We start from the raw sequence: 51,342 nt of genomic DNA on the forward strand, positions 1-51,342 counted from the left end.
AGATATTCAGTCATCCGACCCCTCAAGTATGATAAAATGCCAATTTTCACCCTTAAAAACATGGAAAAAACAAGTACACACTCATTTGTCAAATGAAGACTGGCATCAGGCACATGCCGTGAGCGTGCTGGTAGGCTGTCAGTTACAAACTGCACATACACATATGATCATTTAATGTTTAGGCAGGTCGGTGTCTGCTTAGTCTAACACAATCAAGATCACAAGACGCCATTAAAAAACTTACGAAGCTTGCTAAATGATTCAGTTGCAATCCACAGACTATTTAGTGGGCTATGCCATCACAACCACTAGTGCAAGTTGATGTTTTTCCTCAAAAGAAAGATGTGAAATTTGTTTAAGCCTCTCCAGCAGCCTCATCCCTCAGATGAGAACGTTAACTAACTTTGAGAGCGAAGTGCCAATTTACTGATTCTCTGTGAACCTATGTAGACCAGTTTTATGTTTTTGAGAAGGAGTAACACATAAAGAAGTGAGGAATGCAACTCCAGAAGAAAGCAGGGAGGAGATGGTCCAGAGTCAGGTACATTTATTAACTGTTCACAGACAAACAATCACTGGACAAACACCGAACAGCCATTTGGGTCGGGGAGAGCCAACATAACAAACAAAACACCCCTAACTACAAAGTAAAAGGACAACTTACCTAACTACCAAACAAAAAAGCACAAACCTACATCTAACCAACCTTACAATAACATAAACAAGAGAAAAGGTCCCCATTTGACGAAAAAAACCCAAAACAAAACAAAACAAAAAAGGATCATTACAAACAAAAGTAACAACAGACATCCATTAATGAAACTAAGCTTACACACAACGCCGACATGGTAAGAGTGACAGGTTTTATATGAGGAAACGGACTGCGGATGTGTGAACACATTGTTGCGATGATAGGGGAGAAAAGGGAGAGTAGCACAATGCTCTGTCCGTAAAACAGCACAAAGGTAAGCTGTGCAGTTTCTCTACCTGGCCAGGAGGAGGTGCTGTTGAGTCATTTTTACTGAGGTTAGAAAGGCACTAAACGCCATCAGCTGCAAATCGATAGGTACTACAGGCTATTGGAAATCATCATCTGAAAGATTAAATCAGAAAACATAAAAGTAAAAAATGCATAAAATAATTTTATAAAATAGAATGATTCCATTTATTTCTTTCTGCCTAATACCTGCCTACCCTGCCTGCATGCCACTGATTTGTATGTTGGATTACTAACATCCTAAAAATTCATCTCAGATGGGACGGCCGTCTATAATAATGGCCCCATGCGAATTCTCTACACTGGTTATGCTTGGGTAAGTGGGTACCGAATGAACAGTGGGTAAAAATTGCATGGGGATTCTTTTTCAGCCCATTTACAATCCGCGTAGGTTCCACACACATATGTGTTCTGTAGTTGAATGTTTTCTATGCTGCTCAAGGAGCTGGTGTAAGGGTGACCATAAAAATAGCTGAGGCATGGAAAGCAGAAGGCATGGAAGTAAATGGTCTTTGCTTTTATGCTTCAGGCTTTCGTGTCCACTCACATCACAGAAACACAAGGCAAACAGCCAAAATCATCACAAATATTAAAGTATAAAAATAATCAAACCTAAGGCAACTCAACAGACCGAGAAGAAGGGTTGCTGTGTTCAGTATCCTGACAGTGCTGAGATGGTTGGGTATCGTTTACGGTGAGACATACACTTTTCCCTATCGATAAATAGTGAGTTTTTTTTACAGCTTATGTCCTTTTCAAGCGCCATCCGTGACTCCTCCAGGTGGGACAGCGAGTTTCTGGCTTCGCTGAGCTTCTGGTTCAGAGATGCCACGGAGGCATCAATCTGCCTGACCTCTCCTTCCAAACTGCAGACACAAGTTGCGTATGAGGAAACAATGAGAGGCAAAAAGGAATTCAGTGGTTTTTGTGGTTTTGTGTGTGCATACCTGAGCTGAGGTTGATCCCTGCAGAGCTCCATGTTGGGTCTGAGAGACCGGAGGTACAATCTGGACTGAGCTACTCTGAGAGGAGCCTCTTTGTTGTGGATGGCTTGCTGCAAAGCCATAATGTTCTTCTCTTGGGCTCCAATTTGCTCCAAAATCTACACACATGTTAAAACAATCAATAATAAATCATTATTCAGTAACTGTCAGCTTGTCTACCTGACTGAGCTTCATCTCCAGCTGGTTTTTGGCCTCATTAAGCTCCACACAGCGCTGGCTGAAGGCTTGATCCACGATGGAGCACTGAACTCTCAGATCTTCAGTTGTGTCCTGCAACATTTGCTCCACCAACCTCCTGACAGACGAACACCATTTCCAGACAGTTTTAAACTCTGTGGCAGCTTAAATAGAGTCTAAACCAGGACATGCACAGACCTGAGACTGGTGGTGGCCTGTTCCTCCTGCAGGGCCTTAGACAGGTTGTCCTGTGTGAACTTTGTCCACGATGAGGGGTTACACACCCTGCAGCAGAACAGAGGGCTCTGTGTGTCAGGTACAACGATTAACAGCAGAGTTTCTCATTCATTTGATGTTTCCATACTCACTGCTCCTGCATGGTGGCTGAGCTGGGGTGCTGCTTTGTGTCAGGACTCATGTTATTGTGTCTCCCACTGTGGTCATCGAGGCTGTAAGCCTGGTATTTATCAGACCAGTCCAGTTCTAAGGTCTGCTTGGTCTCTCTGTTCAACCTGACACAATAAATTGACAATGGAGGTCCACTCCTTGTAACTAATGTAGATCACTCAGCGTTGCCTGATAACTTAGTTATAACTCACTTGATCTGACTGACGACCTGAGCTGTGGTTCTCTTCACAAGAGCCTGGATGCTCCTGATCAAGTCCACCTCCTATAAAACAGTCAGACTTACTGTATGGTTACTCTGTTGGGACTGTGTTACTGTAGAATGTTTATAGACCTATATTTAATTATTGTTTTAACCAATAAATATGATGTTTATTTTCTGCACACACACACACAAAAAAACTATTGGGTTCTGTTAGCTCTTAAAGGGTGGGCCACAGTGCCACCTGACAGCGGGCTTTTTATTTATTTTTGTTGATGGGCCTTTCCTCGGTCAGACCAGGCCGGTCCTACGGATGCAGACAAAATTCATAATCTTTCTGGGGACTAAAGTAGAACTTTTAAAGTACATTTAAGTTTAAGGTGGTCTGAAATTACAACTGGCTTGATTACTGCACAGTTAGACTGCATATTAATATGCTGGAAAAGAAATTTGCCCTCCTGATGATGCAGTATCTGGATACAAGAACTGGAAGAATGTATTTTCCATTCAGGCCACATCTGAGAAGCACAAACATACAGTGATTGCATGGAGCTCCATCACAGAGCTGTGGTAATATGATGCCTTGTGTTTAGTTATTATTTATCTGAAGTTGACAAATATGCTGAGACAAAAACTGTTTCGTATTCTCACTGAGAAGATTCACATATTTCAAGATAAATATTTATATCTTGAAAATAGAGTATAATGTAAATGAAATGCTGTAATAATATAACCTTAATTATACAGTCAATTTCAAAATCCTTGAAGGCTCTTCTTGTGTTTTCCTTCTCATGACTGTGCCTTTCCAACAAGCAGCTGTCCCCAGTCTGACCTCCCTCTAATGGTGGTCTAGAGCAGTGTTTTTCAACGACTGTGCTGTGGCATACTAGTGTGCCGTACTAGATCATTAGGTGTGCCCTGAGAAATTATCCAATTTCACCTGATTGGTCAAAAAAGCAGCTCCTTTTCCTTGGGTTTATCTTATTTCTTGTCAAAGCCACTTTGACAAGATGGACTTTATATTAATAATATGGGCTTTAAATAAAAAAAGGTTTGTGGTGTGCTTTGTGAGTTTTCTGTGAAAAAAAAAGTGTGCCTTGGCTCAAAAAAGGTTGAAAAACACTGGTCTAGTGAACCACCACTGTTATTCTGCAGGAAGGCATGGAGCTGTGCACATTCACACTAAATATGTATGTTGTTTAAATATCTGAATTTTTTAATACAATATCCTATTGCAGTATTCTGTATTTGTCATTATTATAAATAAGGAAAAGGTATTTTAACTTTTCTTTATTTAATAATAGAAAGTCATCGAATGGAACATTTGTTTCTTATATGAAAACTTAAACAAAATGAAAAGAACAATAAAAGAAATAAATAAATAAAACGAAACTAAATAAACAGACATTTGATGTTATGGCTCGCTCTCCTATTTTCTTCACCAGCCATGTTTCAGTTTTCTGCAGTACTGCCGGTGTTTCACCTTTAACAGCTCGTCCTCCACGGTGTCTCGGACCGAGTCTGGTCCCAGTCTTCTCGTCCTACAGGTCAGATTATCGGTGGCGATGGCGTAGGGAGTCTCAGTGGCATCCAGGGCCTTCTCCAGTCGCGTCTTCAGCGCCAGCAGCGAGTCTGTGTCGGCCTGCAGCTGCTCGATGCGCCGCTGCAGCTCAGACTTCCAGTAGTGGATTTCCTGGAGTCTCTCCCCCAGAAGACGCGTCCCATCAGCCTGGGTCTCCGAGGTTACTCTCCCGGTGTCCTGGCTCAAGGTCCGGGACTGCTGCCGGATGCTCTCGGCTTCGTGGCGGTCGGTACCGGCCTGGTCCAGTATGGTGTGGTAGTTGGAGAACCATTCACCCGGGGTGTACTTAGCTGAGCGGAACCCCGCGGTGGCCGAGCCTGAGGACGGCTGCGGGACATCCAGCCCTGCGGGGGAACTTTGCTCACGAGCCACAGCTCTGCTGTCATGATGCGGTCGTGACACGAGAACTTCATAACTCATTTTACGCTTTTGAGATCTGAACCAATTGATCTGAACAGGTTTAGACTTAAAAGTAGTTTACATTAGTTTTAACTCCCAGAATCAACCGGCAGGACTGTTTGTTTATTGTTGCTTAGTGACACACGAGGCAGCTGATCAGGTTTCTGGCTTTATTATTAAATCAGCAGGAGAAACCGAAACTTCCAATAAATTCAGTCACAAAATGAAAATGAATGATTCGCAATATTAATAAAGTGACAAAATGAGCAAGTCTCGTGCCAAAAAAGAACACATTTCGCTTTAAAGATAAAATGAATCTACACATTTATTGTGATAATTCAGGAAATATTTAAAGTTTAAAATGTTTTCTTCTTTTTATCAGACTCTTTGGGTGTTATTGGTGCATGTAAGGAATTTTAATTCTTAAGAAATGTGACCCAGTCTGCAAGGTGTCATCACAATCATGCATTTCAATTTGATATAATTTTACCTGTGATGGTAAATCAGCCACATTATAAGAAGCTGTGTATTTGACATAGTAACCAGACCAGAAAGATATGCACACAAGGGTGGCATGCGAACAAGCATGTGCAGAGCAAGTGGCTAAAGTTGCTGGAACTACTTGCTCCTGTGGCTGTTGATGGCCAAAGTACTCCTTAGAAAAAAATAAAATCCATCTTTTTATCCCAGTCTTTAGGGTAATGGGTGTCAAGGTCCGCACAATTGAAACTTAATTTAGCTTTAAATAAAATATGTGACTAAACCAACCTTTAATCATGTGGTCATGCAGCATGAAATACAACCATCATTATTAATCAAATCAAATCAAGCTTTATTTATAGAGCACTTTATCATACATAAAATACAACTTAAAATGCTTTACATTAAAAACTTAATGAACCCCCCCCTCTACCTCCTTTTCTCTTCCTTCAAATCTACATGACCATAAATTTATTTTGTAACATGCATAAATATACACATGCACATAAACATACCCGCACAAATGCAGCGGATAGGGCAGTTTCCACCTGCTACACCTGCTCCAAGGCTGGCTTCTAGAAGAAGCGCTCTGCCTGCAGTTGTCCAGCATCCTGCCCTTCCAACAAGTGTCCCCCGAATGCAGTTTGGGTCACGGCAGCTACATGATCCACCCAGCCGCATCCCACCTGCTACACCTTTCCAAGCCCCTCCTGCTCCATCTTTCCAGATCCCAGCAGCTCCACCCAGTCACACTCCACCTGCTTCATCTTATCCCTACCAAAGTGTTTCACCGCGCAATATTGTTTACCATCCCCAGTCTGACAATGTTCAAGTACAGTTGTCAAGGCTTTTTCGATCAAATCAAAGAGGGTTAGGCGCTGGGGTGAGAAAGAGGAAGCGGGAGACCCCTTGGTCACACACTTTTATTTGTTTGCCTGAGCCTCAATGGACTTCTATGCCAACAGCAGAGGAGTCTCGCTACTATTCCTTTTGTGGATTGGGACAAAAAACGGTGTGGTTTCCTCACAATGAAGGAGACCATTCTTACTTCAGTGAGCACCTCTTCTCTGCCTTTCCGCCTCTTAAGGATGGCGGTGGGTTTATCCTAGCCCGTGGGAGCAGAGGAAAAGTTTTGTATGACATTCCAATACCTCCAGAGGGGTACACCCTGAGCTTTGTTCGCTCAGTTTCTACAAGGGCACCCTTGTACATTACCCCACTTCAACGCAGCCTTACTTTGATCCATCAATCAGTTACTGAGGCAGGGTTTCTTCTTTTTTAATTGGTGTATGTGCTTTATATTGTATGGACATTCAACTTATTTTTATACCCTTTTTTTATACCCTTTGTACAATGTGCTTAGGTCCCTAAAGTAATGGAAAAGTGTCTAACCTGCCAGTCATTGATTCCACTTTGTGACTTGGGTGGCCATATACTGGAGTGGTAATAAAGAACATTATTTTTGCAAAAATATAAAACATATTGGAAATTTGAAGATAACTGATAACTGGTCAAGTTATTTATCTTCTAATGATACATTGCTGATAATATTATATATACATATATATATATATATATATAAAAATGTATATATATATATATATATATATATATATATATATATATATATATATATATATATATATATATATATATATATATATATATATATAAAAATGTATAACTGAAACAGAATAATTTCATTCTGCTTTGTTTTTTTCCTTTCTACAGTACAAGGGTAGAAGAATCAAGGAATGATGAGTATGTTCCATGTTTCGGTTCTTAGAATAAAACATTTCTGAAACTATAACTTGAATCTACCCATGCTGTTTGGTTTTTCTCAGATACGAAATGGATGAAAACCTGACGATTGCTATGCAGCGGTCTTTACAGGTCAGTTAATGTATTCAAAGATTACGAAAGCCAGTATTGTTTTAATTGTTCGAATAAAGTTTGAATTTTTTCCATGCCATTTTATTTCTATCTTCTCAGGAGCAGGTGGCAGCTGTGGAACAGTAAGTGTTTATTGTGTACATGTTTGTAACAAACACAAGGGCCAAACACTATATTTTATGAAAATCTATATTGTTTACAGGCAATCAATAATTGTTATAGAGGAAGAGGTTGGAGCAGTTGCAGGTCTGATAAAGTAAGTTGTTCAAACTAAAACACCCTCATTTCTCCGGTCTCTGTAGGTGTTATTTCTTCTTTTTATGGAAAGGTTAGGATTATTTTTTATTTTTTTATTATTATGTTTGTGCATGTAGTACTCATCCTGAGGTCCAAGAGCAGGAAGCTGTACTTGAAGTAGAAGCTGTCAGGGCTCCTGAAGGTAAGTTCTCTAACATTAAACTGGTAAAATTGGCTAAGTGGCCTGAGCTTCAGCTTGGTTCTGTATTATTCTTTTGTCATTAATGTAACATGTCTGTATGTCAAACCTTGGACGAGCTGGCTTGAACTTTGAATTTCCCCTCGTGGATGAATAAAGTATCTTTGATTTGATTGATTTGACTTGATCAAACTATAAATTATCTGAGATTTATATGTCTGAAAGGTTTATGAAATTTAAACGTTACACTCATTGTCCTAAAAGTTACTATTGTTATTTGGAAACCTATAGTCCACAGAGGCGCAGCCAGGAGCAGATGATGGTGGAGGTGGTTGAACTGGACGAGGACCTAGAAAATGAAGAGACAAGCGAGTTAGTGTTATACACTTTTGCTTTTTTGTTAAATATAAAAGTGTGACACTGTGCAATTTCTTACCCAATTCAAAGGTTGTGTTTTTTCATCCAAACGCTTCTGCAAATATGAACTATGTTGTGTTATGTAATCCCCACACTTCCAAAAATGCAAATGTGTTTTGTTCTTACAGGTCTCCAGATTTAAAGAGTGTCCTCGGAGATCTGGAAAAAAAATCTGAGAGCTTCAACCCCCATTCAGAATTCTTTGAATGTGTGCCGAGAGTTCCTTCTTGAAGGTTCTTTCAGAGCCTTTAGACGAACTCACTTCAATCCCTGTCATCGGGTGATGATAACCTTTGTAGATGACGAGGGACAGAGTGAGGGGGCTGTGGATGACGGTGGTCCCAGCCGGGAATATTTTCGACTTCTCATAGCCACGCTAAGAGATAGCCGCTACTTTGAGGGGCCAGAGGGGAGCAAAAATCTTTCTCTTGTACCCCGAGGTATGCAGCTATGCAATACGGGAAGTCTTTAAATATATAGTTCAAACATAAAGTAAAGTGTTTTATTTCTTCTGACAACATAACTTTTTTCATTGAGTCCACTTTTTACTCTCCAAATGTTGAAGGTCTGGAGTTTGGGGACTATAAAGTCATCGGACAAATGCTTTCCCTGGCACTTCTCCAAGGAGGAGTACGGCCCTCATTTTTGTCGTCAAGGCTGTATGCCTTGTTGTGTCGGCAACAAACAGGCCCAGTATTAGTGGAGGAGGTTGGTGACTGGGAACTGCGTCAACATCTGGAGAAAGTGAGTAGCACATTTACCTGTATTTATGGTTTCATTTAGGTTGTCAGATATATTTGATTCATATGATGTTTCTCATTGAAACAGATCAAAGCTGCAGAAAATCTGGAGGAGGCTCAGCATGCTGTCGAGGAAGCCTCTGTGGCGCTGCATGTCTTGGGCTGTGAGAGGTCTCTCACAGACATGGAGAGCAGGCAGGCTCTCATTGAGGGCGCAGCAAAGGCACATGTTGAGGGGCGGACCAAAGCAGCACTGGATCAGTGAGTTACAATCTATGTACTGAATATAGCTATGTCAAGAGGGATCCAGTGTCAAAAACGTTTAGGAATCAAATATACTATGTATAGTACACTTGTCACAATACTATGCATAGAAAATGGGGTTTTGTATTTTTCAATGGACAAGTAATGTGAAACATAAGCATTATGAGTTTCTAATCGTGAATATTACATATGGATGTATGTATATGGAAAATTTGTTAGACATAGTTTATTCAACCAAAGTGTTTTTTCATGATTGTTATTGGGAATAATCACACAGGCCCTGAAGATAAGACAATAATATTAACAATGTAGTTGACACATAATGTTAACTCTAGATCTTCTGTTGGGTTTCCCTTAACTAGGCTATTCATTATGAATTGGCTCAAATTGATGTGTTTGAGATGACTGTCATAAAGTGGCACTATACAAATTAAGTTGAAATTAATTAAATTAATACCTAGAAAAATCCATTAAACTACATTTGAATTCATAACAGTAAAAAGGAAATACCAAATATCCCTGGTAAAAATGAACACATGGAAAGTTGAAGTGGCTTTAATAGCACCGGCTAATCTCTATTTACGAGTCAACACACTTCATTAACCACACTACTATTTATCTGACAGTAAACATAGATTGGATCAGTGAGTGGTAACTTTAGTCTGGTCATGATTGAGAGGTGATCATCTCTTTGGCTTGAAACTAGGTGCTGCATGAAGGTCGATTCACTTTTGTGTTCTGGGTAGGGGTTTATGTAAAAGCTGTTACTGCGTACAGAGTGGAGTTAACTATACATGCTTTTGCATTAGTTACTAAAAGTCCAGTTTCACAAAAAAAAACTGTTACATTTGTTGATAGTTCTTTTTTCTTTAAGTCTAAGTCTAAGACATACATATATATATATATATATATATATATATATATATATATATATATATATATATATATATATATATGTATATATATATATATACATATATTTATATATATCATTGTATATTTTTTAACAGAATTATTGAGGGATTGGACTGCCTCAAGGTAGCAGAGGCAATGAGGACCCATCCTGATGTCCTTCGGCCCATCTTCATTTCAGGTCACAGCAAGTTAACTGTGGAAAGTATGTTGAGTCTTTTTGAGACCGTCCTTTCCCTACCTGGCAGCAATGCTCGGCGAAGTGAAAATGTGACCCTGACATTTTGGAGGGACTGGTTGATTGATGTTGGCGGTAAGTTGTTATACACTAAATTAAGTAAAATTTTTATTTTCTCCAGAGTTATCAAGTATTACATTGTTATTTTTCATTCAGATGGTTCACGATCAGTCAGCCTGGAGAAGATTTAGATTTTTGCTTCTGGAGTGGACCAAATCCCACCACTGGGTTTCCCCCAGAGGCCTCAAATCGAATTTCTTCATGCCCCACACGAAAATGGTGCCTTGCGACGCTATCCGGAAGCCAACACATGCAGCGTTGTTTTGAGGCTTCCAATTCATTCCACGTTTGAGGCCTTTGTAGACTTTATGGAGTCAGGAATTATACAGTCACCAACTTTTGGTGTCATTTAGTTGTTTCTTGGTGAGCTGAGTGTAGGGGATGATGAATTTTATATATATATATATATATATATATATATATATATATATATATATATATATATATATATATATATTCATAAATATTCATATGTGTTGGTATGTATATTGTTTTAAAATCACGATCGTTTGTTTTATCCTGACCTGAATTTTTTTGTTTTCTTCATCACATCTGTAAATAGTTTCAGTCTGTTCACAATGTTCACATTGACGACTCAGATTTTTTTTTTTTTTTTTAATTAAATATATGTTATGTCAGTTTTCTGGTTATATCTGAATGTGATTCACTATGTTTATATCTGAATCTTACAAGAACTTTATGTTGATGCGTAATAAAGATATTTGTCTCTGTTGTGCTTTAGCTGAAGATGTATCTTTTTGTACCGTGTGTCAGAGATTAAGTTTGTCTATGAAATCTTCCATGTTATGAGTTAAATGAACAATTTGGAGTGAAATGTAGGCGTCTGTCATATTTAGCAAAAAATAAGGGAATTTAAGGGGACATGTACTTTATGCGTATAGTGGCCTTGGCCCTCATGCTGCTGTAAAATGTGAATGCACTGTATCAAAAGTTATCAAAGTAGATAGATCAATCCAATATTTTAGGCAATGATTCCCACTTTTAGGGATGCAAAACTTTGCAGTGAGTCCTCAGAGCATGTGAATAAAGGCACAAATAGCATTGTGATAATTTGAAATATGACAATATCTTCCAAGGATACGTTAATATTCTCAATTAAAATTAATAAAATAACCTTCATTGAAGAAATAAAGATTAGCGTTCATTGACCAAAAACGCCCCCTGCTGTCCCAATAAAGTTTGAACCAGTTGAACAACGACAGAATAATCCGGTGGCCCAGACATGCAGAGTAGTCCGAGTCCAGCCAATGCGGCCGCACAATCATACACAGTAAATAACCCAAACTCCAAGAAGATATTTTAGATTATTTTAGGTTATTAAAATTAAAAGTAGCCAGCATCATTATCCCGGCGCTATTTGCACTAGGACCCCTTTGCTGTCCGAATTACCGCCTGAAGGGGGAAGAAAAACCGCTATAATGGAAATATTTTGCAAGCTTTTAAAAATATGTATTTCTTAAAATTCTAACATTTTTTGTAATGTCTAATAAACACTTAGACCAGACATGGCCTATTTCAGCATTTATTTGTGACAAAGGCAACAACGGCAGAGACCAACGACATAAACCAACAGCACTGACCAACAACAGAAAGCAACGACATTAGCCAATCAGAAGGTAAAGACGTGCAGCGAAATACGAAGTCTACATATGCAGCAAACACAAATGCAACAACATACATGTACAACATTTACATCATTCAACATTTATATGTGCAATAAATACATATGCAACAGATACATGTTCAACATGTACATGTACAACATGTACATACACAACATGTACATGTACAACATGTACATATGCAAGAAATACATACGCAACACTGACATATACAAAAAGCAACAACACTTGTCAAAAACATTAGGCCATAGACATGTACCAAAGACACATTGGAACAACATAAACCAACAACATGTACACACATTACATATACTTTTTTTTTACACAAACGGAACCCCATACTTATTGCCTAGATGTGGAAATGCGCGGTATTGAGAACTGCTGATTTTTTAAAATTTATTTATTTTGGGGTTTTTTTAGGACGCTGGTGCGCCCCTTAAAAAGGTTGCACCCTGGGCGATCACCCACATTGCCCATAGCAAAGACTGTCCCTGCCAACAGGCTATCAACTTTTCCTGCAAGCAGGACAGCAAGAGAGAAACGGGTAAAACTCAGAAGTCACAGCTGGCGCTGGAGCCAGGGGAAACCAACCAATAGAAACTCTGCTCTCAGTTAAATTCGCAATAAAAACTTTAGAATTTGCAAGCAAAGAGGACTGATTTACAAACAAAACTTTATAACTTGTAACCAAATGTTTTTAACTGTAAAGAGAAAAAGACTTATTTTTATGCACAGTGGTTGTAATTTCTGACTTACAAACATTAGTTTTGATTGAAAAAAAACTGTAGTTTTGATTTAAAAACATTAGTTTTGATTGAAGTTGGAGAAATATGCTTTCTCAAATAGATATATTTTTTAATTGGAACCTAATTAGTTTTTATCTCTACTAAAACATTTGATGTCTCCCTTTTTTTTGTTGCTCTCATAAATCATGTTTGGTTTCAAATCTAACTTTTTTGATTGAATAATAAAGACACACATTTCTCTCCATAGAAACAGCTTAAGAATGGTCAATGAACTACAATTTGCTGCCATTTAATAAAAAGATGTTAAGCTACTGTATGTGTGAGAGATTTTCTGGAAACTGAAACTGGTTTAACTCCAAAATGGTTATTGAGAGATGTAAAACCAAACTGCTAGAGATGAATGATCATTTTATTCATATGTACACCTAGTCATTTTATTTGCTCTCTTTTCAGTCATATGAGTAAAGAAAAGAAATGTTTAAAATCTGCAGCTAATAAAAATAATAACAACAGTAGATCTTGCAGCATTATAAGGGTGTGTATTCGGTGTAACAGTACATAAGGTAGAGCCATGTCAACTTTATTTATAAAAGCACTTTTCGACAACTATGGCTGAACAAAGTGTTGAACATAAAATTATTAAAATTTTCAAACATTAAGCAGTCAAACAATAAAAAGATAAAACAATAAAACCAGTAAAAACAATAAAACAATTCAATAATAACAATCTTGTACTGGACATAATGAAAAACGAGGTTCTTAAGAAGTGATTTAAAACTGGACAGTGATGAAATCTGTCTGACCTGCAGTGGCAAAGGGTTCCACAGAGCTGGTCCTGCCACAGAAAAGGCCCTGTTCCCTCTGAACTTCCTGCGCATCCTCAGGACCTCCAGGAACAGCTGATCAGCTGACCGGAGGGCCCGGGAGGGGGAGTACACGTGTAGCAGCTCAGAATGGAACGACGGAGAAAGGTAATTTATAGACCTAAAACCAAATAAAACGATTCTAAAATGAATCCTAAAGAGAACAGTGTGGCTAAAACGGGATGAATATGCTCTCTGTTTTGTGTAAAATGCAATTTTCATAACTGTTGTGCCTCTGGTCATTTTCTCTTTACTACATTACTGGAATTAATTCAAATACTTTATTTACTTAATTTAATTTGTTTTAAATACTAAGATAGTTTGTTGATGTTAAAGTGGCATAAAACAGTATGATGAAGACACTGCTACATGATAAAATTGAGGATTTTAAAATCTTCAGTATAAGAAATGTATTCAAAACCAAAACAGTGGAAGTTAAATGCATAAATAAAAAGGAATGCAACGATTTATTAATTTCATATACTATTATTTTGTTGATGGACGATATAAAAGATAACATGTAAAATGATAGAATTGAATAATTTCTTCAAAAGCTGTGCTTTATCTTGAATCTGATGGCAGCGACACAATAAAAAGAAACAAAACAGAAGTGGCCAAGAGCAGCAACAGATTAGGTCAGTAAATTATATTAAAAATACACAACTGGAGAAAAGTGATCCTACAAATTAGCCCAGTTTGCAACAAGTCAGAGTCAAAAGGGTTATTAGAGGAGCTCCAATAAGGATACAAATGTGAACAAAATTAATATATAAAAGAAAAAACTTTAATAAACCCAGAGGGGAAATTCCAACATTGTAATAGTCTTTTTATTAAACAAAAACAAAATATTTACCCTTTGCAGAAGTCTTCATAACATCTGTAATGTCTGAAGGAAGTGTAAAATGCTTAAAACACCTCTTTTGTCCTCCGTATCGCTTTAAAAAAATCAACAACATAAAGCTGCAGTTTTCATCCTCTTCCTCTTTTTTCTTTTGCAAATTAGCAATTAATGTCATTTCAAGTAAGAAGCAAAGATTAAAAGGTCATGTAAATGTGTCATAAAAGATATGACATCAATACAAAAAGTGTAGGTCACAAAGACCGACAAAGTTCCCAGGAGGACAGCAAAAGGTTTCACACATGGCAATAATCTGCACGCTCTTATTTATTTATTGGTTTAACTTCAGAATTCATTATTGTAGATTTGCTGTGATGCGATGTTTTCATAGTCTGGTTGGTCCTCGTCTGGATCATCAGGAGGGTAATAGTTGTTCATCTTTGTGTGTATTACAGCATGATTTGCATAAAGCTAAAATAAAACGACAGAACAGAAAAACTTTACTCACTAATAACCAACATAATGTGGCTGTCTTGAAAATCCACAAACATATTTATTTGGAAAAGCATAAATTTAGTTTTTTTTTGCTTTGCTTAGCTGGGAAAACATATTTTATGAGCTGGCTATTATTGACGAAATAAATTATCTTGAGATAACTTTATTGTGAAATGAAGCCTTAAAATAAAGTTGTTAATTTAGTTAGTAAGTTGACCTATAACATTGCCACACTAACTACAGAGTTTAAAAATAGCCCAATAAGGAATCTGTATATGAATATGTAATAAACAATCATCTAACAATAAACAAACATATAAAAGAAATTCTATGATTTTATTGATCTGTGACGTTTTAGATCAGGTTGCTTTAGGTAAAAGCCTGACAGTCACACTGAAAGCCCCAAGAAGACATGAATAAATTAAGCTGCATCTTAAATATGATTGAAATACAGACAACATTCTTTCAATAGAAATAGTTTTTAAAATTATATTTGGTCATAAAAAATTTAGAAAAGAACAGTCATGCTTGAAAAGAGTGAACAGGAAGTGCTATTTATCTAACGGAGAGAATTCAGGAAGTTAAGCAAGAAAGGGATGTAAGAAGATAACAGATTTAGGCTGTCAACCAAAGAATTATTGATTGTAAAGGGAATCTCTCTTTTATTAAAAGACTATTTGAATAAATCTCCTTCCTTATATCAGAACCAGTCTACAAACATGCACACGTCTCTGTTCTATTCTCAAGTCATTTAGCAGAGATTTATCCAAAGCGACTTACATACCCTGATAGGTACATGAGGGGCAATTGGGGGTTCATTGACTTGCTCAAGGACACTTTGACACATAATCAGGTGAAGTGTGGAATTGATCTCCTAACTTTTCAGGTGAAAGATGGCTGCTCTTCTGCCTGAGCTATAGCTACCTGTCTCTGAGCAGGACTTCAGTTTACTTACATCCTCAGAATCTGTCCATCGCTGTGATTCCACTGCCTTTGCTTTGCTTCTGTTTCCTGGAAAAACAGAGAGTAAAAAAACCTTCACACATTTCTGCCTGTGTTTACAAGAGTGCTTATCTGTGCAGAAACCATAGCCTACCTGTGTCTTTGTTACATTTTCGCTTGTAAACGACCAGGACAGATGTCAGTATCAGCAGTAGCGCAGCAGATACAGACAGAACCACATAGAGAGTGACATCTAAAATCCACAGATTAAAAATAAAACAATACAGATTAAAGGTGGAAGTCACCTCCTCACAGCATCCCATGAACTAGTTCTCACATATTATAAAGAGTAGTTCACATTCATAGGTCACATTTAAAATGGAACTTGTTCAAAGGTTTTCTAAGTTAGTGAGAATGAATTTCTTCTTTATCAGCTTTTTCAGCTCACATCTTATCTAAATTTAAAGCCAAATGGCTTCCAAGGTGTTTCCAGGCCAGCCGAAAGATACAATCCCTCCAGCGTGTCCTGGGTCGCCCCCGTATAGGGTTGCCACCTTTCATAAATTAAAACGAGGGATGCACACCACAGCTCCAACAATGTTATATTCAACATTGCTGAATATAAAGTTTTGCTAATTAGGCAACATTAAGCTGTGATTACATGAATCTCTTCTAACATATGAGGAAAATATTTTATATAATAAAGTGCTATAACCACAAAACTTAGCTATTGTGTAATTAATTAACATTAAAGAAGATTTCTGTGTGTAGAGTGTGCAACATTGAACTTTACGAAATAATAACACCTATCACTTCACCTGCATGAGGTAAGAGGGGGAGGAGTGGGATGAATTTCTATCACTTATAACGTGGTCACTAATAGTTGGGTAAGTTTAATTACTATCTTATTGTTCCCTTACGGTGTTACCATAGCAACACGTTAATCAGCTGGTTCAGATCAGCTTAATTTTGACAGGTGAATGAGAGAAACGCGCTACTTAACAACAGTTGTTTGGCAGAAAAACTACAAAGGCCAACATGAAATAGTTCCTATACCCTACTTTAGAATATTTGGCAAGTTTTGTAATAAAAAAAGAAAAGAAAAAAAGAAACGGAAATAAACATTCGTTATAAAATGTTAACTGTGTGGGATCATGGTGATGACGACGCTGCATTGCGGTGTCTAGTCCCTGTGTCATGAAATGCAGCTCTTCGTTGTTTAATTCTACATATTGGACTGTATTTGTTTGCTGCCTGCTTCATGGGAAGTCATATCATAAGAGTTTAACAACACTAATAAAAAGGCTAATTTATCGAATGATCACTTCCTCCAGATTACTTAAAAATTGACTTGAAAAGATAAAGCTATGAACATTTTAATGTAGGAAATGCATATAAAAAAAAGGTTTCCTTATAGTTAGGCTACATGCATTTTTGCATGTATTTATTAAATTTTTATTCTTTGAAAATACTTTTCAATTCAGTCTGTTTATATATGGTATTTATATTGGCTGATATAATATTAATTATATGCCTACAGTGTACAAATAAATGATCATGCTCTCCTGATGCTGTTAGATGTCAGACAGTCCCTCGTGCGTGACCGAACAGTCGCTGACACGTTGAACGATTTGAATTATAAACATCTTCACTGACACTGCAGTCGTGTCTCTTTACGCCTGTTTTACATGTGCTTTTTATTTAGAGGAGGTAGAGTACCAGGTAGGCTACAGTAGACATTTTTAGGGTATTCTGAGGAGCGTGCATGAGTCATGTCTGTCTCTAGGCAACCGTGACTGTCCAACATACTGGCGCAGAGGGAAGAAGGCTGGACCTGTGCAGATTCTACACGAAAAGAACATTTTTGCTGGCTGTTGCATTTTCTGTGTTTTATTTAGTTAATTATTTTTAAATTGAGTGGTGATGTGTGTAACTGACATGTGTAGGCTGTTGGAAAGTTATGAAAATACGGAACAAAGTGCGTCCCGTATTGATTCAATCCGGGACACAACATTTGTCTGTCCATTGAAGGACAATTCCATATTTTACAGGACGGATGCCAACCCTATTCCCCCGCGGTCTCCTCCCAGAGGGACGTGCCTGGAACAACTCACCAGGGAGGCATTCAAGGGGCATACTGACCAGATGCCCGAGTCACCTCAACTGGTTCCTCTCTATGTGGAGGAGCAGTGGCTCTACTTTGAGCCCCTCCCGGATGACCGAGCTCCTCACCCTATCGCTTAGGGAAAGTCCGGCCACACTGCGGAGGAAACTCATTTCAGCCACCTGTATACGAGATCTCGTTCTTTCTGTCACAACCCACATCTCATGACCATAGGTGAGGGTAGGAACGTAAATCAACTGGTAAATCGAGAGCTTTGCCTTCTGGCTTAGCTCCTTTTTCACCACGACAGACTGGTACAGAGTCTGCATTACTGCAGATGCCGCACGATCCGTCTGTCGATCTCACGCTCCATCCTTCCCTCACTTGTGAACAAGACCCCGAGATATTTAAACTCCTCCATTTGAGGCAGAATCGGACTCCCGACCCGGAGAGGGCAATCCACCCTATTCCAGATGAGGACCATGGTCTCAGATTTTGAGGTGATGATTCTCATCCTAGCCGCTTCACATTCGGCAGCAAATTGCTCAAGCGAGAGCTGGAGATCACGACCAGGTGACGCCAACAGGACAATGTCATCCGCAAAAAGCAGTGATCCAATCCTGAGGCCACCAAGCCGGATCCCCTCAACACCTCGGCTGCATCTAGAAATTCTGTTCATATAAGTTACAAACAGAATCGGTGATAAAGGGCAGCCTTGGCGCAGTCCAACTCTAACTGGAAACAAATCTGACTGATGATCTGCAATGCGAACCAAGCTCTGACATCTTTCGTACAGGGACCGGACAGCTCGTACAAGGGGCTCCGGTGCCCATAATCCCAGAGTACCCCCCACAGGAGCCCCCGGGGGACACGGTCGAATGCTTCTCCAGTTCCACAAAGCACATGTAGACTGGTTGGGCAAACTCCCATGCCCCCTCCAGGACCCCAAAGAGTGTATAGAGCCGGTCCACTGTTCCGCGACCAGGACGAAAACCACACTGCTCCTCCTCAATCTGAGATTCAACTATTCGACGAAGCCTCCTCTCCAGGACCCCTGAATAGACCTTACCAGGGAGGCTGAAGAGTGTGATTCCCCTGTAATTGGAACACACCCTTCGGTCCCCCCTCTTAAAAAGGGGGACCACCACCCCAGTCTGCCAGTCCAGAGGCACTGTCCCTGACGTTTGGGCCTGCCAGATCTGACCAGCTTCCTCCCCCACCATCTGAGCCAACTCACCACCAGGTGGTGATCAGCTGACAGCTCTGTCCCCTTCTTTACCCGAGCGTCCAAGGCATGTGACCGCAGGCCCAATGATATGACTACAAAATCGATCATCAGACTGCGGCCCAGAGAGTCCTGATGCCAGGTGTACATATGAACACTCTTATGTTCTAATGTCAAAGTGACAGAACTATGGTTATCAGTTAGCTTTGCCCTCTGGTTTTGGCTTTATAGTCCTTTATATTTTTTATGCATGACAGTTTTATTTGCTGTGAATTTTATGTTGTGGGCAAGGTCATTGCTTGCCAACTAGCCACAGCTGGCGTTCCTCCTCCCTGCCACTAAGTTGGAAGGGAGTTAATTGGCCAACTGGGAACAGGTGTGAAGGAGGTTTTTAAGTCCCAAGTGGAAGAAGAAAGGCGGAAGGAGAATGTGACCAATATGGAAAGCAAGCAGCTTGGGCTGCGCTATCTTGATGGGCCTCATAAGGACTGGCGCCAGCAGCAGGAAGGAAGGAAGGAAGGAAGGAAGGACAATAAAGGGAGAAGGACTATGCCGGCGGGGATCTGAGGAGGATAGTGGCTCGTGATGCGAAGCGCTGTTGTGGGGATCACCAGCCAGACTAAGAAATAACACAATGCCAAGTCAACAGCCAAGTTAAAGGAAAGTCGGCACATCTAACTGTTGTGTGAGTGGGTTGGTTCCCCTTACTTAAGTGTGCCTTATCCCCTGTTCTGTTTCCCTCCTAGCAACCATGTGGCCTAGACTGAGGTGGGCAGCGGTGCATATCCTGGCATACTTTGAGGAGGACAAGCCCACACCTTGTCTGTAGTGGATCTCCTCCCCTTCTTGAGTGTGGGACAAGTTTTAATCATTTTAAAGGGAGAAGACACTTTTATTATCCTGGAACTTTTAATAAAAAGAACTTTCATCCCTTCGACCCTTTTACTGGCATTCTGTTCCTTTAGCAGTGGGGAATTATCTGGAATCACAAGAACCCTATGTGACACTAACATGGTGTTTGTTATGGACGATCCATGACGAGCATAGAAGTCCAATAACAAAACACCATTTGGATTTGGTGGGGGGTGGTATGCCACCCAATCACTCCCCTCCAGGTCTCACTGTCATTGCCCACGTGAGCATTGAAGTCCCCCAGCAGAACAATGGAGTCCCCAAAAGGAGCACCCTCCAACACTCCCTCCAAGGAATCCAGAAAGGGTGGGTACTCTGAACTGCTGTTCGGTGCATAAGTACAGACAGCAGTCAGAACCCACCCCCACCCGAAGGTGGAGGGAAACTACCCTTTCATCCACCGGGGTAAACCCCAATGTGCAGGCACCAAGCCGGGGGCGAATGAGAATGCCCACATCTGCTTGGTGCCTCTCACCACGAACAACTCCAGAGTGAAAGAAGGTGACCCGCGTCTGTGCAAGGGAACATTTATGCCCATGGTTGTTGTCATCATAGAGGTCTTTGAGCCGTACTTAGTCTGGTCCCTCCCCTAGACACCTGTTTGCCATGGGTAACCCTACCAGGGGCATAAAGCCCCCGTCAACATAGCAGCTAGGATCTTCAGGACACAAAAACCCCTCCACCATGATAAGGTGACGGCTCAGGGAGGGGCAAGTGACAACCATAGTGGTTAAAAGTGAAGCCTATGCCAACAATTACAGTTCCCCCTTCATCCACAAAAGGCTGGCTAAATGAAATATATGACCATGTTAAAAAGGCCAACATCACAGCAAACATAAACATATTTACAGCCTGGTTAAACGGGTCAGGTTTACTTTTATTACAGCATGAAATTTGGCAATCAAAAATCCTTTTGATTGACAGGTATGGTTATCAAAAATCCTTTGATTGACAGGTGTCCAACATCCTACTGCAAGAAGGCAGAATGTAGCACAACTGTGGTTCCATTAGTTGGTTAGCTCCCGTTAGCTCCTGGTTAGCTCGATTTGCGCATATTTACTGGCAGGACAGAGTTTGATAGATGTCAATCATCCACCTCCATGCTCACATCCCCCCAGGCAGTGGGAATCGCCCGATCTATATTTTATGTGTGCCCCTAACACACACACACACACACACACACACACTGTCACACACACTCACACACTTTTACCTTCAATGGGTTTTCCAGGAGCATGGGATGAACTGATTGAGGTCGTTCCCACGGTGCTGCTTTTCTGCTGATAAACTATCAGAGAACTAAATATTTTTTATTGACTTTAATCTCAAAATACTGAAACAAAAATACCCAAGTGAAAATAAACCTGAAACACAAGATAAACTCTGACAAACATTTCAGATGTAAAATTAATATTCTCCATGAGCAGAAAAACTTTTATTAAGTTGGTCTGTGGTTGGTGCTTCTTCCCCTGTCTCACCCTCTCTCCTGCTTTGCTTTAACAGTTCCCCCATCCGTCTTCCTCTGCTGTACACTGCTTTTATTCCCTGCATCATCTTCAGCTCCTACTATGTAACTTTCTAACCTAAAAATATGCATGTCTGCCTTGATGGTACAGTAAAATTCCTTATGCGCATTCATGGAGCTGCCTCTGTCCTTCAGCATTCTGAGTCTGGGAAACACTACTTTCTCTCTATGCACGATATTGCACTAGCAACTCAACACACTGGCCATTTTTAATGTACAACTTAGATTATTCCTCAAAGAATTGCAAGAGGACATAATTGGAAGAAAAGAAGAAAAAACTTTGTGGTTGGAGAAAGCTCAGAGTAGGGATAGGATGCAAGGTGGATTCCTCACTGGGAAAATCTGCATTAATTCAGTAATGCTACTTTAAAAGTAAAATCTAATAAGCTCTCGTCTACGAGATAACAAATTGAAATATTATTTAAATAAATGCCCAGTGTCATTTTTATCTTGGCCCATGTTGCTGAGATTAATATGAATCAGTATTCCAGCATTTTATGCTCACCCGGTGAGACTTTACAGGCTCTATCTAGAGATTAATTTGAATACTGTTGTGTTCAATGATGCCCCCGTCCATACTGTATATGGGCTGAGAAGCCATAGATTTTAATTTGTGCTTAACATAAAACCCTGCGCTGACATTTGAACAATTCAATTCTATTCTCAGAGACACCTGTGCCGAACTCACCCACTGTTAGATGAATCTTGGTGTAGTCTCCAACACCCCACTGCGAATCTGATCCACACCAGTACGTCCCAGCATCACCAGCTTCCAGCTCTGTGATTGTCACCAAGAAAGAGCTGGAGGAAACATCATGCAGTGTGAACCTGCTGTGACTCATCATGTCTTTGCAGTTGTTGTGTTTGTCTCCTTTACAGAGAAACTTCCTGTTGTTCTGGTGTTGTGGTGGATAAGGACACTGCAGAGTTACTGGACGTCCCACAGTGCCACTCATGTTCTTTGACTTCACACAGCACCATTCTGCCACACCAAAGAAATGTTTGATCAAAATGATTTAGTTTCAGAATGTCCTAAGAGCAAATCTGAGTTCTTTTTGCTCATTTACTACGAGGTGTAATAATGACCTCTCACCTTTAACTTCCAGATAAACAGCAGAGAAAACATCCAGTCCTGTGTTTCTATGGACTCCACAGAGGTAAAACCCAGAATCTTCTAGAGTGAGACTGATGATGTTCACTGTGAATCTTGACATGTTGTCATCGGTGAGTCTGAATCGTCCGTTCTGTGTGCTGTCAGAAGTGATGACAGCCTGCTGCAGACATGTGGAGGGCTGCTTTCCTCTGCAGATGTACTTCAGGTTGTTGTTATCCTGAGACTCATACGGACAGCTGATGGACACCGAGGCTTCCTCATGGCCTTGGATTTCATTCACCTCATCACAGCAGCTGTCTGTTAAAAAAATCAGTCACCTATTTCAGAAGACGCATGTTTCATCCAATGATACCATAAATGACATGGCTACAGTTTTTCCCCACATTTTGTTGTTATTATGCAGATTTCACATAATTTTTTTCTGATTCTGGGCCTTGGATTCTGTTTAGTCACTGGAAACGGATTCAAAATGAACAATTCTGACTAAAATCAGGATATCACTGCATGTGATGTTAATGAGGGTTAAAACAAACCAAATTCTGTTTTTTCAATCATTTTCGTCTAGTTAGGAATTAAGTTATGTTAAATGTTATTGACCTAGTTTTAGCCATTACTTTCTTACACTTTCTCTTTAGATCTAATGAAAAATTGTCCAAAATATTCAATCTGGTGCAGCACATTAAAAATCCATAAATCCACAATTTTATAAACTTAATTATTTAACAACTCTAATAATCACTGTCATCACTAACTTATCATACACTACTTTAACACTTTTGCCTCTTTAATTCACTTTACTTAACAGCAAAATAGAAAATCCAATTTAGAAACTTTTTTCTGCATACCTTGTTTTATTTCCAGTAATACCTCTGTGTATAGGTCTTTTCCTGACCTAGTCACTCCACACCAGTATTTCCCAGCATCCATGGTATGGAGATCAGAGATGGTCACTGAGGCAGTTCTTGTTTTTGTGTCATCATAAATGAAATATTTGGTTTTATTACTTTCAAATGTCGTAATCAAAACATCACTGTCACCACAGCCATTCTTACACAGATACTTCTCATAATCCTCATAACCCTGATTGTAGCTGCAGGGAACTGTGACATGTCTGTCCTCATATCCAAACACACGGATCAAAGCTGCTGCACTGCTCATGCAGCACAGAGCTGTAAAAAGAATAAGAGAAAGAAATGAAAGGGATGCCTAGCCACAGGATGCAGTGATGTAAAATCTTACTAGATTTAATCTCTCTGCTCTTCAGACACATAAAATGATCATTTGCTAGAAATACACACTTACTGCGGAGGACGAGCAGAGAGTTCTGAAAGCTCCACATGGTTGTTTTGTTTCAGAAGAAATTCAAACCTTTTCGGGAAGTTTCTTGATTTTTACAGCTATGCCTACAGTTCACGTCAGCATCACGGAAACATGTACTTAGTTTTACTTCTGCATTCATGTCACTAAATATAGATTATCTATCAGGAAGTTCTAGTGGGGGCATATTTTTGATTCATTATGAATCGTGAAAAAAATCAAAAGCCTCAAAGCAAAAACATTTTATCTTTCTGTCTTGAAGTCTCTTAATGTGGGTGTTTTTCCCCCAAAAGGAAATTGTCCATTTGAAACAAAGCTATAAATTACCAATAATAATAATAATAATAATAATAATAATAATAATAATAATAATTTGACCTAGGGTGTGATTCATTTGAGGAATGAACCTTTAAACGCACGCTGCCCTGCACTCTGGACACTATTTTCTATGCACGGGTGTAGATGGTGAACTAGCAAATTTGTCACTTTATTGAGTGAATCAGACACACTGCCACTCACTGAAGAATGAAAAGATATACTATAAACATTGCCATTGACAATGATGTTGAGCCCCCCCCCCCCCCCCCCCCCCCCCCCCCCTCCCTCCCTCTCATCACATGAATCAAAGAAACATGCTAAGAAATGCGTCTTTAGTCTTAGTGGCTGTATTGTAGGTAACTATAATTAAAACCGTGTCAGTGTTATTATCCCTTCTTCTGCTACAGTGTGAAACATTTTAAAACACGAATCTCTGCAAATTACTTTAGGTGAGTGGAGTTTGAGACGGATGTTGCTTTAGTCAAACAAATTTTCTATATATGATAGTTGGATAGGTTTTGGTTTTTTTTAAAAAGTAACCTGCAGACTTTTCTTGGTGTTCAGGACGAAAAGTCCCAGAGTGGTGTTGTAGCTTGTTTGGCTTCAGACTTCATCTGATAATATTTTGGTACAAGCAAAAGACTGTGGTCTCATAATTTCCCACCATTTATTATTACTATTACTGGTCAAGAAGAGACAGAAATGCTCCATCATAATTTGTTATCTTTTTTTTATTATTTGAAGTCTCTCTTGTAGATTTATCATCATTTCCTATGAGTACTTTTATAAATTTGTCGAGTGCCAAAACACCTTGCAGATGAAACAAAGAAAAGAGTTGCTGTAATAAATAAAAGAGTTGCTGTAAATGTCTGTAAAACAATTGGTGAATGTGGAACTGTTTTTTTTTTTTTGTTTTTTTTTTTCCAATAGTTCACACATCAGAGGGTTACCACTTTGGCCAGCAAATAGAGTGGATAAATTTAATGCTTCAGGCTTTTAACAGTTTATCAGGGTGTGGGTGTGAATGGATGGCGTGTTAACACAAGTGTGTGTCACACTTCTGCTTTCTGTTGTACAATCACTGAATACAAATTTGGTAAATACAACAGAGCCCTTTGTCCTTCTCAAATAAATTTTGGCACAAAAAGTATATATGAACCTCACAGAAAAAAAGTGTCAATATGAATATAAATCATATAAATAAGAGAACCAAAAGCTTACAGAAATATTGTTTTTATACGTTCTGTTTTTAAAGCTAAATAAAAAATAACTGATGAACTAAAGCTGTGATGCTAATTTTTTTTATTCTTTTACTAGCTGATGGACACCGAGGCTTCTTTATGGCAGGACTTTGATCACTATAACGCAGCAGCAGGTTGTCATACAAAAGAAATTTTATTCATGGTTTAAAATGTGGTGTTTTTCTATGTTTTATATTCCTATGTTGATAACACTGTGTCAACCTCTGTATTTTAATAATTCAGTAAACATCCATCTTGTACAGCTGCGCTCACGAACAGAAGAATTTATTTAGTAACTTTTTCAGTTTTCAGTTCGCTGGTTCTTTTTGTACGGTTTCCTCGATAGTGATGCTTAAACCAATTTACATGACAACTCTGACACATCAGCAAGAGTTCATTCTTTTTTCTCTTAATCCTCATAACACCAGTCACATCTACAGGGAACTGTGACAAACATGCCCTCATTCATTCATAAACATTCATTTGGTCTAAATAATTTCATATATGAAGAGATTGTACATACAGCTATGAACATTTGATTTTCAAGTTTTATTAAGAAACATGTTTTTATATACTGTCTTAATTCCTTTCATTCATAATATGTACATTGAAAAGTGACTTTTCAGAAACTGAAAATCACAGTAAAGAGTAACAGCAAGCTAATAAAGAGTAGTTGTGCTTGCACAAAATGAAAAACAAAAAGTTCATTTTAACTTTTTTAAGTGGAACAAAAGAGCAGCTGGTTGTGAACATTTTACATTAAGTTGGCGAAGAAGAAAGAACAAATTGTTTGGTGTGAAATATTTGGAGGAAGTGTTCGGTGGGTGAGAACAGGGGGGTTGGTAGAATTAAAAGCAACACACGGCAGACCTTTTCGTTCCATTTTGCCTCTGGTTTTTGCTGAATTAAATTAACAGGAGCAACTTATCTGAAGCGTTAAACCTCCTCCCAGTTATCAGCTGTGAAGAGCTTCTGGACTCCTTCCTTCTGATCTCAGGACAACAAAACTAAAAGATTACCACCTTTCTTTAATGGAAACCTTATGTTTTTTTTTATTTTTGTCTTCTTTTGTTTGGTTTCAGTTCCCACAGTGCAGTGGTGTAGTCCAGGGTATACGTGGGTATGCGGAGTACATATATATATATATATATATATATATATATATATATATATATATATATATATATATATATATATATATATATATATATATATATATATATATATATATATATATATACATATATATATATATATATATATATATATATATATATATGTATATATATATATATATATATATATATATATATATATATATATATATATATATATGTATATATATATATATATATATATATATATATATATATATACTTTTTCAGTCAGCATTGAGTATACCCACTTCTAAAGCATCTGTGATGTTGCTTTTACAATTACAAACATTCCCATGAATGTAGGTCTACCAGCAGCTCAGCTAATGATACCAAATCCACAATGGTGCAGTTAGCCAGCAGCTGCATTCATTTTAGCCTGAAAATAGACATAAGAAAGATGTTTATATGTTTAGCAGCCAGACGCCCGCTGCTACTCTCTTTTTAAGGGCAAAAAATTGAGAGTCTATCCCCTTCTTGAGGGACAACTACACCACTGCCGCAGTGGGCTTCTGTGTCATAGTTTTAGGAAGGACTCACTTCGCAAAAGGTTTGACAATTCCAAAGGTTTTATTTGTCAAAGGTTCAAGAGGAAAGTCGGAACAGGAGTTTGACAACGGACTGGTGAATGCTGTGGAGGGGTGAGCTGGTTTTAATGGAGATGGTGGTGATTGTTGGCAGGTGTGAGTAATGGTCTGGTTCATATTTTCTTGACTTTGAGCGAGACTGAAACTGGTGCTCTGCTGACAGGGATGAGAGACATGTTCTAGATTTTCATATATCTGAATAAATAAACACTTGTTTTAGATAAACAGGCACATTAACACAGATGAGTGGAACAGTAATCATCCCACAGGGTAAGACTTAAAGGATCCACAGTCTGCAATTCTTCTTGTCGAGCCACATATGTATTAATGAGCATTAAGAAGAACATTTATTGCTTCTTACCCACCATTCCAAATGCTTCAAACTTTCTCAGTTTCCTGTCAGAATATATATATTATATATATATTTATATATATAAATTATATTATATTATATTATATATATATATATATATTATATATATAAATATTTATATATATATTTATATATATATATATATATTATATATATATATTTATATTTATATATATATTTATATATATAAATATATATATATATTTATATTTATATTTTTATATATATATATATATATATATATATATATATATATATATATATATATATATATATATATATATATATATATAAATATTTTTATATATATATATATATATATATATATATATAAATATTTATATATATATATATATATATATATATATATATATATATATATATATATATATATATATATATATATATATATATATATATATATATATATATATATATATAAATATTTATATAACACACACACACCTTTCTTTATTTACTCTAGAATTCACTGTTGTCGATTTGCTCGGAAGTGAAGTTTTCATATGTTGGTTGGGTCTCAACGGCATCATCAGGATGGAGACTGTTGTTCGTCTTTGAGTGCATTACAACAGCATCGCAATTTTCATAAATCTACAAAAGAACAAAACAATTTTGCTCACAAACTTTCAACATAAGTTGCAGTGAAACTTTCGTGTGGTAAATGTTTTAAATCCCCTCAAAAATAATGTTTTGTAAAAGTTGGTCCCCATTACTTTCACATTAACTACAGTCTTAAAGAACTGTAAACAAACAAAAGTTAAACAATAAAATATTTTAAAAAGTAAAGGTCAACATTTCAAATTTGGTGAATCTTTAAATTTTCACACTAATAAAAAAAAGGTTCATTCTTCTTTGGAGAATAATAATGTGAATAAATCTCTAATAAATGATGTCGATAACAGTTAATGTTCAATAAAATGGTCAAAACCTGAAACCACAGAGGGATAACAAAAACTTACCTTTAGCATTACATACTCAAACCAAGTGGTGATACCATAGGCAGGTTTATTTCTTAGAAACTCTGATCAAATTCAGTATAGTCATTGTAACATTTCCTCTACAAAGCAGTAGAACATGACCTTAAAAGAGGACCTTAAAATGATGTCTAAATAAAGTAGGCTAACAAGAAGTTCTTACTGTTTCTTGAATTCATGATGGTTATTATTATAACTAATCTGTTGTATTTATGTCACCTTTCAGTTTCCTCTTTTTCTTACAAAGCAACTAAAAACTCATTTGCCAGTAGGAGAGAGCGGTAAGGAGCACACAGATGAAGTCAATCAGACAGATACTGATTGGGAAGACGGCTGAAAACAGAAATTTAGGTTCAATCCTGATGCTAACTGGAGTCAGTTCAGGTTTGATGGAATTTCAGTAATAATGAGCTTGTGTCTTTGTTGGAGCAGCTAAAAGCCAAGCAGCAACATTCAGAACCAAGTGACGTCTGACAAAGCCCAACTTAAAGTGCATTGTAGAAGCCTAAAGTCACCATTATAGCATGGATTAAAAATCTCAAAGTGACGCAGCGATGAAATGGTTTAGCCTTGGCTCAACTAAAAAATAAAAAAAGCAGGATTTCACCACTGAGTAAATCACATTAATTGTTGTGGAGAAGGGCATCTCTCTCACCAGTTCAGACTGGCTCAATAATTCAATACTAAATAAAAACGACTCTGATTTAGTAGATTAGACTGCTTTAGGCAACAACATTGAGAGCCTAGTTATTAATGAGGCTGCATCTTAAAAAAGTATGCAGATTTTTAAAAAATCCATTCAGCAGATACTTTTATTGAAGCAACTCAGAAGTGAGACACAATATTAGAGCAAACAAACTGGTGTAAACAGGAGGTGTCGCTGATCTAAATGAGCGCAGGAGACTCAGTGAAAGTTGAGGGTGTAAGAAGGTAGTTGTTTCTCTTCAAAGGTTCTTTACAGAGAGAAACAGCTTTCCTAAAATGTTTTAATAAACATAGACACACACATTTCACAAATACATTCTCCTGCAAGGAAGAAACAGTTGGGTTTTTTTTTTGTTTGTTTTACTTTAGACTCTGAACAGAAGCACACTGCAATAATAATTCCTGAAAACATTTTTGAAGTAAAACATTTTTCACATGCTTTCATGTAAGTTTTCATATTAACCCACATTCATGTTTAGCTTTTAGCTCATACGTGTGATCGAATACACCATCCTGAACAAAGTTTTGAGATGTTATGTTACTTACATTTTCTGGGTCCATCGCTGAATCCACTGTTTTTAGGCAGGTTTTGTTTGCTGGAAGAAGAAAGTTGAAAAAAAACACATGTGCATGTTTCTGCTTGTGTGTACAAGATTGTATATCTGTGCTAAAATCATAGCTCACCTCTGTCTTTGTGACATTTGTTCTTGCAAACTACGACCAGCACAGATGTTATTATCAGCACAGCAGGAACGGAGAGAACTACAGAAAGAACTGCATCTGAAAACCACAGTGTATGAATAGGAATGACAAACAGAACACACAGTAAAACCCGGTCACCCCCTCAGACACAATGAAAGCAGCCCACTGTTTCAATAGGAATAGGAATACAGGAGCTGGTTAGTCTTAGGAAGAACTATTTGGAGGTCTGTCACAGCTAAAAATATGACGTATAACTACTAAATAACAACTTACAATTGAAAAATTGAATTTACCTTTGGGGATAAATAAAGTATTTTTCATTTCATTAATTTTATTTCATTTCATTAAAGTCTTTCTTAAGGAAAGTGACGTTTAAGTAGAATTGGGGCTCGATGTCTGGATCCTGAAGCTTCTGGACCCTGATGCACCCAGATTGGTTTTTGAGTCGTAGTTTGGGTCAAATCGAAGTACTGACTGAAGAGAAAAATGTAAGTGATTGTAATTTGAATCAGTATAATATATAACAAGTAATTGTTACTTCATAGAGCAGATAGCTTCTTTTTGTAAGTTATGAAAGTGGGGCTCAGCTATGTACTGTTGCAGCCGCACTGGGCTCTGCCACAGACCACTCCAGTCAGCCTCCAGCACAGCTGGTCTCCTGAATATTAACCAATCACACCCATTTATTCATTCTCCAGCTTTATATACAGCAGCTCTTCAGCCTGTCATCGTCAGACCTCATTACTGCTGGTAGTATTTTCCCTCTTTTCCTTCCCAGGCCCTAACTCACACACCTACCCTGAAGATTGATTTTTGACTCGATTCCCTGGTTCTGATCCGAGCCTGTCCCTGGATTCTCCTTGGCTCGACATCTTGGTTGTTTACCTCTTGCCTGTCTCACGGATCATCCCATGGGCTGTCTCCTCAACAGCTTGGTGAGACTTTTATCAAATACCTGTTTGGTGAATAAAGCTGTTGATTCTATGTTACACATACCAGGCAAATGACCATGAAACCTTTTTTTCTTTAGAAAAATTCATAAAGTAAAATCCCAATTCCAACTAAGCTTGGGGCACTGTTTACAATGTAAATAAAAGACATCCAAGGATTTATTTAATTCTTAACCCAGAGCCAAACATGAAATATGTAGGACAGGTCACCAGTTCATCCCAGGGCTACACACAGAGACAAACCTCTACTCACACTCACCTAAAGGGAGGTTTTAGTAACCAGTTAACCTAACATCTCTGCTCCATCGTGTCATTACGTCAATTAATCTTATTAAAACTTGTGTTTTGTCTTGCCATATTTCTATTTTAAGCTTTTGGCCATTACACTATTTAAATAATTGACTATCTTGTCCAGTGTTTGTTAGAATTAATAAAATAAATATTAATAACTCAGGCTTCTCAGTATTGCAGTTTGTAGTAAAGATTTAATTGATCTATTTGTAATTATTGTCATTTTTGTCAATGCATCACCCTTTTTTCCTTTTATTTGTGCTCATAAGGTTTATTTGACCTAAGTTGAAGTAATCTGTCATGTTTTACTGCTGTAGATGAAACATTTTTTCACACTTTCTAATGTTGGCTTTAATAATACTCACTTCCTTAAAAATAACCCAAAATATAATTGTAGCCCCGCAGCTGAAGCCAAAACACTTGTTTAGAATGTGGGGAAACTGTAAACAGAAGTGAACCAACACTGGTGGTTTTATCTGTTTGTGGGGACTACATTCATCAATCCTATCTGCACACACACACACAGTTTCATAAGTCAAACAAGGAACGCATGTGTTCATTTAACAAATGACACACACTTTATTTTTAAGGCATTTCCAGGAACATGTGACGAATTGATTGAAAATGTTCTCACAGTGCTGGTTTCCTGAGGACATGAGCACATGATTTCTACTGAAAGCTGTGCTTGTTAGACAGTTGTTCAGCTCATTTTGCAGAAATATCTCTGCACCAGTCAGATGGACTGACAGGATGGTTTGACTGGTTTTTCAAAATGAATCATCAGATGATCCACTGAACACCTTGTAGGTCAGTCAGGTGTATAATGTTTTCAAGGGAAATAGGAATCAACGAGCTGCGTTGCCCAATAATTTATGGGCCAAATGTTTAGATTATATTATTTAACTAATGACAAATTCCTCAGAAACAATTGTGCACATAACAATTTGTGTGATACGTACAGAAGCTGAGAACAGCCATGCTCACTTAAGTTTGTTTGTTTTTTTAAACATCTTTGCTTGGGATAAAGGGATAATGTAGCTTGTTATCTCGAGAGAAAAGCATTTTCTGGAGATAAAATATTCAAATGCAGGGTTTTAAGGGGGCTGGAGATGTTCCTGGTTTATTACAGAACCAAGACATAGACACAAACATGCGATCAGAGTCACTCTCACTCATAGTCAGAGTTCAAGGACTCATATTGGAGTCTTTGGACTGTGGGAAGAAGCTGGAAAGAACCCACACATAGGTGGACCTCTCCACAGGTTCCCCCCTGAAAACCACTTGTTAATATACAAGAATGCTAAAAATAAGAAAATTGAAATTTGTACATGATTAAGTGTTCGGGGTGTACTGGGAGCTGTGCTTATTTCCAGTCTTAACTGCTGCTGTAGCAGGAAGGAAGGACTTGCACGCTTTGGATTAAGCAGGTTGTTACTGAACGACCACTGTGCTGTCAGTGTTCAGGAGGGGTGTCGGGCCGTGTGGAAAGAGACTCTCCTTCAACATGAACAAGACTTTATACGAACTGGAGTAAGAAGAAAAATTCATCTTAACTCCTACCGCATCCTGATTTCAAAATTAACCCACAGGATGGGCTCATGTATGGCAGACGCTCATCATCATCATCATCATCATCATCATCATCATCATCATCATCATATCTCAAGGAAAGATAATAAGGTCAAATGTCCATTTTTCACTAGAAAAAAAGCCTTGGTTGTGTCGAGATAATGATTAATTAAAGATTGATAGTCGGGCATTGGCTTCCATAGGCTGCTATGCTGTTGACAAGAATAAAGAGCTAAAAGTTGGTCAGTTCAAACTGATGTGCCAGATGTGTTTCCTCTTGGACACAACACCTTAGCCGAAGCTTTTCATTTCTTTTCCCATGGGATTAATATTAAACACTGTGCATTTTTATAATTTCATGTTATTCTATTTACCTGTGCTGATCTCACCCACTGACAGATTAATCTTGGTGTAGTCTCCAACACCCCACTGCGAGCCTGATCCGCACCAGTACGTCCCAGCATCATCAGCTTCCAGCTCTGTGATCGTCACCAAGAAAGAGCTGGAGGAAACATCATGCAGTGTGAACCTGCTGTGACTCATCATGTCTTTGCAGTTGTTGTGTTTGTCTCCTTTACAGAGGAACTTGCTGTTGTTCTGGTGTTGCGGTGGATAAGGACACTGCAGAGTTACTGGACGTCCCACGGTGCCACTCATGTTCTTTGACTTCACACAGCACCATTCTGTCAGACAAACAGAGTAAAATCATTTGATAAACTTAAACCTCGCAACTCCACAGAGTGAATGTACGATAAGGGCTTTCATGCTTACTTTCAACTTCCAGATAAACAGCAGAGAAAACATCCAGTCCTGTGTTTCTATGGACTCCACAGAGGTAAAACCCAGAATCTTCTAGAGTCAGACTGGTGATGTTCACTGTGAATCTTGACATGTTGTCATCGGTGAGTCTGAATCGTCCGTTCTGTGTGCTGTCAGAGGTGATGACAGCCTGCTGCAGACATGTGGAGGGCTGCTTTCCTCTGCAGATGTACTTCAGGTTGTTCTTATCCTGAGACTCATTCGGACAGCTGATGGACACCGAGGCTTCCTCATGGCCTTGGATCTTATTCATCTCATCACAGCAGCTGTCTGTTAAGAAAAAAAAACACAGTAACCCATTTCAGAAGATGTATTTTCTGGATGAAGAATAATTTCATAAATTTTATGGCTACAGTTCTAGTTTCTGTTTACTGTTCATGTTTATGATTCTTTTACTTTCATTTATCTCCAATGCAGTTGAATTTTTAGGAAGTCACTTGCTTTGTTTGGTTAAAGTCTGTTTCATTCATGGAATTTATTTGAAGAATTCATCAGGACGTCATTTCCTTTGTATTAACTCTCCTCCACTTAAAGGTGGGTTAAAACAAACCAAATTGATTTACAAGGTTTTTCTGTCTTTGCTCATATTAACAACATCTTCTTATATTTGGATTTTGAAACCTGTTCAGATTCAGAAACCTGTTCAGATTAATAAATAAATAAAAAGACCTTGTCAAACAAAAGCTAATTAAACTGACATACCTTGTCTTATTTCCAGCTGTATTCCAGTGTAGATATCTTTTCCAGTCTTGCTCACACCACACCAGTATTTCCCAGCATCCACAACACTCAGATCAGACACGGTGACAGTGAAGATTCCTGTATTTTTGTCATCATAGATGAAGTATTTGGTTTTATTTCTTTCTAATGTCGTAATCAGAACATCACTGTCGCCACAGTCATTCTTACACAGATACTTCACATAATCCTCATAACCCTGATTATAGCTGCAGGGGACTGTCACATCTCTGCCCTCATATCCAAACACATGGATCAAAGCTGCTACACTGCTCATGCAGCACAAAACTGGAAAAAGAACAACAAGAAAGATGTTCAAAGTCACAAAAAACTACAACAGAATATGATATTCTACCACATTTGAAAAGTAAATCTTGATTTTTAAGACATGCAATTGTCAGTTTATTTAAAAGAAACAACTTACTGCAGAGAATGAACTGAAAGGCCTGAAGACGCCACATCTTTGTTTTGGTTTAAGGAAACTGAAACAATTTAAGGAAGCGAATCTTGATGTTTAAAGTTACGCCCACAATTCCTGCCAACATCAGAGGTAATTCTTCTCACTTCTCACTCTCGCGGTAGCAACAGGTAAAAGGTAAGACGCTGACAGTCTTGAATAAAAATTTTTTAAGTTTGAATTAATGAAAGAGAATCTTCTTCTTTAAGAGAAATATTCTTTTTTTTTTTTTTTTATGTAATTGTATTTTTGAAATTTTGAATCAATTAAATAAATAAAAGTAGTACAATTAGATTTTAGACATAAATGTTTCAATTTTTTTTTATCAGTCAAAATGTTTCAGAGCACCTCATTTTACTGCCACAAAGGGGTGCTCTAACCTCATACAATGGCAGTCTGACATGAGCTGCAAGACAATATCATCATGAACATTTTTACCATAGTGTAAAATATTTAAAACCATTTAAATTTTAAATATTAAAATGGCATTTTAATAATAAAAATAAAAAAAAATTTAAAAAAAGTGAAATGGATTATACAGTTCATACAGGATTACCATTTTATAAGACAGAATTTTAAAATATTTAAAATATTTTTTTTCCAGTTTTGCTAATTGTCAAATCTACATATGTAATTATCTTTATATTGCATTTAATTAATTAGATTAGATATGTCTAAGTTTCATCCTTAATCTACTCATCCTCTTTAGTCTTTGAGAGATCACTGTGATTGATGACTTTTAAAAAAAAGCTGTGAAACACATTAATTACATTCCATCACTAGAAAGGGATATTTATGTTGATCACCTGACAGGATTTTTCTTCTTATTAGCTGTAGGTTAACCTTAAACTCTGTGTTATTTGTGTTTTGTCCCATCTTTATTTATTCTTCACCAGAAACACATATACTGAGATTTGCACATCTTATCAAATCAAACAATCGCTCTCTCTCTTAAAACTTCAAAAGTTTTCAAACAAACCTTGTGGCTGCAGAGACATGCTCATTTCATTATGGGCATAAAACTTTTAAGCAGAAGCCTGAAAATGTATTAAAAAACTCATTGTTTGTCATATCCCCTGCAACTCCCTTAAGAAAGCAGACACAACCTATTGTTCCACCATGTGAAACAACTGTCCCCACCCTGACTGCTGCTTTATGAAATGTCAGTGCTGGTTTACAGTATGTGGGTGGAAACCTGCATGTGTATTTTCCCTGAGCTCAGCCATTCCCTGGACTCCAGCTGACCGCTCAGCTGTGGCTCTCGCATGTTGCAGCACAAACTGTTTCCATATCTCACACACTCTAGCATCGAATGGTTGACATTAAGGCCCCCCGTGTGGAGGCATAAGTGTGTCCAGAATTAGCGAGGAAGCCGAGGCAAGATGGGCTTCTGCCAAGGTGGGTTGCCAGGGGGTGTAGGGTGTGATTGTGGGGTTGAGTTTCTGTAGGGTGGCCTGTTTGCATGTCAGCAGTGCGTAAGGCGCGTGTGTTGTGGTCTTCTCAAACTACAACCCAAGACAAACACACATACAAGCACACGCTGCTCTATATACAGTAGATATATAAGTAGGGAAGATGATATACATTACTCCTCTCTCATTTCTCTGGGATGTGCCCTCCATGCTCTGTCTTGATGATTACTTCCCTAATTGTGTTATTCATGTCTCTTATTCTGTTGGGTCAAGCAAGCTTTATACTCTTTTATTAGTGATTTTATTAGTTTTGCTGAAATAATTATAGTGAAGACCATACAGGTAGCCTATAAATGAAAAGCAGGAACGTCTTGAAATGTGTGTTTTTGTACAACTTATTTTGTTTAAAATTGTCAACGTGGCAAGTTTGCTTGCTTGCAATGGATCCGCTAGCTGTGTGTGTGAGGCGATGTTATGGTTGTGTTGACTGACAGAACTTGTGTTCTTTACATTAAAACCCTGCATTCTGCCGACGTTTTCTTCTTGTTTGCTTCTTTGCAAATACCGCACTTTCTTTTTTAATGTTGCATGTACAGCATGGACCAATATAATAAGTAAATAACAGATCAATGTAGTAGATCATTTAAAATAGTGTTTCTGTTGGTATCTAATCATTGAACTAAAATAAAAGTTATTTTATTCTGTCAGAATGAGCCATTTCTATGTACTACATACATGACAGCTGCCATGTTTGTGCCACTATTTGTCATTACTATATTTGTTATTACTATTTGTTATTGTTATTATTATTTGCATCTGTCTCTAAATGGACAAAGAAAATGTAAGGAAAGAACCTTGAACATGTTTGTAACGCCTTTAAAGGCACATAGAAGAAGAATGTTGAAAATGATAGTTTAAACATTTCCTTTAGCTCTATTCTAAACTCAATTGGGTTTTCACAAAATGTCAATGGAGCCACTCACTCTCATGGTCACACTCTTGATCTTGTTCTAACATATGGTATTGAGACTGATAAGCTCAAAGTATTTCCTCAAAACCCTGTCTTGTCCGATCACTTCTTGTTAACCTTTGAATTCACTTTATTTGATTACTCACTGACCAAAAATAAATTCTACTATAGCAGATGTTTATCAGACAATAATATTACAAAATTTAAACAATCAATTGAATCAATTTTTTCACATCTACCATGTGTTAGCATGACCGAGAGTCCCCCTTTAAGCCTTACTCCTGCTCAGATTGATCAACATGCTGATACTATAACAGCTTCAATGCGTACAACCTTGGATAATGTTGCTCCCCTAAAGAAGAAGAAATTAGGTAAGATTATGAAGGCTCCCTGGTTTAATTCCCAGCTTCGAGCTCTAAAACAGGCATCAAGGCATTTGGAAAACAGATGGCGTTCATCAGGACTAGAGGAGTCTCACTTAACCTGGAAAGAAAGTTTAAGCGTATACAAAAAAGCCTTACGTATGGCAAGAACAGCTTATTATTCATCATTGATAGAGGAAAACAAAAACAACCCTCGCTTTCTTTTCAGCACTGTAGCTAGGCTTACTAGGAGCCGGAGTGCTGTTGAGCCATGTATTCCTTTCTCACTTAGCTGTGATGATTTCATGTATTTTTTCAGGAATAAAATTGACACTATTAGAGATCAAATTCACAATACTCTTCCTTCTACCTATAATGTTGAGCCTGTTGTGGTCTCCGAAGCATCCTTAGAACCAGGATCTGACTTGTGTCTAAATAGTTTCTGTCCTGTCCAACCCTCTGAATTAACTAAAATAATAGCTTCATCTAAACCATCCACCTGTATCTTAGACCCTCTCCCAACGAGCCTCTTTAAGGACATTTTCCCTTTAATTAATACATCACTACTAAATCTTATCAATATGTCTTTAGTGACAGGATATGTACCACAATCATTTAAAACTGCTGTAATCAAGCCTTTACTTAAAAAGCAATCTCTGGATCCAGAGGTGATAGCAAATTATAGACCTATATCTAACCTCCCGTTTATGTCCAAAATTCTGGAGAAAATAGTTTCAGCTCAGCTACATGCCCACCTGAGCAGAAATAATTTATGCGAGGAGTTTCAGTCAGGATTTAGAGCTCATCATAGTACTGAGACAGCATTGGTGAAAGTTACTAATGACCTTCTTATGGCCTCAGACAAAGGACTTGTGTCCGTACTTATCTTGCTTGATCTTAGTGCTGCATTTGATACAGTCGATCATAACATTCTGTTACAAAGACTAGAACAGGTGATTGGAATTACAGGTACAGCGTTAAGCTGGTTTAAATCATATTTATCTGATGGACTTCAATTTGTTCATGTAAATGACAAGTCCTCCTCCCAAACTACAGTAAGTCATGGAGTTCCTCAAGGTTCTGTACTTGGACCAATACTCTTCACGCTATATATGCTCCCTTTAGGCAAAATTATTAGACAGCATGGAATAAACTTTCATTGTTATGCAGATGATACTCAACTATACTTATCCTTTAAACCAGATGAAACAAATCAGCCCAATAGGCTACAAAATTGTCTCATAGACATAAAGACTTGGATGTCTAGAAATTTTCTCCTCTTAAACTCAGATAAGACTGAAGTAATTCTCGTTGGATCTGAAAAACTCAGAGCTAAATTTTCCGGTTTTGTAATGAACCTGGATGGCATTACTTTAGCTTCCAGTGCTACAGTGAGAAACCTTGGAGTAATATTTGACCCTGACCTGTCCTTTGGCCCACATATTAAGCAGGTTACTAAAACAGCCTTCTTTCATTTACGTAATATAGCCAAAATTAGGGACATTCTGTCTCGGAGTGATGCAGAAAAACTGGTTCACGCTTTTGTTACTTCGAGACTAGATTACTGTAACTCTCTATTACTGGGCTGTCCTAAATATGCCCTGAAAAGCCTTCAGCTGATCCAGAATTCTGCAGCCAGAGTCCTGACCAGAACCAGCATGAGAGATCATATTTATCCAGTTTTAGCCTCTCTTCATTGGCTGCCTGTTGAATCTAGAATAGAATTTAAAATCCTTCTCCTTACATATAAAGCCCTCCACAACCAGGCACCACTATATATCAAAGACCTCATTGTTCCTTATATACCAAGCAGAGTACTTCGTTCGCAGACTGCAGGCTTACTTGTGGTTCCTAGAGTCTCAAAGAGCCGAGCAGGAGGCAGAGCCTTTGGTTATCAGGCCCCTCTCTTATGGAATAAGCTCCCAGTTAGTGTTAGGGAAGCAGACACCCTCCCCACCTTTAAGACTAGGCTGAAGACTTATCTTTTTGATAAGTCCTATAGCTAGGGATGGTTAGCATCCCTTAGTTATGCTGCTATAGGTTTAGACTGCTGAGGGACATTTCCTGATACACTGAGCTTCTTTCTTTTTCTCTTTATCTCTTTCTTTCCCCCCCCCCCCCCCCCCCATAACAGTGTTGCATCATTAACATGTATGTCTCCTGTCTCAGCAGGTCTCCCTGGCTGGGAGTAGCAGTTCCTGTTGTCTGTTGTCTTTCTGTCCTCTTCCCCCCCCCACAGCAGAGGCAGATGGCTGCCTGTCCTGAGCCGGGTTCTACCGGAGGTTTCCTTCCTGTTAAAAGGGAGTTTTTTCCTTCCCACTGTTGCCAGTGTGCTTGCTCAGGATGGGAGATTGAGTTGGACTCAACTCAATCAGTTGGTTTCCTTATATAGGCTATTATGAATTGGCCTTCATTATGTTTTCCCCTCTGTCTGTAAAGCGTCTTGAGATGGCATTGCCGTGATTTGACGCTATATAAATAAAGTTGAATTAAATTGAATTGAACGTACACATGCACAAATTTTTGAGGTAGTTACCTTTTGTTACATGCAGATGTTTACATCTGGAAGAATTTTGACTAGTGACAGCCACCATCCATTCTGCACTTTTGGTTGCATTTCTGTTTGAAAATGCTAAATGCATCAAGTCCACCTTGATGTTTGTTCATTCTTCATGTGAAATCAAAATGTTCATGCAAATGGCTTTCATGGTGATGTCCTTCAGTTTAACAAGCGGAAGTCCTAACCATGAATGAGGTATTTCCGAATCTTGGGTGGTGATATCTACTACTAGCCATAGAATACAACTCTGTAATACTCTGCATAAAGTCTGAAACAATGGAGCAAAGGAGAACTCCAAAAGTCATAACTTTGTTGACTCCTGAATTTTCTGAAAGTGCATTAATTAGTCTGTCATGCAAGTGACAGCAGGCCCAGTTCTACTTTAAGGTTTTTACCAGTAAAGGTCTTTAGACTGGTCCTGACCTCCTGGCATGTGTTGAAGAGGCAGTAGGAGACTTAACATTTAGTTTGAGGTAGTTATGACGAGTAGAGTTAAGGTTAGAAAGGAGGAAATGTTTTATATTGGTAAGGGTACTATATGATAGAGTGATAACTACACAAACATGTAAGTGTGTGTGTGTGCGTGTGTGTGTGTGTGTGTGTGTGTGTGTGATGGCAGGAAGAGGACATTCCATCCATTCTTGCTCTTCCTGGGGAAAGTGAGACAGCATCACACACACATGCAAACACACACTGCTGCTGACAGCAGGCGGTGGGAGAGGTGCACATCCGCCTCCTATTTCAGCTCTCACCCATTAAACTACAACAATTGATCTTTATCATCCAACAGTTTTTTTTCTTTTCTGTTATTATTTCAGGAGACAAATGTCAGCTGCTATCAGGCCACATTGCTAAACCCCATCATAAATTCTGCATTTTCTCTCTTTACTATAGTCAACAAACAACTTAGATGGCTTCAGTTCAGAGCAAAATATCTGCACTGAAGCTTCTGAACTGGAACTAGTTCACTGTGGTAAAAAAAGACAATAAAAGAATATATAATTGCTTCTTCTCTCACATAGCAGTGAAAGAAAACAGTCATGCAGGGAAAGAGGATGCCAACCAGAAGAGCAGCTCTGCAGAGCGTCTCCACAGGGGTAGAGACGACAGCGCTGACGCAGTCCTGCTCTCCTGCCAGCTGATGGTCACTGAACACTCACAATACGTTTTTTCTTTTCAGTAGGTAGCTGGATAATATGTCTTTGTTTGGATCCATGTGAGCCAGCCAACAGGCTGGTAACTTTTAGTCTTTTAGTTTTTTCTCATCCTTGCATAAACGGTATTTTTTTCCCCATTCTCTACACACAATGCACACTGAATACATGCTGCTTATATGTAAAAGAACAAAGAAACAGGCCGACTATATTCCTTTATCAACAGAAATGAAGTCAACATTTATTTTCTGCAAATATCTCAAGACATTTTGGACACATTAACAGAAAAAAAAAAACCCACACAGATTTAGTAGACTCACAGAGCTGCACACGATCCACTTCTGTCAGAAGACTTCCAAATTTTACAGAAAGCTTTTTACAAAGCAAACTTTCATTACAAGAATGAGCTTTATTTTCTTCCCAGTGAAGATGCTAATGAGTTAGACACAAATCTGAATTTGCGTAATTCATTCAGTTACTCATTCACAGCCACTCACACACATTTGCACATGCAGGGTGTAAAGAGTAGTCAAACGGGGTTTAGACAGAGGATTAGCTGGGAAATGGACAACATGAGTAGTAAAGATGACTGGGAGAATCTGATCTTCATCCTTTATGGATTCCAACTCACACCCTGTTCACTGTGTTTGTGTGAGCTTTGTTTTGTTTTTTTATTCCTCAGTTTGTGTTTATCTGACAGGGGTTCGTTCCAGCTTTCTGTGCTTGGCCATACACCTTCAAGAAGTCCTTGTATCGAGGTGCACAGCCGAGCCAAGCCTCACCGAAATGCACAGAGCCAGTCAAAAGGTATTCATCCACTCCTGGATGCACATCGCACCCTGTGGGGACGTTGATGCGTCCACTCCAGCCCCTTCCTCTGGCTCCGCCCCATACGAAAACCCTGGTCTTCTGATGAAACAGCTGCCGTAGGGTCACCACGACCAGGGAGTGCTCGCTTGTACCCGACGCCACACCTCGGAAGTTACCACTGCCGGCTACAAAGATGGAGACGTGAAGAAAAGAAAATGAACATTAAAGCAGAACTTAAAACTGTCAACAAACAACATGGTCCTACAGAATATTCATTTTCATAGCTGGCCTTATACATTTTTTGTTCTCTCGGTTCTTAGTATTGAATGTTTGATCATGAGAAGGTGTGTGTGAAGCTTTGTAACGGCGCCCATTTAGCGACAAGGTTCCAACTTTGCATGTGCTGAGAAAACAAACTGTACACGAAAGTGCATGCAGACATGCTGCATTCATCACATGTATGGATTATTTGTATCATTTTCATGCCTGCTTGGAGTCCTCTGGGAAGCTTTTCATACCTGTGCAACAAATCAAGGCATCTACGTGGACAATTTTTTATTTATTTTTGCAAAACTGATTTTTCTCTAAACCTACATGGATTACTTGCATGAATAACCCCACATTTGATCCCCGTTACCCGTGTAACAGTACTGATAGCATTGAATGTTTTAGCACACACTCTCTACTCAAAATTAGTGTCCTATCAGTGGTGTAGTGGTCTCTCAAGAAATGGGTATACTCTAAATGTTTTGCCCTTGTTTTTAAAAAAAAACAAAACAAACAAACAAAAAATAGCCCAGAAAAACATTGTTTCATAAAAAGTGACATTTAAGACTACTCTATATAGTTCACTCCAAAAATCCATCAGTATATTTGCTCATTGTCACATGATTTCTGATCTTTGGTTTCAGGGAGGAAGCGTTATAAAAACTACTAAACCGATGCTACGTTCAGGCGAAAGTTAATGCAGCTGATGGTTAACCGCACCAGTCTCAGCTGCTGGGCGACGTAGCTACGTGAAAGGGGACATTTGTTATTGTAAAAGCAGCATCACAGGGGGCTTAGAAGTTTAGAAGTGGGTATACTCCATATACCCGCGTATACCCTGGACTACACCACTGTGTCCTTTTGCTTTTCCTAGAACACAAGTAACAATGAAACTCACCCATGTGAACCCTTACACACTGGCAGAAGCGGAAAGTGTCTAAACTGCCTTTTAATGTTACCACATCCCTTCTGGACCAGATCTAATGGTGGCTAATGTTAAAAAGGGCATTATTTCTTAAGAAGTATCACAGTCAACCTGCTGACGCTGTAACTTTCTTTCATTGGGAAACCGATTATAAACTTGCAAGATGGATGTAAATCAGTGTATCAGTGTAGTTGCAACAGAGCAGTGTATGCATTGTGTGGCACACATGCTGGTGTTCTTACCAAGATTAAGACAATAAATGTGATCACTAATTAAACTAATTTGGCATATTTTGCTTAATTTAGTTTCTAACTGGCAGTAGCTTCATATTTATCAAGCTTTTCCTTTAATGTGTATGCACATGCTTGTGTGTGTGTATTTACCAAAGTCACTGGTACACACAGCCATGAGGACTTCCTCGTCTGAACAGGGTTTGCAGGTGACTAAAACAGACAACATAGGAAGAGAGAGAAAAGCAAAAATAAACATAAAACACTGATTTTCATGCGTTTTTCTTTCCATTTTAGGTTGAAACTTTATCTCCTCATGTTTCTCTCTTTCCTTGTGCTGGAGGGTGTTTATGCAAAATCAAAAGAAGTGAGGTGTGTGACTGAGAACAGCAGGTGACGGAGACGGGCAGAATTACCCCTTTGACCCCGTCGTCTACAAAAACAGCTATAAATTGCCAGACACACACACACACACACACACACATACACACTCTTGACAGGAAACTTCATTGCAGAGGTTTTTCTCTGTCATCATAAAGTAGAACCAGCCCTTCTGTCCAGCCTACATCCTTCCTCGACACACCTCTTCACTCATGTTGGTGGGCTAACCAAAGCTCCTGCAGAGAGAGAGAGAGAGACGGGGGGTGGGGGTTGTTTTTGATTGACAGCTGAGGGAGGATTGGCCGACTAGTGTGCTTGACCCTGACGAGACCTTTTGATTGGCCCGCGGGGGGGCGTCTTGAAGGTGAGATGAAGAAACCAGGGTTAAACAGTAACATGGCCCGTTGCTTACAAACCCTTCCTTCAGTCCAACTCTTGTCTGTCAGCCTCATGTCTGTCAGAGCGTAACCGGCTGATGCAGCCGGAAGAGACTGGAGATGGTTTTCTAAACACGATCCAGTTTCAAAAAACACAGTTTACTTAGACAAACCAACAAATCTCCCCGTTAGGCTCCAAACGGATCAACAATCTCAACATGATTTATGGAAAATGTGTTAAATATGAATATCTGTGTTTTGATCCACTAACATTTTTAAAGGGCATCAGCTAAAGCTAAGATGAATAATAAGATTTAATAGAAACAAACAATAACAATTAATCCGTTTGGAAGTCTGGCAGCAGAAAGCAGCGCTGGCATTTAACACTTTAAGCCCTGTACCTATTTTTTAGGCCTCTGTTTGAAAATGTCATCCCCTCATAACTAGATGTGTATATCTCTGCAACACAAAGGTGTAACTGTATACTGCTGGAGTCGTACAGAAAACGGGAGTGAGATTAAGATGTGTCAGTATCAGTATACATGTTGTTGGTGGAGGATAAATGAAGATGGAACACAAATGACAAATGTCTCAGGCTCACATAAAGCGAAACAACAACAAGACCAAAACAAAATTAATACATGAGGAGGAACACGAATATCCCCCTGGAAAGAGGCAGCTGCTGCTCTGAAATCATATCCAACAGTACAATCATTGGACAAGATCAATATTAAAGAGGTTTTAGGACGTTCAGGCGAGGGCGAGGCGAGGTTTCCAAAATGGCCATTTTGTCACAGTTTGGCACAGTTTGGCAGAGCTTGGTCATTTCCTTTCAGAGTCCTCTGATTGGGACTTTTGGGTTTTAAAAGGTGAAACAAGTAATGTTTCAGTTGTCAGCATTCGGGTTCTGCTAACAGTTCATTGTCTTTGGTCATTTGTTCACACAACTAGTTTTAGTTTTCATGTTTAACGCCTGTAAAAAAACATTTTTTTGTTTTCAGTTTCATAGGATTTTTTTTTTAAATGTTGTTCACATTAAGTCTTTCCATTCAGCTCTCTTTAGGATACAACCAAACCCTGGAAATAAGCAGCAATAAGTTTAAAAAAAAAAAAAAAAAAATCTGTTAATAAATGCACAGGTAACTCATATTTTGTGCATTTATGTGGACAAACTATCATTCATGGCTACACTCCTTTAAATAACTTTGATTTCATTTTAATTCTTCACAATCTTTCCAACAACAAATGGCTCTGATGATACCAGCAGTGCAGTTTTGAACCAATGACTAAAACTGTGTAAAATCACCTTTTTAATATTCTTAATAGTGCAACTTACAATCATAAGTTTATGTTGTACAGTGCTTTTTAAACTAGCATGAGGAAGGAAAGGAAAACAGAAATGGAACGAGCATAAATTTCTCTGCTGATGAAAACTAAACACAAGAGTCCAGCAGGAGGAGGAGATGAAATTCTTGTTACCTGAAGCAGCGTGCAGATACGGGAACATGTGTGCTCCTGGTCCCTGGCTGGGCACCAGCTCATACTGGAACGCTGTGATCCTCCGACTAATGTCAGACTGTGGGATGGCCTCCACAAAGAGCGCCCCCTCTGCCAGACTGAAACAGTGCACTGCACCCTGAGCCTGTTCCCTGTCTGCAAGCAGCAGTTTCAGATCCCCTTCATGCTCCAGGTACACATGAGAACCCTGGGTAAAAGCAGAGGGTGGTGGGCGGCGGTTACAGGGACACCAAGGCGAAGATTTATTTCTGATTATTTTTTCAGATTTTCTACCTGGGAGTAAATTTGGGGCTTGATGCAGGCGTGAAGACCTGCCATGTGTTCCGATGACAGCTCTATGTTTGGCCTCAGGTTGACCACGATGGCCCCTGTGGGATAAAGCCACTCCAGAGACCCCTGAGAACAGCGAAGGTAGACCTGCTCCACATCTCTGCGATGAGACTCATGGCTCAAACCACTGCAGATAAAGAGACAGACACGTGTCACATATGAAGGCAGACATGGGATAGAATAATCAAATCCTGAATTTACCACATTTTTCACCGCCTAAAACGACCCAGACTGCAGGTTTCTCCAGCAGCAAACATTTAAAAGGTGATTCAATAACACTGATATGGAGCAACAGCTGCTGGCAAAGTAATCTGTCACCGGACTCCAACATGAAAGAGTTGGAGCTGATTAAAGTCTCCAGAGGTCTGAAGTGAGTAAACTTTACAACACACAGCAAATTTGAGGCTTTTATGACTGAGGTGGGATGGGGGGGCTTTGGAAGAGTAATCAAAGGCGCCATGCGGCTGTGTTTACATAAGATAGGAGCTGGAACAGACACATTCCTGGCATCATATATACTTTTACTAAAGATATGAACATTTTATAAGAAAAAATGTTGGTAATCAAAGTCAAATGACGTGACATGTATTAAATCACGTGTTCCGTTGTTTTCCTTTGGGCTTTCCATTTTAAACACTGAGCTGGTGAGAATAGAGTCACTGCCTTGCGCAATACCATGAAGTGGTTGATCATCTCTCCATGTCATTTAAACACTTTTAATCCACCTGAACGTGACCTACTTGGGGACATTCTTAAATATGGAACCCAAGACCTTCTTTATTAATTAAAAAAACTACTTTTTATTCTGAATTTTTAGAATTTATATAGATTCATCATGATCAAAAGCATCCTAGAATGAAGTGGAATGAAGTGTCTTTTACGCAATTATTAAATATTAAACGATCAAAGCTCAAATCCGCTCCATTCATCCTCACCTTCCTCTCCAGCTGCACTGGTCGCTGGAATACTGAGCCACAGCCCGACACAGCAGCACAGCTGTGACCCAGTGTGCAGTCCACGGCTGGAGCATGGTGCTCGATTCGCCCTGGCGCGCGACCCCTCGGCTCCCCGTCCCGAACAGCAAGCCTCAAACACAAAACATCCCCAGAAGACACACTTTGGCGCGCGCGCAGGCTACATGACAGGGTTACGGGAGACGACTGTGCGTCTGAGGAGCCACGGCCTCAAGTTTGATAAAGGAGTCTGTCGTTGCGCACGCGCAACTGGACAACGGAGCCTTGTTTTAAAAAACTTTCGCTGCGCTCGCTCCGCCTCACGTCAGCGAGGGCGCGTGCCAGCTTCTGACTGCGCTCTGAGTGACACGCGAGCGCTCGCTCCAAAACCACTCCCACTGATCCAGCAGGGAGATACGTGGGTGCAGAGTCCACAGCGCGAGACAATAAACCAGAAACTCGAGCACAGATGAACTGGACTCAGTCTGGTCAAGAGGGAGTAAAGTTTTGGGAAATGTACATTAATAATAATAATAATAACAATAATAATAACAACAACAATCATCATTATATTCATCATTTGAGGGTCAAAATAAATAAATTAAAAGTAAAATGTTTGCAAACAAACACTGAGTTGTCTATAATGTGGGCACGGATCAAATCCATGTGTGTATCCTGTTTTTTTTTTTTTTTTCTGTTCAGGAGAAAAACTCCCTCAGTGCTTTAAAACAATCTGCGTACGTGTGTGCTGACTTGACAAACACATGGATCATATTATCGCCATGTAAATGGCTTCAGTATGCAGGTCTGGAACAGCAGCAGCAGCAGCAGCAGCCTCATCCTATCACTTCCACAGCTCCCACAAACCTGAAAAATTATTCGTCGCTTTTAGTGCAGAAATCTATAAAGGTTCCTTTCTTTAGTTCATTCACATTAAACACAACAATATTTACAGTAAAACATTGTCTCCGTCCCTGAACTCTGCAACATGCGGCCTTTCTAGGACATGAAGTTAAAAATACTAACATGGAAAAAAAAGGAAAATAAAAAAAGAAGTCACACATGTGCTATAAACGCCTGTTTGGATCCCAGACGGTTTTCCCGTGAGAAAGCAGTCGGAGCTCCGGGCATGATACCGAGTTGTTACATTCCCCCAGTCTGTCAGAGCAATGTAACGCATTTCGAGAAATACTGTAACAACCCCTCTCCCACCACCCCCATCCTCTACAAACACACACACACACACACACACACACACACACACACGCGCATTGGTTGCATTTCTGCCAAAGGGCTGCTGTAAGAAGCTCTTAGCTTTAGTGCAAGTTAAACACAGCTGTCCAGTTCCTTTCACATGTCAGCTTAATGATACAGATACAACTTACACTAGTTATAAAGCAGACTTTATAATGGATTAATGCACTCATTAAAACTTGAGTGCATAAAAAACTCCCTGACCAATGGTTTCTTCTTAAAATCTTAATCTGTCTTTATCTGAACTGTTTTAATCACTATTTCTTTTACTTGTTTCCTCTCAATATCTCCATGTAAAACATATTTATGAATAAAGTAAACTGACATTCCTCTTTTGACATGAGGTGTGTTTTTGTCTTAAACATGTGGTTTTTCCTTCGTAAACCTTCCTTCAAGGTCTGTCAAATAAAAAAAAAAAAAGAAGTCCTAAGCATTTTAAGGGAAAGAAAAAAAAGAAGACTCCCTACCACCATAAATACAACAGACTTTGGCAGCAGTGGGAGTCCTGAATCCAGCGCTGTCACCACCGCAGAGGATTGCTGCTGATGTGCTGTTTGACCTCAGATGTTCCTTCACTATGTGAAGTATTTACAGAGCAGCAGAGCTCCTGACCTTCTCCCCCTCTCCTGCCATCACCTGGCTCTTCTCAAGCAGCCTGACAGGAGGAACGCTCCGTTTGTCCTCACACTGTTTCCTTCACCAAGCCACACGCACATTCCTATATCTCTTATTTCAACCTCTGTGACCTTTATTTCCTCTCTCTTTTTTAAGAAATCTTAATTTACCTTCAGGGGCCAGCTAAGCAACTCCACAGGACCTATAATGAGCCCAAGTGTCTTGCTCAAGGACAACAGGAATAGCTGTTGAAAGAGACGAGAGAGCATTTAGCAGAGAAAACATGACACTTCATTCTAATCTGATCAGGAGAGCAGAGAGGCAGTGAAAGTGAAATAAATCTGTATAATAATAATAATGAGAAATTCTTTTTGGGGTGGGACCTTTACACATTAATTATAATTAATTAATAACTAAAATGTTTCTTGGTAAATGTGAGACAAGCCTGTGTGTTCTTTTTTGGTCATTAGTGGGGTTTTTTTTGCCTCTGAACGCCTCCATGGATGTCATGTTTGTCCAGTTTCTTTCCTAGTGACGAATAATGAACACTGACGTTAACTAAGGTCAGTGAGGCCTGCAGTTCTGTAGATGTTCTGGGTGTTTTTGTGATCCCTTGCATGAGTCGTAGCTGTGCTCTTGAAATAACTTTGGAAGACCATCCATGTCTAGAAAGGATTGCCACTGTTCCCAGTCTCTATTTGTGGATGTTTCTGACTGTGATTCACTGGAGTCCTAAAGCCTTAGAAATGGTTTCCAGACTGATGGATTTCAGTCACTTTTCACTTTCTCCAACAGGATCTCTTTAAACAGGTCTGGCAGTAATCAGGCCTGGCTGTGGTCAGTGAAATTTAACTCAAGTTACCAAAAATGTGTTTAATCACAGTTAACTAAAGACAACAGGGGGAGGGGGTTGGGAGGATGTTACTTTTTATCATCAGGTCATGTAGGCTTGGGAAGCTCTTTTTGCTCTCATTAAAATCACTGTTTAAAATCTGCATTGTGTGTTTACTCAGGTTAATGTTAACATTTGTGTGGTGATCTGATACATTTCAGTGTGAAACATTTGCAAAACAGAAATCATGAAGGGGGCAAATATTTTTTCACATCACTGTATATGAATGAATGCTTATTTGAACATGTTAGGATATTCCATGGCGATGTTACACATTACGACATGCGACACAGCTAACCAACCATTTCCACCATCTGACACAAGTCAGTCCATTTTTCAGTTACACGCACACTCAAAACAAACAAGTATTACCTCTAAAGAAATATGTTGAAACAAAAGATCGTGGTAGAATTCCAGGTGAGTGGAAAGCCCTTCAGTGGGAGACCTCTGTGAGCACTCTTCACTCAAACACACCCGCCTCTTATCACTTTCTGTTATCAGCTACACTGCACAGAGATCTGGCAGCTATATGTGTGTGTGTGTGTGTGTGTGTGTCTGCACACAGGCAAGCTTATTTGACCATGCAGGCTGCAGGTCAGGGCCATTCATTGTGAATGCTGGTGTGAGTTATCGGTTCTGCTGTCTGCAGAAAGGCAGTGTAAACACAGAGTAAAGCTCTGTTTACTCTCTTTAATATATTCTCCATTAGAGCGCACTCTGATCATCCAACAAGTGCTTTATCCTGACGGCGGAGTTAGAAAAGGAGACAGGGTATATATACACACTCACTGGCCACTTTATTAACTCCACCTTAACAGTACCAAGTTGGATCCCCTTTGCCCCCAGAACTGCCTTAGGTCTTGGTGTAACACACCCAACAAGGTGTTTGAAACCTTCCTCGGAGGTTTTGCGCCACACTGACGTGATGGCATCATGCAGCTGCTGCAGATTTGTCCCTGCATATCCATGATGAGGATCTCCTCACCTCTATTGGCTGGAGATCATGTGAATGTGGAGGCCACTGGAGTTTTGAACTCAGTCATGTTCCAGATAGAAGTTGGAGATGATATGAGCTTTGTGACATGATGCAATATCTTGCTAGAAGTAGCTATCAATGATACAATGTGGCGAGAAAGGAACGCATGTGATTGGCACCAATACTCTGCTGTTAAAGCGACGCACAATTTGTGATAAAGTATCCAACGTATGACAAGAAAACATCACTCACACCAGCGCACCAGGAAGCAGGAAGCAGGATGGATCCATGTTTTAATGTGTGCATCTGAATGTCGGACCAACACCTACGTAAACACCATTTCCCTCATCGCTGTTGATCAGTTAGAACTTGAGGATGAATGAATAAATCTATTAAAGCTGAAACTAAAACCAAATTCTCTGATAAAGACAAGGATAAAAGGTAAGTGCACCACAAGAGTGTGTAAACTACCATAGAGGGAAGGCGGAAGCAGCATGTGTTAAGCTGATCTGATTTGTCTCAGCGCC

The 51,342-nt window shown here is 38.9% G+C and overlaps 3 protein-coding genes across 3 annotated transcripts; all 3 read right to left on the reverse strand.

The window, feature by feature from the left end:
• Window positions 1-1,649: 1,649 nt before the first annotated feature.
• On the reverse strand, window positions 1,650-4,787 carry tekt4 (tektin 4; the record flags this gene model as incomplete). The annotated part of the gene is made up of 7 exons (XM_079238178.1): window positions 1,650-1,863; window positions 1,945-2,099; window positions 2,161-2,296; window positions 2,377-2,463; window positions 2,547-2,690; window positions 2,778-2,848; window positions 4,269-4,787. The coding sequence occupies 7 exons, from the start codon at window positions 4,785-4,787 to the stop codon at window positions 1,650-1,652; spliced, it is 1,326 nt and encodes a 441-aa protein (XP_079094304.1).
• A 9,218-nt stretch (window positions 4,788-14,005) lies between these two features.
• LOC306772986 (polymeric immunoglobulin receptor-like) lies at window positions 14,006-35,827 on the reverse strand (the record flags this gene model as incomplete). Its single annotated transcript, XM_079262667.1, has 10 exons — window positions 14,006-14,030; window positions 15,747-15,802; window positions 19,075-19,229; window positions 22,188-22,481; window positions 22,593-22,910; window positions 23,459-23,782; window positions 33,190-33,498; window positions 33,587-33,904; window positions 34,337-34,660; window positions 35,809-35,827. The coding sequence occupies 10 exons, from the start codon at window positions 35,825-35,827 to the stop codon at window positions 14,006-14,008; spliced, it is 2,142 nt and encodes a 713-aa protein (XP_079118793.1).
• A 5,681-nt stretch (window positions 35,828-41,508) lies between these two features.
• On the reverse strand, window positions 41,509-47,554 carry metrnlb (meteorin like, glial cell differentiation regulator b). Its single transcript, XM_079261515.1, has 5 exons — window positions 47,061-47,554; window positions 46,069-46,252; window positions 45,757-45,982; window positions 43,673-43,732; window positions 41,509-42,282 (listed from the first exon to the last, which is right to left on the reverse strand). The coding sequence occupies exons 1-5, from the start codon at window positions 47,153-47,155 to the stop codon at window positions 41,966-41,968; spliced, it is 882 nt and encodes a 293-aa protein (XP_079117641.1). The 5' UTR covers window positions 47,156-47,554; the 3' UTR covers window positions 41,509-41,965.
• Between the last annotated feature and the right edge of the window lie 3,788 nt (window positions 47,555-51,342).

Source organism: Telmatherina bonti, assembly GCF_933228915.1.
Source record: "Telmatherina bonti genome assembly, chromosome: 3".
NCBI lineage: Eukaryota > Metazoa > Chordata > Actinopteri > Atheriniformes > Telmatherinidae > Telmatherina > Telmatherina bonti.

Excerpts from the sequence above, each read along its gene's own strand:
- metrnlb (XM_079261515.1), bottom strand. The coding sequence starts at position 47,155 with ATGCTCCAGCCGTGGACTGCACACTGGGTCACAGCTGTGCTGCTGTGT. Across the intron at positions 46,253-47,060 it reads CAGTGCAGCTGGAGAGGAAG|TGGTTTGAGCCATGAGTCTC; the intron begins GTGAGGATGAAT and ends CTTTATCTGCAG. Across the intron at positions 42,283-43,672 it reads TGTGTGTACCAGTGACTTTG|CCGGCAGTGGTAACTTCCGA; the intron begins GTAAATACACAC and ends CCATCTTTGTAG.